This window comes from Mesocricetus auratus, unplaced genomic scaffold (genome assembly GCF_017639785.1).
Source record: "Mesocricetus auratus isolate SY011 unplaced genomic scaffold, BCM_Maur_2.0 Super-Scaffold_100003, whole genome shotgun sequence".
Lineage (NCBI taxonomy): Eukaryota > Metazoa > Chordata > Mammalia > Rodentia > Cricetidae > Mesocricetus > Mesocricetus auratus.
In genome coordinates, this window is record NW_024429188.1 from 25631302 (window position 1) to 25703390 (window position 72089).

At 39.3% G+C, this 72089-nt stretch overlaps 1 protein-coding gene across 2 annotated transcripts; it reads right to left on the reverse strand.

Moving 5' to 3' along the window:
- Window positions 1–5844: 5844 nt before the first annotated feature.
- On the reverse strand, window positions 5845–56998 carry LOC101822678 (claudin-34-like). 2 transcript variants are annotated; one of them, XM_040743817.1, is made up of 4 exons: window positions 56838–56998; window positions 54713–54771; window positions 7442–7521; window positions 5845–6531 (listed from the first exon to the last, which is right to left on the reverse strand). In XM_040743817.1, the coding sequence occupies exon 4, from the start codon at window positions 6501–6503 to the stop codon at window positions 5871–5873; it is 633 nt and encodes a 210-aa protein (XP_040599751.1). In that variant the 5' UTR covers window positions 6504–6531; window positions 7442–7521; window positions 54713–54771; window positions 56838–56998; the 3' UTR covers window positions 5845–5870. The 2 variants fall into 2 exon arrangements, with proteins under 2 accessions (XP_040599751.1, XP_005078081.1); XM_005078024.2 differs by lacking the exons at window positions 54713–54771; window positions 56838–56998 and adding an exon at window positions 19236–19358.
- Window positions 56999–72089: the final 15091 nt, after the last annotated feature.

Below are 72089 nucleotides of genomic sequence, written 5' to 3' on the forward strand. Positions count from 1 at the left end.
TTTATGCTGGAGAGGATGTGGAGAAAGGGGTACACTCCTCCATTGCTGGTGGGAATGCCAACTTGTGCAGCCATTTGGAGATCAGTATGGAGATTCCTCAGAAAAATGGAAATTAGTCTACCACAAGATCCAGCAATTCCACACTTAGGCATATACCCAAAAGATGTACCCCAATACAATAAGGACATTTGTTCTACTATGGTCATAGCAGCATTATTTGTAATAGCCAGAACCTGCAAAGAACCTAAATGCCCCTCAACTGAAGAGTGGATAGGCAAAATTTGGTACATTTACACAATGGAGTACTACTCAGCAGAAAAAAAATGGAATCTTGAAATTTACAAGCAAGCAGATGGCACTGGAAGAAAACATCCTGAGTGAGGGAACCCAGTCACAAAAAGACAAGCATTGTATGTACTCACTCTTATATGGACTTTAGACATGGAGCATGGCATTACCAGCCCACAATCCCACCACCAGAGAGTTTGGGGTGCAGCGAAGACCCTAAGAGATATATGCATGGTAACCAGGAGAAGGGTTAGGGGATGTGATCTCCTAATTGGATTGGGGGGAGAAGGGGCAGTAGAAGGAGATAGGACAAAGAGAGGGAGAAATGAGGAGGAGGGAGGAGGACATGGAATTTCAGGAAGGTTGAGCCAGGGTAAGAATAGAGGAAAAAAGAATGGGAGATACCATAAAAGAGGGAGCCAGTATGTTGGAGGAGAGATCTGGCACTAGTGAGATCTTCACAGATCTACAAGAATGACACCAACTGGCATTAAGGTTACCTTAAATGCCCTCTCATGATAATGAGAATGATGACTACCTTACATGCCATCCTGGAACTCTCATCCAATGGCTGATGGAGGCAGAGGCAGATACCCACAGCTGTGAACCAAATTGAACTCCTGGAACCCAGTTGCAAAAAACAGTGACAACCAAAGGAATCAAGATCAGTCTGGCGAAACCCACAGAGGCAGCTGACCTAAACAAGGGGCAACACGTGGACCCCAGACTGATGACTGAAGGGCCAGCATGGGACTGATTCAGACACCCTCCCACCGAGCCTGGGTGACAGAGAGGAGGCCTTGGCAATCTGTGGAGAGTGGAGCAGTATTTATTCCTGGCATACAGAAGGACTCTGGGAACGCATACCACATGAAGGGATGCTCTCTCAGCCCGGACACATGGGGAAGAACTTGGGCCCTTCCTGGAAAGATGTGACAGACTCTGAAAATTCCTCATGGAGGCCCTTGCCCTCTCTGGGGAATGGAGGGGCAATGGAGTGGGGGTGAGGAGTTGGGAGGATATGGAGGTGGGGGAGGAGGGGAGGGAGAGGGAACTGAAATTGACATGCGTAAACAGTTAAATAATATATATAATATATATACATACATATATATATATATAATTACATTTACAATGTCCAGTCTGTTGCTGGAGTTTCTTGTCCAACCTGGTCCCTCAGCTGTTAGCCCCAAATAAACGCATATATGCTGTATTAATTATAAAACTGTTGACTGATGGCTAGTGCTTCTTACTGGCTAGCTCTGCCTTAATTATTAACCCATAACTACAAATCTATGTATTTCTAGATGGCCTTGTCTTACCAGAGAACACCTGGCACTGTTGTCCCAGTCTCTACTTGTCATCTCACCACACCTATCTTCCTGTCTGCTATTGGCCAAGCAGGGTTTTATTCATCAACCAATAAGAGAAACATATATAAAGAAGAACATCCCCCATCACCAGCCCATTTCAATTTGTCATATTTGGAGAAAATACTCCATTATTTATTCTGTCTTGATGAGTGCAAAGCTCTGTACTTAATTTACCTTGTATCGTAACTAAGGAAAACTATAAGTATGACGATTTAGTCTTCAGCACCATTAAAGTCCCCAGAAGCTTATATTACCACCTTAGTAAACAGGAAGTACAGAGCAAACTACTTCTAATACTAACAGAAATGACAGAAATAACTGGTTATCTAGAGAGTCATCCAAGTTTCCTCTGAAACATTGGGACATCCATCTTCAATCTACAGGCCTAGAATATATGACAGACTTCTCTGTGAATCAGGAAGACTTTCTTGCCCTGTTTGGCAAAATTTGGCAGTCGCTTTTATTCATGTCTTGCTTGACCAGTTTGGACAGCATACTGTCAGCAGTCAGGTATGGTCGGTTTCTTACCCAAATGGACATATGGAGGTTCTTTAATGTCCACCATTCTTTTTTTGGAGGAAATTGATGCTTCCAGGAACAGATGTGTCTCAATGTCAAGAAAAGCCTATGTTATAAAAAACATTTAAGTGCCATATTCTTTAGGTCTTTGAAGTGTTTGAAGATCACCTATCTAAAATATATCTCTGTATGACCTTGAAAACATACCTAACATGACTATAACTTTGAATGTTATAGATGACTTCCTACTAGCCTATATTTTTAAAGATCCTAAACAGCTTTTAAAGACTAAAATTTTACATAACTTCTTAAAATTAACTGTATAGGTACAACAACTTAAATAAGAGTAGAAACATACTGTATAAGATGAAGACCCCTACATTTGTATCAATATACAAAAGTCCATACCACTGTAAAAAATACTAGACTAGGTCTGGGCTTGCTTGGACACTGAGAGAGGTAAGTACCAGGCCTTCTCCTGACTGGAACACATCACCCTGTCCTGCTCACTGAATCCCCAGAGACCTGGGGGCAGCCCCAAACCAACCAGGGTTTCACCTGCTGCCATCAGAGACTCTGTTGTCCCCTATTGTGAGAGGTTAGTGTTGGGTCTTCTCCTGACCCCCGTTGGAGGCCTTTAACTAGGGCACATCACTCTGTCCCTCTTTCCAAATCCCCAGAGACCTAATGGCAGCCCCCAAAAACTTCAGGGCTGCATCTGCCTCCTTTGGAGCCTTGGCCCTGCCCACACTGGAAGATTTGAAGACATCCCCAAGGCATTTAGCACTGCATCATCCACCATTGGAGCCTTGGCCTCATCCTCACTGGGAGAGAAAGATCAAACACCTAAGCCACAGGCCCCACCTACAGAAACTGGAGGAAAAGAGATCCCCTGAATCAAAGGCAACACCTATATGCACTGGAGGAAGAGATGGGTAGATGACAGTATAAGAACATATTCAACAACATTAAGAATAATATGACACCACCAGAGGCTAGGGATTTTACACCAGCAAGACCTGAACATTACAACACAAATAAAGCATAAGTTTGTGAAGATGATAGAAGCACTTAAAGATGAAATGAAAAACCCCCTTAAAGAAATGAAGAAAAGACAAACGAAATAATGGAGAAAAAGACAACCCCAAAATGCAAGGAATCAACAAATCTCTTAAAGAAATCAAGGAAAGCCAAGAAAAAAGAATCTAACAGGTGAATGAAACAATTCAAACAGTTTAAGACTTGAAAACTGAAATAGAGGCAATAAAGAAAACACAAACTTAGAGAATTCTGGAAATAAAAAGATCGGAGTAAACAATCAGGAACTACAGGTGGAAGCATAACCAACAGAATACAAGAGACAAAAGACAGAATATCAGGTGTTGAAGATACAGTAGAGGACATGAATTCAATGACAAAAGAAAATATTAACTCCAACAAATCCTTAATACAAAATATCCAGGAAATGTGGGACACCGTGATAAGGCCAAACATAAGAATAATAGGTATAGAGGAAAGTGAGGAGGTCCCACTCAAAGGGGCAGAAAACAAATGAGACAAAATCATAGAAGAAAACTTACCCAACCTGCAGAAGGACATGCCTATGAAAGTACAAAAAGCTTACTGAACACCAAATAGAGTGAGCCAAAACAAAAAGTCCCCCCAACACATAATAATCAAACCTCCAAACATACAGAATAAAGAAAGAATATTAAGAGCTGAGAAGAAAAACGGACAAGTAACATAAAAAGGCAGATCTATCAGAATTACACCTGACTCTCAATGGAAACTCTGAAAAACAGAAAGTTCTGATAGATGTTTTACAGACACAAGAGAACAAGGATGCCAGTCCAGACTACTATACCCAGCAAAGCTTACAATCACTGTAAATGTAGAAAACAAGATATCCCAGTATAAAACCAGATTTAAAAATGCATATTCACAAATACAGCACTACAGAAGATACTGGAAGGGAAATTCACATGGACAATTCATTAATTCCCTCCAAAATGGTAAACATGCACACAATACTACCACCACCATCACCAAATCCAAAAATAATATGAATCAACAATCAATGATCATTAATATCTCTTTTATATCAATGGTGTTAATTTGCCTATAAAAAAGACACAGACTAACAGAATGGATACAAAGACATAATTCAACTTTCTGCTGCATACAAGAAATACAACTCAGCTTCAAAGACAAATGCTACCTCAGAGTAAAGCATAGGGAAAAATTTTCCAATCAAATGGTCCTAAGAAACACCTGGTGTGACTATCTTAATATCTAACAAATTAGACTTCAAACTAAAATTAAACAAAAGAGATGAAGAAAGTCATTTCATGTTGGTCACAGGAAAAATACATCAAGATGAAGTCTCAATTCTGAACATCTATGCATCCACAATTGTAAAAGAATCATTACTAAAACTTATCACTCATAAAACCCCACGCACTTATAGTGTGAGACTTCAATAACCTGCTCTCACAACTGAAGAGGACTACTAGTCAAAAACTTAACAGGAAAATAAAGGAACTAACAGAAATTATTATCCAATTGGGTTTAACATACATCTGTAAAACATTTCATCCAAACACAAAAGAATAAACCTTCTTCTTAGCACCCCATGGAACCTTCTATAAAATTGATCACATATTCTGCAACAAAGCAAATCTCACCAGACACAAAAAATTGGAATAACCTCCTGTATCTTATCGGACCACCATGCTTTAAAGTTAGAATTCAACAACAACACGAATTTTAGAAAGCCTACAAAGTTATGGAAAATTAAAGACTTTGTATAATTCCATCAAAATGATGGCACAACATTCCTAAACTTATGGGACACACTGAAAGCAGTGCTAAGAGAAAAGTTCATAGCACTAAGTACCCATATGTAGAACCTGGAGAATCCAAGAACACATCAGAAAAATCATCCACCATGATCAAGTAGGCTTCATCTCAGAGATGCAGGAATGGTTCAATATGTGAAAATCCATCAATGCAATCCACCATGTAAACAAACTGAAAGATTAAAAACCACATGATCTTCTCACTACATGCTGAAAAAATCTCTGACAAAATCCACCACCCCTTCATGATAAAGGTCTTGGATATCTCAAAGATAACAGGAACATACATAACATACCTAAACATAATAAAGGCAATATACAGTAAGCTTCACTCAATGGAGTGAAACTCAATGCAATTCCTCTAAAATCAGGAAGAAGACTAGGCTATCCACTCTCTCCATATCTCTTCAACATTGTACTTGAAGTTCTAACTAGATTCCTTCCAGCAGTTTCTCAACATTAACACATATTCGGAAATGTCATAGAGCATACAAAAAAATCATGATATGGTAAATGGTTCACATCTTATTTTTAGCCTTCAATACATAGAGCAATGTGAGAGGTTATTGTACTTTGAAGGACACTCATTTCAATAAGTACTAGATTTGTTCGTTATTAACTTTTTGACAGTAAATAAAACTCAGATAAGACCAAATGGACCAGATTTTTTTTAATCGAAAGGCCATATCCAGCAATGAAGTAATGAAACAAAAAGAAAAGACAGAGAAAAGGCCAACATAGTTTGAGTTCTTTAAAAATTTATTTTTAAAGATATTGATAGCATTTCATTTAACTTTGTATTTTGAATGCTATGTTAGGTAGAAAATTAATTTTAATTTTTAGAACGTGCTGGTTTGCCTGTGGGGATATTTGAAGAAAGCAAAATTGTGCCACTTAATAGAAACAAAATCGCAGCTATAACTGCCAAGGCCATAGCACTTCCAATTTCCTGAGTGTCAGGGTGGGAAGGCATATTGAAAGCTGGTGGGAATGCTATTTCCTCCTGGATTATGATGGATACATAATTGAACAATACAGCAACGCAAACAAAGCTGCTAGCAATGATGTTCAGAATCCCAGAGAGACCGAATGGATTATAGGAGGCATTTTTCTGTACTCTCCCCACGCATACATTCCAAAGGGAAATAATGGTGGTAATTTTCCCAACTAGCCCAAGAAAGCTAGAAACAAGTAGCAGTTGTTGCGCCACTCGGATATCCAAAGGAATGAAGGTATCCTGGTAGTTGTATCGGTGACATATTCTGATGTCGCTGTAGTTTTCATCATGGTGGAACGCACAGACTCTCCACATGCCCACAAATGCTGTGGTAGGCTTAGAGACAACGGGGTCTTGGAAGTGCCACACTCGCCACTGAGGCAGCCCCATGGAGATGCAGCAAACTATCCAAGCCACTGTGGTCAAAGCAAAACCCCCCATTTGGCGTTTGCAGCGTTTCTTGATCATAATGATTTTGACAGCGGATAGTCAGCAACTGAAAAGAAATACAGAACAGGATGAGGATAGTTTCTCAGAACTGGGACAGTATATTCAGGGGGACTGTACGCAAAAAGAGTTATTTGAGAAAGGGCCCTTTGGCCTAGAGATCTGCTACTAGGAATATGGTTTGAGCAAACAGAGAAGGCCTCTGTGGCATATGTCCAGGCAGGTTGATAATCCACCAATCCTCTGAACACTTGCACTTCTAACATTTGGTCTAGTCACAATGACCTTTGGTCACAATTATCTATTCATTAAGATGGTCATCATGGGATAAGTCATTCTGTAAATGGAAAATGGCTTGAAATTTAAGAAGTAAATAAAATGATTCATGCTGTATCTACTCTTTGCAAACATAAGTCAGCATTAAAGATACAAAGTAGCATTATAAAGACAATGTCAGATGTTTGGGGTTCACCGTTTCCACCTAGTATGTTTTGAGATATATATTCTGTAATGCTGACTGGCCTGGAAACGTGCCCTCAGTCTGACCCTGAGCTTCTGGCAATCCTGCTGAATTTCTTTCCAAAGGACTGCTATTAAAGGCATGAGTCTTGACATCTGGTCACTGACAAGAAGTTTTCAAGGGCACCGATAGTTAGCATGTGAGAAAGTTTGTCCTCTTTCATACCGACTAGTATCCCAGCATAGTTAAGTGTCAGACTTTACCTGCTCATTCATTCACTGGTCTTGGACATTTGGATTAGCCCAAAGCTTGCCTGTTAGGCACAATAAAATACGAATGAGACTGCATATATGTGACTTTGTGTTCATACATTGTGTTGTTATTTCTCTTGAGTAAATACTAAGGCATTCAACTTGAGGGAGACAGGTGTCATGTTCATACAGTTTGTGTTATTGAATTTACAGAACGGTTTCACACAATTTGCTTGACTTTTACATACCCAGTAGAAAATAGGGGATTTTTCAGCTTCTTTATAACTTCCTTCTCATTGACTGTGTGCAATACACCAACACATCAATACTGAAAGACAGTAAATGAGTGAAAACTCAGAAAATAATAGGAAATTAACTTATCCTGGTATATACAATGTAATGTATATTATACATTAACATAAAGCAACCTATTTCACTGCAATACTTGAAATATGTAAAATCCTAAGAAAATTTATGAACATGGATCAAACTCACCCTTAGGAAATTGTACAAAGGAATACAAAGAAACTATAAGTACATTCATAGTTTTATGACTAGTTTTGATTGTCTACTTGAGACAGTATAAGAATGATTAGAGAAGGGAGTCTCATTGAGGAATTATCTAGATTTGGTTGGTCTGTAGGCCTGCCTGTGAGGGATTGTGTTAATAATGTTAAGTGAAGTAGGAAGACCTAACCAGTGTGGTAAGCAGCATTCCCCAGGAAAGGGGTTATGAGCTGTCTGTGAGTGTAGAAATGCATCTGAGTGCTGAAAGGAATGCATTAGTTCATTGCTCCCTCTTCTGGATTGTGGCTGTTATGTACCTATCTGCTTCAGGTTCTTGCCGTCTTGACTTGTCTAGATTGACGTGTCTTGACCTGGAAATGTAAGCCAAATAAACCCTTTCTCTGGTAAGTAGTTTTTTTAAAAAACAGTGTTTCATGTCAGAAATAGAAAGAAAAATTAAGACACACAGCTAAGTTTTATCTATTCATTCATATTTGTATTTACTTTGGTCTATCTTTAAATATGTTTGGTAGATATTAAATATGATAAATTTGAGCCCTTGGAATCAAGTTGGTCTATGTTTGTTTTAAGACAGAAGTGTATCACATTGTTTCTTTCATTGATCATTTTTTTTTCATTTGGGTTTTTTGGTTTATATTGGCCAGGGTTTTACAATACAAGCCAAACTTTTCTCCAATTTCATATGTAGTTGGCATTGATCTCAGACATGAAACAATCCTTCCTCAGACTCCAAGAGCTGAGGTTATAAGCATGACTACCATACATAACTTACATAAGGATTTTTTATGGTGGTGATACTTGGAGTGTGTGGTGTGTGTGATCAAGGTAGAGCTCATATAATTTTGATTGTTAAGGAAGTACACTTTCACTTATCTACATCCCTATGTATAATTTTTAGTGTGTTTTTTCACAATTTTCTTTTAGGTAGTCTCTACATATATGTCCATTCTTATTCTCTGAAGAAGAAAATTTAAGGATGTATTTCAAGGCATGCCAAAGTCTACTCAGGTCCTTGAAGCCCAGTGCACTGAATCAGTAGAATGTAAGCACTAGAAAGAAGTATGTTGAAGCATCTCCACTTTCATTGATCAAGAAGTGACATTTTCAAGGAAATATGAGTTTATCTTTTAATTATCTTTTATTAATTCCATATGTTGCCTTGTTGCATGATTCCTGGTTTGTACTCATTAAAGATGGTCTCTTCACTAGTCAATCTAGGCATATATAGACAGATATGTCACTAGTTAGCAAAAGATAAAAAGATGGATTCACATATGAGCAAGAATTCTTTAAGGACATTTCTGAAAAGCATCTGTACCCTAATAAGCCTCTCCACAAATGCAGCAATCCAAATGAGACCAAATCAAACAGAATTAGAAAAAGTCTACATTTAATGGGTAAAATGCTCCAAGATGATTTCCTCTCTCCCCCTTGTAAAGAGGAGATGGGGAGGAAACACAAAAAGCCACTTGTCTCTTTTCTGAGTTCCAAGCATCTCTGGGGCAGGGGTCAACTCTTGGTGGGCTTTATGAGGGGAGGGACCTTGGTTTACCGGCTCTCTCATGGGACAGATTTTGGGTATATGGATACCATGGGCTCAGTTGGAGTTTTCACCAGAACATTTTCCCCTAACTAAATAAAAAGGAGGATTCCAAGTGTTAGAAACTGGGATAGTGGATGTTATCTGGTACTTGAGACCTGGTCTGAAATGAAAGCCCAGTATGAACAGATTAGGTTAGGTCCAGGTAAATGGTACATATAGGTTGAGGTAAATGGAGAGTTAAATAAGAGATGTCACCCAAATCAGTCCTTGCAAAACTTTTGAGAGGGCTTATAGGGTCTTCCTTAGTAATACTATGGACAGTGTTTGCCATAGTCATGGTATTTCTTCATAGCAATAGAATGATAACTAAGACAGAAGTTGGAATCAGGAGGAGGACATTGCAGTGACAAGCTTATCTAATTTGCTTATTAGCAGAATATAAAAGACTTTGGGACTTTGCACAAGAAAATCAGCTGAAATTTTTTGTAGGGTTTAAAGGGCAATCCTGACAGGAGCTTGAAAGAGAGCAGATCTGAGAGCAAAGTAAGCCCAGCAGAAGAGGTTTCAGGGGGAAGAATATTATCCTTTGGCCTAGAGACCATTTCTGAGATAGTTTGACAAACAATGTAGCTATTTTTTTGCCCCTGTCCAAAAGGTATGGCTGGGGTAAATGGAAGAATTTTGGATTAATGTTGTTAGCAAAAGAGATTTCAAGGCAACCTAGTATTGACTACTGTGCATTTATTAGTGATCATTGTTATGCATATCTCCAATGAAAAGGTGACAACTGAAATATAAAATATATAGCTTCAGGAGAAAAAGAGCGCAAAGAAATGTAATGTTGGAGCTCCCAATCCCGGCAGGAGCCAGGCACCCCAGACTCCAGATCTTCTCTCCCACCAATGAGACCAGGAGATCAGAGGAGGCAGGGAGACCAGGGGAGTAGCTGTTCTGGATCAAGTACAACAGGACCCAGCATAGGGTCCAGGGGACCAGGTAAGAGGATAAGCGCCCCAGATTCCTGTTCTTCTTCTCCACCCACGGGACCAGCATTCGGACAAGGAATAGAAGAACCACCAGATTATTGGACTTGCTAGCACCCACCAAAATGGAACTCTGGTCCCCAGACCAGTAAGGGGCTCTTTCTGCACCCACTAGAAGAAGAGATGGGAAAGAGACAATACAAAAACACAGTCAGCAACAGAAAAACAAATATGACACCGCCAGATTCTAGAGACTCCACACCAGCAAGACCCCAACATTCTAATGCGAACGAAGCAGAAGAGAATGACCTTAAAAGCACTTTCATGAAAATGATAGAGGCCCTAAAAGAGGATATTGGAAAATCCCTCAAAGAAATGGAAGAAAAAACAAACCAAAAAATGCAAGAAATGGAAGAAAAAACAAACCAAAAAAGGCAGGAAATGGAAGAAGAAATGAAGCAAAAAAATGCAAGAAATGGTAGAAAAAACAAAGCAAAAAATGAAAAAAATGGAAGAAGAAACAAACCAAAAAAGGCAGGAAATGGAAGAAGAAACAAAGCACAAAATGGAAGAAATGGAACAAAAAGCAAACCAAAAAATGCAAGAAATGGAAGAAAGAACAAACCAAAAAATTCATAAAAGGCAACAAACGGAGGAACAGATAAACAGAAACTTGCAAGAAGCAATGCAAACACTGCAAGGGTTGAGAACTGAAATAGAGTCATTAAAAAAACACAATCTGAAGAAAGGCAGAAAATAGAAAAGCTGGACAAACAGTCAGGCACTACCAATACAAGCATTACCAACAGAATAGAAGAGATGGAAGAGAGAATCTCAAGTGTTGAAGATACACTAGGAGAAATGGATTTACCAACCAAAGAAAACCTTAAATCCCACAAATCCTTAACACAAAACATCCAGGAAATATGGGACACCATGAAAAGACCAAACCTAAGAATAATAGGTATAGAAGAAGGAGAAGAAATCCACCTCAAAGGGGCAGAAGGCATATTCAACAAAATCATAGAAGAAAACTTTCCCAACCTTAAGAAAGACATGCCAATGAAGGTACAAGAAGCCTACAGAACACCAAATAGAGTGGACCACAAAAAAAAAATCCCCACGCCACATAATAATCAAGACCCCAAACATACAGAATAAAGAAAGAATATTAAGAGCAGCTAAGGAAAAAGGTCAAGTAACATATAAAGGCAGACCTATCAGAATTACACCTGATTTCTCCATGGAAACGCTGAAAGCCAGAAGGTCCTGGATAGATATTCTACCTACACTAAGAGACCATGGATGCCAGCCCAGACTACTATACCCGGCAAAGCTCTCAATCACTATAGACGGAGAAACCAAGATATTCCATGACAAAACTAGATTCAAGCAATATGTGTCCAATAACCCATCCCTACAGAAAATTTTGGAAGGAAAACTACAACCCAAGGAAGCTAACTACAACCAGAAAAACATAAGCATTAGAGAATCCCTCTCTACCAACAGCCAAAAGAACAAAGGGGTGAAATTCCACACATAATTCCACCACCAACAACCATCGCAAATCGAAGAAGGATGAGCAATCAATGGTCATTAATATCCCTCAATATTAATGGCCTTAACTCACCCATAAAAAGACACAGACTAGCAGAATGGATTCAAAGACAGAACCCTTCCTTCTGCTGCATACAAGAAACACACCTCACCCTTAAAGACAGACATTACCTGAGAGTTAAAGGTTGGGAAAAACTTTATCAATCAAATGGACCCAAGAAACAAGCAGGGGTAGCAATCCTAATATCTAACAAACTAGACTTTAAAATAAAATCAATCAAAAGAGATGAAGGAGGTCATTACATACTCATCACAGGTGAAACCCACCAAGATGAAGTGTCTATCCTGAACATCTATGCCCCAAATACAAAGGCATCCACATTCGTTAAAGAAACATTATTAGAACTTTAATCTCATCTAAAGCCCCACACAGTTATAGTGGGAGATTTCAACACACCACTCTCACCACTAGACAGGAATACCAGACAGAAACTCAACAAAGAAGCAAAAGGTCTAATAGAAGTAATGACCCAACTGGGATTAACAGATATCTATAGAACATTTCATCCACATAAAAAAGAATATACCTTCTTCTCACCACCACATGGAACCTTCTCAAAAATCGACCGCATACTTGGCAACATATCCAACCTCAGCAGCTACAAAAAAATTGGAATAACTCCATGCATCTTATCAGACCACCGTGCTTTAAAATTAGAATTCAACAACAACACAAATTGCAGAAAACCTACAAACTCATGGAAATTGAATGATGCTCAACTGCACCATCCCTAGGTCAAAGAGGAAATAAAAAAAGAAATTAAAGACTTCCTCGAATTCAATGAGAATGAAGACACAACATACCCAAACCTATGGGACACTTTGAAAGCAGTGCTACGGGGGAAGTTCATAGCACTAAGTGCTCACATGAAGAAACAGGAGAACAGTTATACCAGAGAATTAACATCACAGCTGAAAGCTCTAGATCACAAAGAAGCACACTCCCCCAGGAGGAGTAAACGCCAGGAAATAATCAAATTGAGTGCTGAAATCAATAAAGTAGAAATCAGGAAAACAATACAAAGAATCAATGCAACGAAGAGTTGGTTCTTTGAGAAAATCAACAAGATAGACAAACCTTTGTCCAAACTTACCAAACAGCAGAGAGTGTACACGCAAATTAACACAATTAGAAATGAAAAGGGGGACATAACAACAGACTCTGAGGAAATCCAGAGAATCATTAGGTCATCCTTTGAAAACCTGTACTCCACAAAATTCGAAAATTTAAAGGAAATGGATGACTTCCTGGACAGCTATCAATTGCCAAAACTAAATCAAGAACAGATAAGTATTTTAAATAGACCTATAACCCCTATGGAAATAGAAGCTGTCATCAAAAGTCTCCCAACCAAAAAAAGCCCAGGTCCAGACGGCCTCAGTGCAGAATTCTATCAGAAATGCAACGAACAGCTTATACCAATTCTTCTCAAAGTGTTCCACACAATAGAAGCAGAAGGGTCTTTGCCAAACTCTTTCTATGAGGCTTCAATAACCTTGATCCCCAAGCCACACAAAGATACAACTAAGAAAGAGAACTTCAGACCAATATCCCTCATGAACATTGATGCAAAAATACTCAATAAAATACTGGCAAATTGGATCCAAGAACACAACAAAACAATCATTCACCACGATCAAGTAGGTTTCATCCCAGGGATGCAGGGATGGTTCAACATACGAAAATCCATCAACGTAATCCACCATATAAACAAGCTGAAAAACAAAAATCACAAGATCATCTCACTAGATGCTGAAAAATCCTTTGACAAAATCCAACACCCCTTCATGATAAAGGTCTTGGAGAGATCTGGGATAACAGGGACACACTTAAACATAATAAAAGCTATATACAGTAAACCAACAGCCAACATCAAACTAAATGGACAGAAACTCAACGCAATTCCTCTAAAATCAGGAACAAACCAAGGCTGTCCACTCTCTCCATACCTTTTCAACATGGTACTTGAAGTTCTAGCCATTGCCATACGACAACAAAGGGGGATCAAGGGGATACAAATTGGGAAGGAAGAGGTCAAACTTTCACTGTTTGTAGACGATATGATAGTTTACATCAATGAACCAAAGAACTCTACCAGGGAACTCTTACAGCTGATTAACACCTTCAACAAAGTGGCAGGCTACAAGATCAACTCAAGAAAATCAGTAGCACTACTATATACAGATGATAAAAGGGCTGAAAGCGAAATCAGAGAAACATCACCCTTTACAATTGCCACACACAACATAAAATACCTTGGGGTAATGCTAACCAAACAAGTGAAAGACCTGTATCATAAGAACTTTGAATTTTAAGGAAAGAAATTAAAGAATCCCTCAGAAAATGGAAAGATCTCCCATGCTCTTGGATAGGTAGGATCAATGTAGTAAAAATGGCAATCCTGCCAAAAGCAATCTACAGATTCAATGCAATCCCCATTAAAATCCAGGCACAATTCTTCACAGACCTTGAAAGAACAATAATCAATTTTGTATGGAAAAACAAAAGACCCAGGATAGCCAAAACAACCCTGTTCAACAAGGCAACGTCCGGAGGCATCACCATCCCTGACCTCTATTATAGAGCTATAGTCCTGAAAACAGCTTGGTATTGGCACAAAAACAGACAGGTAGACCAATGGAATCGAATTGAAAATCCGGGTATTAATGCACACACGTACGGACATCTGATCTTTGACAAAGAAGCTAAAAATATACAATGGAATAAAGAAAGCATCTTCAACAAATGGTGCTGGCATAATTGGAAACTGGCATGTAGAAGAATGCGGATCGATCCATGTTTATCGCCATGCACAAAACTTAAGTCCAAATGGATCAAAGACCTCAACATAAATCCAGCCACACTGAACCTCTTAGAAGAGAAAGTGGGTGGTACCCTTGAACGAATTGGTACAGGAGACAGCTTCCTGAACATAACACCAGTAGCACAGACTGTGAGATCAACAATTAATAAATGGGACCTACTGAAACTGAGAAACTTCTGTAAGGCAAAGGACACAGTCAGCAAGACAAAAAGGCAGCCCACACAATAGGAAAAAATATTCAATAATCCCACATCTGACAGAGGGTTGATCTCCAAAATTTACAAAGAACTCAAGAAGCAAGTCTCCAAAACACCAAAGGACCCTATTAAAAAGTGGGCTGCAGAACTAAATAGAGAGTTTTCAATAGAGGAGTCTAAAATGGCTGAGAGGCACTCGAGAAAGTGCTCAACATCCTTAGCCATCCGGGAAATGCAAATCAAAACAACTCTGAGATACCATCTCACTCCTGTCAGAATGGCTAAAATCAAAAACACCAATGACAATTTATGCTGGAGAGGATGTGGTGAAAGGGGCACACTCCTCCATTGTTGGTGGGAGTGCCAACTAGTTCAGCCACTTTGGAAATCAGTATGGAGATTCCTCAGAAAAATGGGAATAAACCTACCAAAAGACCCAGCACCTCCACTCTTAGGCATATATCCAAAAGATGCCCATTCATACAACAAAGATGTCTGTTACACTATGTTCATAGCAGCTTTATTTGTAATAGCCAGAACTTGGAAGCAACCTAGATGTCCCTCACCCGAAGAGTGGATAGAGAAAATGTGGTACATCTACACAATGGAGTACTATTCAGCAGAAAAAAATAATGGAATCATGACATTCACAGGCAAATGGATGACACTAGAAGAAACCATCCTGAGTGAGGTAACCCAGTCACAAAAAGAGAAACATGGCATGTACTCTCTCATATATGGAGTTTATACATAGATCTGGGGAGTGCCAGCCTACAATCCTATGGCCAGAGATTCTGGGAAACAGAAACTTTATTTAGTGGCTGATCGAAGAAGAGGCAGACTCCCTCGCTTAAGTACTGAGCTGAACTCAAGAAAGCCAGTAACAGAGAGGGAGCACTGATGATCAAAGGGACTAAGACTGGGCTGGTTTAACCCCCACAAACAGCTGACCTGACAAGGGTTAACTCTTGAATCCCAGGCTGATTCCTGGGAATCCAGCATGGGACTGATCAAACCCCCTGAATCTGGGTGTCAGTGAGGCGGCCTAGGTAATCTATTGAGCCTTGGGCAGCAGATCAGTACCCATCCCAAGTATACACACGGACTTTGGACTCCCATAGAACAATGTGAGGTGCACTCTCACCCTGGACTCTTGGGGAAGCGTCTAGGCCCTGCCCTATATGAAATGACAGACTATGCATACCCCCATGGAGGGCCTCACCCTCCCTGGGGAAATGAGGGGATAAAGGGGGGTGGGGGGAGGGCATGGGAGGAGGGGAGGGAATGGGAGAGGGACCTGGAACTGACTTGTGAAGCAACCTCGTTTCTTATCTAAATTTAAACTGGAAAATAAAATTAAAAAAATGGAAAAAAAAGAAATGTAATGTTGGAGCCAACTCTCATGCTTAGGGACATAAAAATCTTAAAGTAAGACCTATAGTTAAATTGAATAAAAGGAGTACTTATCTCTGGGCAATACCACACCCAACTAAACTTCTCACTTGTGAAAGGAATTAAAGGAAAGGCTAAATTTAACCATCAACAACTTAAAGTTTATACAAAAGCAAACCAAGGAGGGACCAAGATTCCTGACCCAGCAAGCAGAAGAAGTTGGCAACTGTGACCACATGGCTCTGAATTTAGAGTTTAGAAGAGTATAGGAAAGGGGTTGTAAAATCATTCTCCATAGTAAAAGAAAGCTGCCCAGGAGTTTTGCAGGGATGTCTCTGCACTGAGACCTGGAGTGGACATTCTGTGCAGCTGTGAAAGAGAGGCCTGGACTTTTTTGGAGATCCTGACATGATAGAGATGCCAGGGTTGAGGGATACCCACGAAAGAAACCTTCTAAGAGGATGTGAAACCAACCAAAGAGAGACAAGTGTGTTTGAGTTAACAAAGATGAAAGAAGTTGAAGATCTGAAGGGTACATAGATGCCAGACATGGAGATGCAGAATTGGGAGTTTTTCCTGTTGGGTTTCATTCTTCCTTTGGTTCAGTATTTTTCCTCACTATGCACCTTTGCTCCTTTTTAGAATGGTAATGTATATTCTGTTCCAATCTTTGTTGGAAGAATGTAACTTGGTTTTTTATTTTATGGGGGGTTATAATTAAGAAGTTGCTTTTTGTCTCAGAAAGTTTGGATTTTGGACTTTTAAACCGTGTTGTGAAGGAAAGAGTGTAGGTACTTTTGAATTTTATTCAAATATATTTGGTTTCTATGGTTATAAGCCTATAAGGGCAAAATAGTGGAATGTGGTGATTTTAATAATAATGACCCCTATAAGCTCATATAGTTATATGATTAATCCCCAATTTGTTAATGAACTAATTGAGAAGGATTACAAGGATTAGGAGGCATGTCCTTGTCAGAGGAAGTTTTTCAGTGTGGGTGGGGATTGGAATATAAAAGAGCCCACACCATTCTCAGTCTCTCTCTCTCTCTCTGTCTCTCTCTCTCTCCCTCCCTCTCTCTCTCTCTCTCTCTCTCTCTCTCTCTCTCTCTCTCTCTCTCTCTCTCTTTCTGCCCTCCCCCATTACTTGTTTCTTTCAGATAAGGTGGTAAAATTCTCAGACCCTTCTCCAATACCATGGCTTTCTGCCTGCTGCCACACTCTGCAGTATGATGAGGATATACTAACCCTCTGAAACTGTAAGCAAGTTTCCAATTAATACTTTCTTTTATACATAGTTAATGAAGGACATTTTTTGTGATTAAATTGTTTGATTTGAGAAAGACCATCATTATATAGGACTGAACACCCTCTAAAATCTTTCTGGAGCCCTGAATGCACTTGAAGCTGTCATTCTCTTGCTGCTGTCTGCATCTGGATAATGGAATACATTAATAAGAATAGAATTAAAAAAATACTAATGATTGAATTAGTGAATTTCATTAATTCATGAACTGCCTCATCTCTCCAAGGATTGGTGAGGTAATGGAATACAGACTCTTTCTGTATGGAAAAGGCTCTAATCAGATAGGTCACTGGTTTTTGGTAAATAAGTAAATATGTAATATAAGACTGTTTTAAATGTAAAAAATAAAAAGACAGCTCTAGAGAAAAAAGAATGTACTGCTTTTCTGTGGGCACTCCTATTGCTAACAACCCTAAATGAATTAAATGGTCCATGAATGTGCTGGAACATTCAGAAACAACAACAAAAAAGGTGTTATGGAACTTCACAAGGTAGAAGAAGAAGGGACAGTTTTTTTCTCTCTCTCACACACATACATACATACAGAGAGAGAGAGAGAGAGAGAGAGAGAGAGAGAGAGAGATTAGAAGAACCAGATGGACTGCTCAGAACATAGTAGCATGAAGAATAATGCCCTTTTATGACAAGAGATTTGGAGTTCACAAGCATGTCTTCCACAGCACACTGGTAGAACAGGCTGAGAGCTGTAGGGGGCAAGGGAAGACAAGTAAACATCAAAATGAAAACTTCAGGTATAGATTCTATTAAGCATATTAACACTTTCACCCAGTACTGTGCTTCTTTTAACAATGTGATGAACAATCATAACTTGAAGCATCTTTGCTGGTTGGCTTCTAGCTGTGAGCAACATATCAGAGAGAACCACTGAAGGGGAGCCTGAATTAGTTTGCTTGTGTCATAGTTTCAGATATTTCCATCTATAGACTTAGACTCTTTAATTACACAGGTATGCAAAGCCAGACTGTAGTAGGATCAGGTCATAGAAGCAATTCACCTCATAGTGGACATAAATCAAAGATGGAGAAGTGACCAGGGATGAAACATTCAAAGGCACACCTCCTACTATCTAATTCCTCCAGCTACATACAATCTCCTTAAGTGTACAGAACCTCCTTAAAAGTTCCACCCAGGTGGAGTTCAAGGATTTAACACATGAGTATTTTGTGTGGAAAATTCATATCCAAAATTTAAAACTATGATAAATGGCAGCCTAACTATACTGATTGTAGAATGTTACTCATAATAATACCCTTGGGGAATATAGAAATTGTCATATATGTGGCAACACAGATGATGTTAGGGACCATTATTCTACTTGTAATAAGCCAATAAAGTCATCTCAAATACTCTAGAATCTTACTAAGCAAGTACCTGGGGCTCCACTTCATCCAGCGCCAAAACAGAATGGTGGTTGCTATGGACCAGAGAAGTAAGAATAGCGGACAACATTAAACAGGACAGAATTTTAGTTGGAGAAGATGGGAAGTTGTGATGCTTTCACAACACAACAGTGAATAATTCTGTCATGGAACTATATACTGAATATGGCCAGCGGTGAAGTTTGGTATGAATGAGATTCTGACCTCATTATTCAGAGTATACAATAAAGATAGATGGAAGCTCTACTAACCAGAGATGCTGTTGTCAAGTGATCTGACGGTAGGTGATGTGACAGGGCAACCTGCTCTGTAGGACAGTAGAGCTGACAAGAAATCGGCTCCTCTCACTTGTCCTTTGAGGCTCCTTGCTACCTTCACAGTGAGCTCTGAGCTCTTGTCTATTATTGGCTACTTCTAGTTCTAAGAGTCCTATTATGTCATCAAATTCCAAGCCTCAGCAATCTCAACTTCATGTGTTCTGTCATTACTGTTTTAGTGTCTTGATACTATTTGATGGTGGGGAGACTGGAATTTGCTTTGTTTTCTCTTGCCATGTACAATCTTCTCAGGATTTTCAGTGTGGGATATGTTTATTAGTGGAACTCTCTGCCCATTGATTCAGACCTGTATGCCATCAATTTCCCTTTCCTCTCTCTTTGAGAAATAGTTTCTATCCTCTGTCACTGAAGATGATGATAGTCTAGAACAGTCATTGACGTGTATAGACAGGATAGATGCAGGTGTTAACAGAGGTGGCATTAATTCTCTAGGAGAGAACCTGATTAATTCCTCACATATGTATATACAAATCCAGGCAAATGGAACAGTTGATGAGAGTATAACTACAAAGAAAAGGAAAGCTTCCTAAAACATATTTACAATTCATAAATAATATATCAATATAGTTTATAGTACCTAACATTTTAGAGCAACTGTGAACTGCATTGAAATGTAATTGCAGAAAGATTTTCATATTGCTTAAAAAAGCAGATGTTATGTGTCACTATGAAGATGCTGAGATGGCTCCAAGTTTAAGAGCACTTGTCTATCTTCCAGAAACCCATGTCACATGGATTACAACTGCCTGCAACTCTTGATCTGGAACACTGTGCTTTCTTTTGATCTCTGCAGGCAAACACCCATGTATGGCATGAATACACACTGACACACATACATACAAATAAATGAAAAACTTCTTGTAGCTAGCTATCAAGATGTCTTAGAGGATACGAGTATGACTGCATTTCCTCAGTATTTGGGTTCAATTCAGAGCACTCACATTGTAACTCACAGTGATTGAACAGTCTGTTATTTTCTGGTATATAAGATACAAAAGTTCATTTCAGGAGAGATGGTGCAGGCCTACAATTGCCTGAAATTGCTTTCTGTCTACAATTAGGTTGAGGCAGAAGGAATACAAATTCTAGGCCCACCTGGAATACATAACTGAACTTTCACTTAAAATAACTAAACAAAAAGTTTATAGACATAAATTCTTATTAATTTCTATCTTGAGTGTTAGCAAAATAACAAAACTTTAATTGAATTATCCAGAAACAAAAAATGCTTTATCCAATGAGGAAAGGAGGATAATGCCCAAGTCTCTAACTGTGGAAAAGGTGAATACACAAGTACCTGTATATTCTGCCCCAGGGTACCTAGTTCTCTCCTCTCATACATATGTGGCATGCACTAACACCAGGACATATACATAAAAATATCTTTTGGCTAACACTTAAGTAAAAATATCTTCAGGCTAGAGGGTATCTTGGTGGTTAATAGGACTTGTTTCTCTCCCTCAGTACCTGCATTCAATTTTGAGCACTCATATGACATTTCACAACTATCTCTTTCTCCATTTAAAGGGAATCTAGTACCCTCTTCTGTTCTTGGTGGAAAGTAGAAAGCAATTGGTATGTAGACATACATGTGGGCAACACAAAAATATACATAAGGTATTTTAAATGATTCCTTAAAATATATTATTAGTCTAATCCTGTCTCTACTTTTAGGAAAAGGGTGAGATAAAAAGAATGTGATATCTGATGGGGTCTGATAAGTAGTAATATAATATTTTCTTTATCTTATTTATGAGTTCTGAAAGAGTCTTACCATATCTCCCAGTCATCATGAGATTGTGTTCCACCATGAGCCACTGAAGTGTTCTGGGATTTTAGGGATGTGCCATCATGCCCTTCCAAAACATTCATAAGTATCTAATATTTTATTTTGAGATTAGTAACGATTGTATTTGTTTTTAAATATTCTAAAATATATTAGTCTATATTTTGGTCATGGCTATTGGATACCAGTAAGAATAGAAAAATAATGCTGACACATCAATTTCCCCGTACATTTGCAATACTATGTGAGCTTCCAGTAGTCACTGTGGCCTAGACTGAATACTTGTAAATAAATATTAGACTCGTTGTCGTTATCAGCCTGTACTTCCAAGAACACCAACCCATTCACTCTTTTAACTACAGTTCATCTCCAATTACAAAGAGGAAATAGGTACTCAGAAGTGAGAAGTCACTGGAAAATGCATGCAGCTAGGAAATGAAAGGGGCATTGCATAAGGGTATTTGTTAGGGGGGGTTGGAGTGGTTTTTATTTGGCCAAGAAACATTCCTCAGGACATTAAAATCATTTAAATGTGACATTCCTAAAGCTATGACAAGCCACAATGATTTTATTCACTAATTCACTGTAGATTTCATTTATTTAGTGTGATGTTCATGAGCATTTGGCCTTCATATATGTATATACAACATGTGCATGCCTTGTTTCTGCTTAGTTTAGAAGATAGCATCAGATCTCCTAAGAACTGGAATTACAGATGGCTGTGATTCATCATGTGGGTGCTGGGAAGCAATCCTAGGTCTTCTTCAAGAGAAAACTGTACCTTTTATATATCAGTCTTCTTTCCAGCTCTGAGAGCTGTAATCTTGAAGCAGTTTTTCTATTTTCATTATATAAGCATTTCATGTTGTTGTCCTGCTCTTTTTAATATAAAACATGATAAGTGCCCCCTAAGTGTTGAAAAGGGAAATGAATGTAAAGGAAGTAAATAATACCTTTTTTCAAACAGAAAATGCTTGGAAACATTGTTTCTCCAGTCTTGCCTCTGAGAAAAATGTAGCTGAAGCTATTATTGAGTGTTTGATTCTCCTGCACCCATTTCTCAAATTTCTGGAATTACAGGCATACACCAGCATGGCCAGTTCAGGAGGTGATGGGGATTGAACCCAAGGCTTTGCATATACTAAGCAAGGAATCTGACAGCTCACCTATGTTCCCAGTGTAAGGGTTCAGGCATTATGCTGGCCTGTCCCTGTTAGCTGGCAGAATGTACTCAGATGGTACCATAGTCAGCCCAGGGTTCCATGATTGCATAGTCTGCACACAGGTGTAAATGACCCCTTTAAAAGAAAAACCTCAACCCACTTATGCCCTCTTTCACCCCTCTCCTTTACTGCTGTTCCCCTGGGGAAGACAGGACTTTTCGGGTCTCCCTGTTCTCTTTTGTCTTTTCTTTGTGACTCTTTCTCTTTACCTTATTTTCAATATGAAAAAAAACATTTCAAAGAAGTTATATAGATTAGGCAAGATAAGTTAATGAAAACTATATATACACACATATAAGCATGAAATAATTAATAGTGCAAAAAGAGATAATGAATTTTAAGAAGAGTAGAGAGGGATATAGAGGAGGATTTGGAGTGAGGAACAGGAAGGTAGGGATGTTGTAATTATATCATAATCCCAATAACAATATTTAAAATGTTACTATGCATGCTGTGATTACTAGGAAGTTATATCTTTCAAACACAATACAGAAAAGTAAAATATTTTCTATTCTCTCAGTGAATTGTTTTAATCTTTTGCAGTTTCTAAATATTTTACCTATTATAGCTACTTGTGTGGTCAGGTCTTTTAATGCATGCAGCTAGGAAATGAAAGGGGCCTTTTAAGTGAGCATTTCCAAAATCTTTCCTTGTCATTCTGTCACATATTGAGCAAATGCCAAGGCAGAGATTGACAATAATAACTCGTTTGACCTGAAGAGTTTCCATTACCAGTAATTACTGCACATAATTATTATAAAAGAGTGCTTGGTCATCAATTAAAGCAGCAAACAAACTTGCAATAAAATCAAAATTACTCTTATGTGCCACTTCAGAAGTAACATTGGCACCTGAGTATTTCTTAAATCATTCAAGTGGCGTTATTGTCAGGGAACACTGGGCATCCATCTTTAAAGCTGAAGATCAGTTCTTGCTTTGGAGAGTGTGATATCATTCTTTGTAGAGACTTCTCTTTACAGAGTGGCCAAGGTACAATTTCTTTAATCCCCTGATGGTATCCTTCTCTAATGCTCTGGATTCCCACAAATTTGAAAAGCATGTCCTGTTGGAAACTCCTGGTTTTTCTGAGGTAGTAGTTGCACATCTGTCTAGGCAAATATGTTTCATTTTTATTTTTAATCATTTCCCCCAGGCCTTTGTAACCTCTACTTTTTACCTGTTTGTAAGAACTGAAAAAGTCAAGTTTAAAAGTTAAGTTATAAATAACTTACTCTTTTGAAACTTACCCCTGATGTCTGGCTTAGAATGGCTGGTGAAATAAGCATCTACTAGCATTACTTTTTTAGGAAAAATATTAATAACAATAAAATTTTAATACTGTATGTACCATCAAGTAGTTTTATCCCTCATAAGGTCCTTGAGCTTATGAAGACCCTGTCTCAAACAAAATAATAAAATTAAAAATAAATGCTCAGTGAGGTGCTGTGCTGACTAATTTGTATCATCTTCACACAAGGTAGAATCACCTGAAAGATGCAACCTCAACTGAAAAGGTATCTCCATTACATTTGCCTGCTTGCAAAACACTATAGGTCATTTTCGTAATTAGTGAGTGTTGTGGGAGGGCCAAGCTCCTTGTGGGTGGTGCCATGCCTAAGTCATGGAGTTTTAAGAGAGTAGACTGAGGAAGCCATAGGAAATATGGCCTCTGCTTCATTTCCATCCATTAGGTTGCTACTTGAGTAACTGCCCTGACTTCCCATCACAGTGGACTGTGATAAGAATGTGTAAAAGAAACAAATCCTTTCCTCCTTAAAGTGATTTTAGTTATGACCTTTATTACAGCAATAGGAATCAAATTGGAAAAGGCAGGGATTATCATTTTACTACCCTCATTAATAAAGTATTCCAGGTACAGAAATATTTATGGCAGAGGTGAAGCACAGGTCTACAATCTCAGTATTCAGGCTGGGGCAAGAAGAGCACAAATTCTAGGGCATCCTAGGGTATATATCGAAACTTTCCTTTAAACTAATCAAACTAAAATTTTTCATACATAAATTTCTATTAATATATGTTCTGAGAATTACAAAAGTAACTGACTGACTAGTCCTGCACCCAAAATGTCTTATTCCTCATGAAGAGGGGGATAAATGTCTCAGTCTCCAAATATGAGAAAGTGATATGAGATTATATAACACTCATCTAGTGTCAAGTTTTTCAGTAACTCCAATCATACATTTATGACTGGTGATAATGAGACAATCAGGTCTGTACATTGGCAAACTCAGCCATATGTGTCAAAGGAACTACTCAGAGTAGGTCATAGTGCAATGACACAGGAAACATAGCCAGCAAGGAATGAAAACTGCATTTCTGCACCATCTATAGCACAGGCACTAAGATCGACAATTAATAAATGGGACCTCTTGAAACTGAAAGGATTCTACGAGGCAAATAACACAATCAATAGGACAAAATGGTAGCCTACATGATGGGAAAAGATTTTCACAAACTCTACATCTGATAGAGGACTAATATCCAAAATATATAAAGAAATCAAACTGTACCTCAACAAACAAAACAATTAAAAAATGGGCATATGTTTGTGATGGCTATTCTTGGTTGTCAACTTGACTATATCTGGAATAAACTATAATGCAGAAATGGAGGGCACAGTTGTGATCCAGATCTTAAGGCAAGAAGACAGCATGCCTTTGACTTGGATCTGAATCTTAAGGATGGATGTCACATGCCTTTAATCCAGACTTGGAGGCAAGAACACACTCCATTCATACCTCTTCTGGAAGCCTATATAATAAGAAAGGAAGAAGTAATGGATGTGTTCATTTTTCACCTGCTTGGTCTAGCCTTGACAGTTCAACCATTGCTTTACTGGCATTGTAGCCTACTTCTTTGGGATTCCAGTGACCAGCTGGGATACTAAGACTAATGGGACTGAGAAGCTACTAGATTCATGGACTTTCCATTCAAAACTAGCCATTGTTGGACTGTAGCCTCTCAGTCATTCCAATAAATTCTCATATATACATACACATATGGACACATATATAGACATATATGTATATACATACACAAACATATATATATATATGAAGAGAGACTTGTTCCATAAATTCTGTGACTCCAGAGAACTCTAATACATAAGGGAAGATAAACATAGTCTTAGCCAAAGGAATTCGATCAGAACTCCCACCCACAAAGGCAAAGAAGAGGAGAACATTCAGGAGGCACTGGACATATATCCATAGATTCAGGAGGTAAAGTACAGGGAATTTTACTTTCTCTAAGAACTATGAGATTTGGTGATCATAGTTGTGTGTGTGCATTCATTAGTGTGTGCATTGCATGTTCATGTGCTATACACATGTATACATGTATATGCATATGAGGAAGCCAGAAAATGACATTGTGTACCCTGCTCTACTTTGCCTTCTCAGATGGAGTCTTTCCCTGTAGCTCAATGTTTTTAAATTGAGGCTGCCTATCATCCGTCCCTAGGAATCCTGCGTCTCTTGAACCAGTGTTGAAGTTACAGGAACAGCCAGCATTTATAGGGGTGCTAAGGATCCAAACTCAGGCCATTCTTGTACAGCAAGCGCTCTTACCCATTAAACCATCTCCGCAGTCCTTTGCTATTGTTTTTTAAATGTAGAATTCTTCACAAATTTGTGTGACATCCTCCTCCAAGAGCCATATTAATTGTCCATAACTGCCAAAGTCAGTACTAGAATCTCTAAACTCACCTTACTTCCAGGCATTTCTGTGCCTTTATTGAGTATTTTTTACTGGTGTTCAAGCAGAATCTTTTGGAATCCAGGCGATTCTCAAACTCACTAGGTAGCAAGGTTGCCCTTGAACTTAAATCCTCTTGCTTCTACCTCCTGTGGGGTTATATACATGTACTACTGAGCTCCTTTTTGCAGTCCTAGGAGTTGATCCTGTGTAGCCTACATTGCAAGGGCATCTGTCTGGTCCAGCCAACCTGAGAGGCGGAATGTGTTCTGTGGGTTCCCACATGATCCTAGCACATTGTATATGCCTAACAAGCAGTCTGATAACGGAGCTGTGTCCAAGCATCGTTAAGATGTTTTCAATCATTCAGTGGCACACAAAAAGACTTTCTGAACAGAACTCTGTTAACAGAGTCAACTTCCTGTTGCCTGCAAGATTAGGATTCTTACCTACTTCTTAAGCACCATGTCTGCCTGCATGACACCATGATCTCTGTTGGAACTCCCAGCATTATGCTGACCCCACCCCTGATGACAGGCAGGGCACACACAGGGACAAGGCTACATCATCATTACATCACTCATTATGGGATTCAGTGCACATGCGTGACTTCCCCTTATAAAGCTCCTAGCCATCTTTCCCCCTCTTTCTCTCTGCTCCAGTTAGCTCCTTCTCACCCTGATCCTTCTTTTCCTATCTACCAATAAGTTTGATGGGGGACTGTTGACCTATTGTTCCTGTTTCATTACCAGTAACTTAAACAAAAAACAATATATGGTTCCCTTGTAGAAAAAAGGGACCAGTGAAAAAAACACACCCTGAGCAGAGCCAAAGGAACACACTTTGGCCCTGCAACCAGAACCAAAGAAATGTACCCTGACCCTGAAACCAGTGCCAAGGGAATACACTTTATCCATGGAATCAGAGTCAGTGGAAGAAATGCACCCTGGCCCTAAAATTGGAGCCAAAAGTCTAAAAAGGACCAGAGAAAGAAACACACTTTGGCCTGGAAACCAGAGCCAAATCTGACCCTAATCCTGTGCAGAAAACTAACCAATCCTTGGGTAGCAGCTAGAGCCAATCTGAGCTCAGCACTGAAATCAGACCAATCCCTACCCTGGAAAAACTTCCCCCTCCCCCAAGAATCCCTATATAAACCCTGTGTATGTTCAGCTTGGCTGGTCCAGCTGCTTCCTTCAAATAAACCCCTTTGATGAGCTTTGGGTGAAGATCTTTTGTGGTGGCGATGGAGCAGAGGCAGCCCTAGGCAGATCAGAGCGAGCAGTGTAACACTTTTTCTGGGGGAACCCTTCCCTTTGCAGAGTGGAGTTGTTACACACTGCTCACCTCCCTCCACTCTCCACTCTCCCCTCTCCCTTCTCCCCTCTCCCCTCTCCCCTCTCCCCTCTCTGGGAGCAGAGCTGAACTGTAGCAACTTTGCCAGAGAAACCTCCTGCAGAGCAAAACTGCTATACTGAGCAAACATCCCCAGCTGGAAGACCCTGTCCTGCTGGAGCAGAGCCGATACACTGGGGAAGCCTTTCCTTGAGGCAGGGCTGTAAGCTGCTAAGCTTACTACAACCTGTGGTAGTCCTTGGCTCCAGAGCTCCAGGATACCTTTCCACCTGAGATGTCTAACACTCAGTATTCTGTGGCTCCAGAGCTCAAGGAAACCTTTCCACCTGAGCTGTGTAACACTCAGTATTCTGTGGTTCCCGAGCTCCAGGATACCTTTATATCTGTGCTGTGTAACACTCAATATTCTGTGACTCTCGAGTGTCAGAATACCTATCCAGATCTACTCCCAAATGATTGCATCCCTGACCAGGAAAGGCTTTCTCTATGACCTCCTGCTACCTGCAGGCAGAAGCTCGGTAACCGCAGGGATCCTAAAACTCCAGTCTGGTGTCCCACATTCCATCCACCCAAACACTGGAGCCCTCCATCCAACAGAGGCTAAAAATCAGTAAAGAACCTCCCTCTCAGTTGCCATAAATGTTTCCCTGAACCCGAAGAACTGATCATTGAGCATCCACAACTTTTTGGTGTTCTCAGAATTGGGGGAACTTCCAGCCACAAACTTTAAATTTACCGTCAATCTTTTTTTGCCAACGATCACTTCTGGTTCATCTTTCATGGGAGAGGTCTATCGTTAATCATTTCTGCTCCTTCGGCAGCTTCTTCTTGCTGTGCTTCATTTCTGAGACTTTGGTAGCAGCATTTTGCTGCATTTGAACTCTGGATCCTATATTGGGTAGTTTTTCTTCTGCCCTGGCTAGACTATTGGGCTGACGAGCTCTGAAGAGTTGATTTTGCCAATATTTTCTTTTTTCCCTCACCGAATGAGAGCAAACCAGCAAAGGAAATTACTCCATCCACTCCATTGGGATGCCTCCTAGAAAACTTAAAGCTCTTTCACTTAATGCTGCTCATTAAGGCATCCAGGCTCACTTATCTCAATACTAAGAAATGGCCCAGATATCCCTTCGACAACAAGTCTCATTGGCCACCAAATGACTCTCTGGATCCTGATATTTTATGGAACCTCTCTAACTTCTGTCAACATTTGGGTAGATGGAAGGAGTTATCTTACGTCCAAGTTTTCCTCCTCCTATCTACTAAACAATCTCTTTCTCCTTCCCCCTCATCTCACATTCTTTTAGCTATAGAAACTAAACCTAAGGAAAATCCCACCAATCTAGACCCCGCTGATTAGCCTCCACCGATTTGTTCCCAATCTTCATCTTAACCTTCTGATTCTTCTCCTCCTACCCCTCCTTCTTCCTCTTCAGTTTCTTCTCCTCCAGCTCCCTTGTCTCTGGCACCATGACACTCCAAGGATCTATCCTTAATGCCTACCTTTACTCTGCCCATCATCGCTCTCAGGCTGCTTCATGCACTAGACCTGCCAAAGCTGACTGGGCCACAGCCCTCCCCTTGTAAGATGTGGCCAGGGTCAAGGTCCATGTTCCTTTCTCTTTCAGAGCTTTCTCAGATACAACAGACATTGGATCCCTATACTTCTAACTCCACTGCTTTCATAAAGGAGTTCCGGTACATTGCTCAATCTTATTTCCTTGCTTTTCATGGTATATTCATGATTTTAACTAATAACTCACTACCTGAGGAATGAAGGCGAGTTTGGGAGCAGGCCAGGGCATATGCAGACAAGGTGCACCATACCAACGTGCCTCACCCTACTGGGAGAGAGGCTCTTCCAGATCAGGAGCCCCATTGGGACTATAAAACCTCAGGGGGAATTCTGGCTAGAGATCAGTTTACTACCTGCCTCCTGGCTGGTCTATGTAATGCTGTCCTAAAAACAATTAACTATGAAAAGCTTCTAGATGTAGTTCAGGATAAAATGGAAAATCCCTCTCAGTTCCTAGAATGCCTTACACAGGTATTCTTATAGTACACTAACCTAGACCCAGAGGGGGCAGAGAAAAGACTACTCCTTATGACATTTTTTTTTCTCAGAGCTACCCTGACATTAGGGCTAAACTTAAGCATCTAGAGCTAGGATCCCAACACCACAGGCAGAGGCTTTAAGAGTGGCTTTCAAGGTATACCATGTGAGAGATAAAAAGGCCCTTAAGCACAAATACCGGATGCTGGCCAAGGCTGTCTGATTGGTCTCAAAATCTGCCCAGGATCCCTTCCCCCTAGGGCTCAAGGACCGCATCCATGCTTCAAATGTGGAAAGGAAGGGCATTGGGCCTGGCCTTGCCCTAATCCCCGTGCACCTCACAAACTGTGTTCAAAATGCCAGGAAGAGGGCCACTGCTTAGTGAACTATCCCCATGGCCCTTGTGGTAGGAAGATATCAGACAGAGACCACCCTATAGCTGATTTTCTAGCCCTGGTCATGGACAATGATGATGAGTGAAGGGGCCTGGGCTCTCTTGACCAAGCCACTGTCATCTCTGACAGGGAGCCCTGGGTAGACATTAAGATATCAGGGTGATCCGTCTCCTTCCTTTTGGACACCAGTGCCACAAACTCAATCCTGAGGGGGGTTTTGGGTACCCACCTCTCCTCCTCATCTCACTATTGTCGGGTTAGGGAGACAGACTCTACCACTTAGCTCCATATTCAAGGGAATTCCCCTCACTCATTTGTTTTTAGTTATACCAACTTATCCTGTGCCCTTACTGGGGAGGGATCTTTTAGCCAAGGTAGGTTCTCCTATTTCTTTTGCTCCCCACATTCACCTAACTACAGACTAACCAGTGGCTTCTCTCCTGCTACTTCTAGCCACTAACCTTTTGGGATCCATTAAGTCATTTACTCTATCAGACTTTCAGGTAGACCCCAAAATCTGGGACACTCAAAACCCTTCTGTGGATCCTGGTCCCAACTTCCTTCTTCTTGCCCTATCTGGGATCTCCTGGAATGGGGACTGAAGTAAACTAGACTCACTCTGGAGTACCAAGGGGCCAGGAGCCTCTCAGAGAGCCAACCTACTCCCACACCCACTTAGGGCAGAGGGCAGGAATGGGTTCCATGTCCCCATCCTGGTCCCTCCTTCTTTCCACTCAAACTCTCCAGGATCTACTAGTCTGGGAACTCTGACTTGACCCAGGATAATTGAGCGACCAGCAGCCTGCTGAGAAAGCCAGTCTATTCCTGCCCACACTCAGGGCAGAGGGCAGAGTACAGAGGGCAGCGATCCCACCCACCAGGATGGTGAGTGCCTCAGACCCATCTGCACACACAGTGAGACCCTTCAGTGAATTGAACCTACTTGAGCCCATCAGAAGAAAACCTTGGACTTGTACCCATAAGGAAAGGAAGAGCCCCACCTGTACCCACTGAAAGAAGGGATGGGAAGACAAAAATACAAGAACACATTCAATGACAGAAAAACCAATATGATGCCACCAGAGTCTAGGGACTATACACCAGCAAGATGTGAACATCACAACACAGAAGAAAATGACCTTAAAAACAACGTCATGAAGATGATAGAGACCCTAAAAGAAGAAATGAGAAAATCTTTTAAGGAAATGGAAAAGACAAATCAAAAATAAAAGAAACAGTGCAAGGTTTGAAAGCTGAGATAGAGCCAATAAAAAAAACCACAATCTAAAGGAATGCTGGAATTAGAAAAGCTGAGTAAATGTTCAGAAACTACAGATGCAAGCATAACCAACAGAATACATGAGTTAGCAGAGAGAATATCAGGCATTCAAGATTCACTAAGAGAAATAGATTCATTGACCAAAGAAAACTCTTAATTCCCTGACAGAAAATATCCAGGATATATGGGACACCCTGAAATGGCAAAATATAAGATTAATAGGTATGGAAGGGGAAGAAACTCAGCACAAAGGTACAGAAAACATATTCAACAAAATCATAGATTTTCCCAACCTAAAGAAAGACATGCCAACAAAAGTACAAGAAGCCTAGAGAACACCAAATAGAGTGGACCACAAAAGGAAGTCCCCTCACCACATAATAATAAAACTCCCAAACATATAAAATAAAGGAAGAATATTAAGAGTATCTAAAGAAAAAGGCCAAGTAATATATAAGTGCAGACCTATCAGAACTACACCTGACTTCTCCATGGAAATTCTGAAAGCCAGAAGGTCCTGGATAGATATTCTACAAACATTAAGACACCAAGGACACCAGCCCAGACTACTATACCCTAGGAAAGATTTCAATCACTGTACATGGAGAAAACAAGATATTCCATGACAAAACCAGATTTAAGCAATACATATCCACTAATCGGGCACTACAGAAAGTACTAGGAAGGTAACTACACTCACAAAAACACAGGCAATAGATAATCCCACTTAACCAAAAGCCAAAAGGAAATGCTGGATAAATCCACAAACAATGACACCACCAACAGCAAATAAAAAAACACAAGAATTAACACTCAATGTTCCTTAATCTTTCTCAATATTAATGGTCTCAATATGCCTATAAAAGACATAGGCTAACAGAATGGATTAGAAGACAGAATCCATTATTCTGCTGCATACAAGAAACACATCTCAACTTCAAAGACAGACAGTATCTCAGAGTAAAGGGTTGGGATAAGATTTTCCAAACAAATGGATCTGAAAACCAAGCTAGTGTAGGTATCCTAGTAGTGAACAAATTAAACTTATAACTAAAATCAATCAAAAGTGATGAAGAAGGTCATTTCATATTCATCACAGGAAAAATCCATCAGGTTGAAGTCTCAAATCTGAACATGTATGTCCCAAATAAAAAGGCACACACATTCATAAAACAAACATTACCAAAAGTTAAATCACACACAAGACCTCACACAGTTACAGTGGGAGACTTCAACACCCTACTCTCACCACTAGACAGGACCCCAGACAGAAACTTAATGAAGATACAAAAGAACTAACAGAAGTTATGACCCAGTTTGGCTTAACAGATATCAATTTAACATTCCACCCAAACACAAAAGACTATAACATCTTCTCAGTGTAAGATTTGACACTCTCTAAACCCAGCCACATTCTTGGCAACATAGCAAACCTGAACAGGTACAAAAAAGGGGAATAACCCCCTGTATCTTATCAGACTACCACGCTTTAAAGTTACAATTCAATAACAACACAAATCTCAGTAAGGCTACAAACTCATGGAAATTGAACAACATGCAATTGCACCATTCCTGGGTCAAGGAAGAATTAAAGAAAAACATTAAAAACTTCCTCAAATTAAATGAAAATGAAGACACAACATACACAAACTTATGGCACACTTTGAATGCAGTACTAAGAGGAAAGTTCATAGCACTAGGTGCTCATATGAAGAAACTGCAGAATTGTCATGCTAGAGAATTAACAGCACAAATGAATTTTATAGAAAAAAAGAAGCAAACTCACCCAGGAGGAGTAGACCCCAGGAAATAATCATATTGTGGGCTGAAATCAATAAAGTCGAAACAAAGAAAACAATACAAAGAATCAATGTAACAAAGACTTGATTCCTTGAGAAAATCAACAAGATAGATAAACCTTTATCCAAGCTAACAAAAAGGCAGAGAGAACATGCAAATTAACAAAATCAGGAATGAAAAGGGGGACATAACAAGTGAAGCTGAAGAAATCCAGAGAATCTTCATGTCATATTTTGAAAACCTATGCTCCACAAAATTCAAAGTTTTAAAGGAAATGGACAATTTTCTGAATAAATATCACTTACCAAAATTAAATCAAGAGCAGATAAGCAATCTAAACAGATCTATAGCCCCTAAGGAAATAGAAGCAGTCATCAAAAGTCTCCCAAAAGAAAAGTCTAGGCCCAGATGTCTTCAGTGCAGAATTCTACCAGAAATTTAAACAAGAGCTAATTTCAATACTTCTCAAAGTGTTCCACACAATATAAGCGGGAGGTTCATTGCTAAACTTTTTTTTTAATGAGGCTACAGTTTCCTTGGTACCTAAGACACGCAAAGACGCAACTAAGAAAGCAAACTACAGACCAATAACCCTAATGATCACTGACACAGATATACTCAATAAAATATTAGCAAATCAAATCCAAGTACACATAAGAAAAATGATCCAAGCAGATCCAGGAAGATCAGGGGACCAGGTGGCCCGGCGGGACCAGGTACAACAGGCCCTGCATCTGGGCCTGAGTTCCAGTGCCTGGGGATTGCCTGGGAAATGCACAGATCTTCCAATCCCAGCAGGAGCCAAGCACCCCAGATTCCAGGTCTTCTCTTCCACCAAGGAGACCAGGAAACCAGCAGATCCAGGAGACAAGGGAACCAGCTGTTCTGGCAGGACCAGGTAAAACAGGCCCTGCATCCAAGCCTGTGTTCCAGTGCCTGGGGATTACCTGGAAACGGTAGCTTCCAATCCCAGTGGGAGCCAAGCACCCCATATTCCATGTCTTCTCTTCCACCAATGAGTCCAGGAAACAAGCAGATCCAACAAAGGGACCAGGGGACAAGGTGGGAGGCTAAGCACCCAAGATTCCTGGTCTTCTTCTCCACCCACAGGACAAGGACAAGGACAAGGAATAGAAGAACTACCAGATTATTGGACTTGCTAGCACCCACCGAAAGGGAACTCTGGTCCCCTGACCACCAGAACAGTAATGGGGGTCTTTCTGCACCCATTAGAAGAAGAGATGGGAAAGTGACAACACAAAAACACACTCAGCAACAGAAAAACAAATATGACACCACCAGATTCTAGAGACACCACACCAGCAAGACTCCAACATTCCAATGCAAATGAAGCAGAAGAGAATGACCTTAAAACCTCCTTCCTGAAAATGATAAAGGCCATAAAAGAGGGTATAGGAAAATCCCTCAAAGAAATGGATGAAAAAACGACCAAAAAATGTAATAAACGGAAGAAAAAACAAACCAAAAAATTCAAGAAATGGAAGACAAAATCAAAAAAGGCAGGAAATGCAAGAAAAAACAAACCAAAAAATGCAAGAAATGGAAGAAAAAACAAACCAAAAAATGCAAGAGATGGAACAAAAAACAAAAAATGCAGGAAATGGAAGAAAAAGTAAACCAAAAATCGCAAGAAATGGAAGACAAAAACAACCAAAAAATACAAGAACTGGAAGAAAAAGCAAACAAAAAATTCAAGAAATGGAAGAAAGAACAAACCAAAAAATTCATAAAATGCAACAAATGGACTAAAAGATAGACCGAAAATTGCAAGAAACAATGCAAACAGTGCAAGGGTTGAAAACTGAAATAGAGACAATAAAAAAACACAATCTGAAGAAAGGCTGGAAATAGAAAAGCTGGGCAAACTGTCAGGTACTACCGATACAAGCATTACCAACAGAATACAAGACATGGAAGAGAGAATCTTAGATGTTGAAGATACACTAGGAGAAATGGACTCATTAAACAGAGAAAATCTTAAGTCCAAAAAATCATTAAAACAAAACATTCAGGAAATATGGGACACCATGAAAAGACAAAACCTAAGAATAATCGGTATAGACGAAGGAGAAGAAAACCACCTCAAAGTGGCAGAAAATATATTCAACAAAACCATAGAAGAAAATTTTCCCAACCTTAAGAAATACATGCCAATGAAGTTACAAGAAGCTTACAGAACACCAAATAGAGTGGATCACAAAAAAGTCCCCTTGCCACATAATAATCAAGACCCCAAATATACAGAATAAAGAAAGAATATTAAGAGCAGCTAAGGTAAAAGGCCAAGTAACATATAAAGGCAAACCTATCAGAATTACACCTGACTTCTCCATGGAAACTTGGAAAGCCAGAAGGTCCTGGACATATATTCTAATAACACTAAAAGACCATGGATGCCAGCCCAGACTACTATACCCGGCAAAGCTCTCAATCACTATAGATGGAGAAAACAAGATATTCCATGACGAAACTAGATTCAAGCAATATGTGTCCACTAACCCAGCCCTACAGAAAATTTTGGAAGGAAAACTCCAACCCAAGGAAGCTAACTACAACCAGAAAAACATAGGCATTAGAGAATCCCTCTCTACCAACAGTCAAAAGAACAAAGGGGTGAAATTCCACACATAATTCCACCAACAACAACCATTCCAAATCAAAGAAGAATGAGCAATCAATGGTCATTAATATCCCTCAACATTAATGGCCTTAACTCACCCATAAAAAGACACAGACTAGCAGAATGGATTCGAGGACAGAACCCATCCTTCTGCTGCATACAAGAAACACACCCCACCCTCAAAGACAGACATTACCTGAGAGTTAAAGGTTGGGAAAATTTTTTCCAATCAATTGGACCCAAGAAATAAGTGGGAGTAGCAATCCTAATATCTAACAAATTATAATTTAAAATAAAACCAATAAAAAGAGACAAAGAGGGTCATTACATACCCATCACAGGCAAAATCCACCAAGATGAAGTGTCTATGCTGAACATCTATTCCCCAAATGCAAAGACATCCACATTCCTAAAAGAAACATTACTAAAACTTAAATCACATATAAAGCCCCACACACATATAGTGGGAGATTTCAACACACCACTCTCACCACTAGACAGGAGTACCAGATAGAAACTCAACAAAGAAGCAAAGGGTCTAATAGAAGTAATGACCCAACTGGATTAACATATAACTATAGAACATTTCATCCACATAAAAAAGAATATACCTTCTTGTCACCAACACATGGAACCTTCTCAAAAAATCTACTACATACTTGGAAACCTATCAAACCTCAGCAGCTACAAAAAATTGGAATAACTCCATGCATCTTATCAGACCACCATGCTTTAAAATTAGAATTCAACAACAACACAAATTGTAGAAAACCTACAACCTCATGGAAATTGAATAATGCACAACTGCACCATTCCTGGGTCAAAGAAGAAATAAAAAAGAATTAAAGACTTCCTAGAATTCAATGAGAACGAAGATACAATATACCCAAACATATGGGACACTTTGAAAGCAGTGCTACGGGGGAACTTCATAGCACTAAGTGCCCACATGAAGAAACTGGAGAATTGTTATACTAGAGAATTAACAGCACAGCTGAAAACTCTAGAAAACAAAGAAGAAAACGACCCCAGGAGTAGTAGACACCAGGATATAATCAAATTGAGGGCTGAAATCAATAAAGCAGAATCTAGGAAAACAATACAAAGAATCAATGCAACTAAGTGTTGGTTCTTTAAGAAAATCAACAAGATAGACAAACCTTTGTCCAAACTTACCAAACAGCAGAGTGTGAACATGCAAATTAACAAAATCAGAAAGGAAAAGGGGGACATAACAAAGGACTCTGAGGAGATTCAGAGAATCATCAGGTCATACTTTGAAAACCTGTGCTCCACAAAATTCGAAAATTTAAAGGAAATGGATGACTTCCTGAATAGCTATCACTTGCCAAAACTAAATCAAGAACAGATAAGCAATTTAAATAGACCTATAACCCCTATGGAAATAGAAGCAGTCATCAAAAGTTTCCCAACCAAAAAAAAGCCCAGGTCCAGATGGCCTCAGTGCAGAATTCTACAAAAAATTCAAAGAAGAGATTATACCAACTCTTCTCAAAGTATTCCATGCGATATAAGGAGAAGGGTCTTTGCTAAACTCTTTCTATGAGGCTTCAATAACCTTGATTCCCCAAGCCACACAAAGACACAACTAAGAAAGAGAACTTCAGACCAATATCCCTCATGAACATTAATGTAGAAATACTCAATAAAATACTGGCAAATCGGAACAAAGAACACACCAAAACAATCATTCTACAGGATCAAGTAGGTTTCATCCCAGAGATGCAGGGATGGTTCAACATACAAAAATCCATCAAGGGTATCCACCATACATGCAAGTTAAAAAACAAAAACCACATGATCATTTCAATAGATGCTAAAAAAGCCTTTGACAAAATCCAACACCCCTTCATGATAAAGGATTTGGAGAGATCTGGGATAACAGGAACATACCTAAACATAATAAGAGCTTTATACAGCAAACCAATAGCCAACATCAAACTACATGGACAGAAACTCAATGCAATTCCTCTAAAATCAGGAACAAGAAAAGGCTGTCCACTCTCTCCATACCTCTTCCACATTGTACTTCAAGTTCTAGCCAGAGCCATATGACAACAAAAGGAGATCAAGTGGATACAAATTTAAAAGGAAGAGGTTCAAACTTTCACTATTTGCAGATGATATGATAATATATATAAGTGACCCCAAGAACTCTACCAGGGAACTCTTACAGCTGATTAACACCTTCAGCAAAGTGGCAGGCTACAAGAACAACTCAAGAAAATCAGTAGCCCTACTATATACAGATGATAAAAGGGCTGAGAAAGAAATCAGAGAAACATCACGCTTTACAATTGCCACAAACAACATAAAATACCTTGGGGTAATGCTAACCAAACAAGTGAAAGACCCACATCATAAGAACTATGAATCTTTAAAGAAAGAAATTAAAGAAGCCCTCAGAAAATGGAAAGATCTCCCATGCTCTTGGATAGGTAGGATCAATGTAGTAAAAATGGCAATCCTGCCAAAAGCAATCTACAGATTCAATGCAATCCCCATTAAAATCCCAGCTCAATTCTTCACAGACCTTGAAAGAACAATAATCAATTTTGTATGGAAAAACAAAAGACCCAGGATAGCCAAAACAACCCTGTTCAACAAGGCAATGCCCAGAGGCATCACCATCCCTGACTTCAAGCTCTATTATAGAGTCATAGTCCTGAAAACAGCTTGGTATTGGCACAAAATTAGACAGGTAGTCCAATGGAATTGAATTGAAAACCCTGATATTAACCCACACATGTATGAACATCTGATTTTTGACAAAGAAACTAAAAATATACAATGGGAAAAAGAAAGCATCTTCAACAAATGGTGCTGGCATAACTGGAGGCTGGCATGTAGAAGAATGCGGATTGATCCATGTTTATCGCCATGCACAAAACTTAAGTCCAAATGGATCAAAGACCTCAACATAAATCCAGCCACACTGAACCTCTTAGAAGAGAAAGTGGGTGGTACCCTTGAACGAATTGGTACAGGAGACAGCTTCCTGAACATAACACCAGTAGCACAGACAGTGAGATCAACAATTAATAAATGGGACCTCCTGAAACTGAGAAGCTTCTGTAAGGCACAGGACACAGTCAGCAAGACAAAAAGGCAGCCCACAGAATGGGAAAATGTTCTTGTTAAAATGACACAGGTATTTTACCTTGACTGGATAAAGCTCTTGCCTCTGATTCTTTTCAGGCTTAGAGCTCTGCCCAAATGACCCCTTCTCATCTCACCCTTTGAACTCATGTATGTGCAGCCAGCTCTAATACCTGGCCTCTCACCTAAACTCTCACCTCTCCCTGACCACCTGCTTACACTCTTACTTCATCATCTCCATTCCCTCCTATGGAATTTTGATGACCATTCTCTACCTCAACCACATGTCAACCCCTGTACATCCCCAATTAATATCGGGGATCATGTCCTTCTCTGTACTGCAGGTCAATACCCCTCATCCCTGTCTCCTAAATCTCAGGTCCCCTTCAAGCTGATTCTTGTCACTCCAACAGCTGCTAAGCTTGAGTTCCTTCCCCACTACATTTACTTATCCCACCTCAAGCCCTTTACTTCTTCACCTGAGACTCACTTCTCATATACAGCCACTGTAACAGGATCTTGTTTTCTTAAGCTTCAGAGGATACCAGGATAAACTACTTTGCCTCCTATTTCAGAAGAATAAGGCTCCACTCCTACAACTACACTCAGTTGGACTTGGAATCCTATATGTTTTCCTTCCTGTCCTCAGGCTGATCTAAACTTTCCTGTTTCTAAGGACATCCTGTTCATCAATATCCAATAAACCCCTCAATAACTCATTTAAAACTTCAGGAATGCCAGTCAGAAGCCATGGATCTGGAGACACAAAGACTACCAAACACTTTGTGCCTCCTGAGTAAAGGTGACTAGAAAAGTTCCATACAGCCTAGATGACATAACAATCAGCTAATAAATTATTAATCCAATTCTAACAGAGTACTAAAAACCAAACAATGACACTATATGGTCAAAACTTTAAGTTCAAAATTAAGGTGATTTTGTTGTGCTAAACATATCTGTCAGTTTTAAATGTTAATGCTTTCAGCCAAGTCACTTCTAACATGAATATCCTGCTAATGTATCTAATACTTATGTTGTCACAAACTCAAAGGATTTTTGTAAGTTCCAGGGAGGTGAAATGGACCCACTCAAACAGATCAGATTCACTCCAAATATTATTCAACTTCTCCCTGGTCCTGGAGTTCCCTCTCTACATCTTGGAACCCCTCGGGAATCCCTCCCTCATCTTACAATCTTCCCTCAAATACCAGGACCTAAGAAAAAAGTTTTTAAACCTAATTTTGTCCTCTACTGTGCTAACATCTTGTCAGATATACAAAGATGCCAGAGTTCCAAACAGCCAGGACCGTGATGGAGCAACTAGGTACTCCAGGATGTGGCAACACCCCAGCTTTCTCAGGCCCCCCAAAGATGGTCAACACGCCCCAGTTCAGCAGGAAGCAGGCATGATAATTCTGACTCCCTTATTCCCTAATTTGCCACATCTAACACTCCACCTTTTTAATAATAATAATAAGAGGTGTGATTGTTGGAACTTCCAGAATTCTGCTGACCCTGCCGCCCTGATGACGGTGGGACACTCGCAGTGACAAGGCTGCATCATCACTACATCACTCATTATGGGACTCAGTGCACATGAGCGACTTCCCCTTATAAAGCTCCAAGCCATCTTCCCTCTGCCCCCTCTTCTCTGGTTGGCTCCTTCTCAACCCTCTTCTTTCCCTCTCTGCCAATAAACTCCATATGGGACTGTTGACTAGAGGTTTGTGTTTAATTACCAGTAACTTAAACAAAATAGCAACACTCTCCACCATGATGACAATGGACTGAACCTCTTAAACTGTAAGTGAACCATCCAGTTAAGTGTTTTCATTTATAAGAGTTGTCATGGTCATGGTGTCTCTTCACAGCAGTAGAAACCCTAAGACAAGGTCTAAACAGAGAATTATCAATAGAAGAATTTCCAATGGCCAAGAAACTCTTAAAATGTTCAATATCTTTATCAATCAGGGAAATACAAACCAAATTACTTTGAGATTCTATCTTATACATGAAAGAATGGATAAGATGAAAAAGACAAGTGACAGCTCATGCTGTTATGGATGTGGAACAAGTAGAACACTCCTCCACTGTTGGTGGGAATGCAAACTTATTTGGAAATCATATGTAAATCAATATGGCCATTCCTCAGGAAATTAGAAGCAGATTGTAAATCAATCTGCCTCAATACCAAGGTACACCACTTTTAAAAGTATATACCTAAGAGACACTCCAGGCTACCAAATGACACTTGCTCAACTATTTTTATAGCAGATTTATTCATAATAGCCATAAATTGGAAAGAGCCTAAATATCCCTCAATCAAATAATGAATAAATCAAATATGTTACTTTGCAAAATAGAGCACTACTCAGCTGTTAAAAATGGCATCAGAAAATCCACAGGCAAATAGATGGAACTAGAAAAACATCAACTTTCATGAGACAACCCAGGTCCAGAAGGACAAAAAGGTATGTGCTCACTCATAAGTGAATATTAGCTGATAAGTAAAGGATAATCATACTATAATCACAGACCCAAAGAGGCTAAATAACAGAGAAGCTAAATAACAAGGAAGACTTTAGGGAGGATACATGGATCTCTCTTGGAAGAGTAAGTAGGGTAGATTTTGTGAGTAGGAATGGGAACAGCAGGGATCAAGCAGAGTGATGGAGTAAGATAATATGAGGAGAAGTGACTGGAATTGGCGCCATTTGAGGGAACAATGTTAAAACCTAGTGCAGTTGAAACTTCCAGGAACCTATGAGGGTGACCCTATTCAGGACTCCTAGTGATGGAGGATATGGAGCCTGAACCAGATATCTCCTGTAAATAGGGAAGGCTTCCAGTGGTATGACTGATACCAGCCTAGCCACAAAATTTTTGACCTATGATCTGTCCTGCCTGAAAGATATGCTGAGGTAATGAAGGGTCAGAGCTTGTGGGAGTGGCAAACCAATAACTGGTCTAACTTGAGACCATTGTCATGAGAGGCAGTACATTCTTGACAGTGCCTAGAACCAGAAGCTGTAGAGTTCAGGGACTTAGGGTTGAACTAAACACAGCAGATCAAACATATTTATTAGTGATACTCTGCTATACTCATAGATCAGTGCTTAACCCAGTCATCATAAAAGCTTTGTCCAGCAGCTGATGAGAACAGATACAGAGATCCACACCCATACATTAGGTGAACCTCAGGGAACTCCAAAGAAAAGGGGGATGAAGAATTGTAGGACCCAGAGGAATGGAGGACACCAGGAGAACATGGCCCGTATAATCAACTAAGCAGGGCTCATAGGGTCTCACAGAGACTAAAGGATAATCACAGAGTCTGTATGGGTCTGAGCTAAGACCTTTGTACTTATGTTATGGTTGTATAACCCGGTGTTCTTGTGGGACTCCTAACAGTGGGACAGGAGAGTGTCTATGATACTTTTTCCTGTTCTTGGGACTTTTTCCTTCTACTAGGTTGCCTAGTCCAGCCTTGATATGAGGATTTGTTCCTAGACTTGTTGCATATTGCTATGCCATGTTTGGTTGATATCCCTGGACGGCCTGATCTTTTCTGAAGGGAAACAGAAGAACAATGGGTATTGGGAAGCAGGAGAAGGTGGGGCAAACTTGGAGGAGTGGAGGGAGGGGGAGGTGGTTGGGCAATATATAAGAGAAGAATAAATATAAAGGAAAAGGAATAACTGCAGTTCTGACATGGACAACACCATCAGGAAATGGTAAAGCTTGGGAAAAAATTGGGTCTGATTTGAGCAATCACACTATTATGGAACATTAGGAGACAAGTGAATAAATTTTGATGATATGAAAGCCCTCAGTTTTATTATTCTAAAGAGTGAGCAACATGATGATAAATGCTCCCTACTTAAACCTAACAACCAGAAGCACATTAGGTCTCTAATCTGTTTCTAATTAACCCAGCAAGGAAGAAGAAAGGGAAGAATGAGAAGCTGAGGGAGGAGCATCTGGGGAATCTGGATGCTTCTTTATGTGCATATATCACCTTCATGCATATTAGACAATTTCAGCAACACAGAGATGAAATGAAAAATCAAAGTTAGGTTTGAAAAATGTGTTAATGACTACCTTAGGATTTCTGTTGCTGTGAAAACACAACCTTGGCCATGGCCACTCTTACAAAGGTGCTAGTTTTAATTGGGACTGACTTAGAGTTTCAGAAGTTTAGTCTGTTATCATAAGAAGCATGTTGGAAATGCAGGCAGCCGTAGTGCTGGAGAAGGAGCTAACAGTTCTATATCTTTATCCACAGGAGCTGGAGACTGCCACACTGGGTGTAGCTTGAGTATATAAGGCCACAAAGCTCACCCCCACAGTGGCACACTTCCTCCAACAAGACATCACTTCCTAATAGTGCCAATTCCTATGAGCCAAACATTGGAACACATGAGTCAGTGGGAGCCATTCTTATTTAAACTACGACGATGACATGGTAGAAAATGAATGTTGTCAAATTTACGCTAGTACAAACCAGGTAATTAATCATCATTGTTATGGGAGCCACAGTGTCCTATCTTCCATTCTACTCATTCCTGGAAGGGTGAAGGGCACCAGAGCAGGAGTGAATGCTGATTAGTGCTCCCTCAAAACTTGATTTATGGACACTGATATTTAAATTCATGTAATAGTCACATGCCAGCAATATTCTTTGGGACAGCAGCAGAGCCAAGGAAGGTAACTACATTCACAAAGACACAGGCAATATATAATCACACTTTACAAAACACCAAAAGAAAAAGGGAGGAGAAAATACACAAAATAACTTCACTAACAATAAATCAAGCACAAACAAGGATCACCAATCAATGGTCATTAATATCCCTCAATGTCAACGGCCCCAACTTGCCTATAAAAAGACACAGACTAGCAGAATGGATACGAAGACAGAACCCTTCCTTCTGCTGCATACAAGAAACACATCTCAACATCAAAGACAGACGTTATCTCAGAGTAAAGGGTTGGGAAAAGATCTTCCAATCAAACGGTCCCAAGAAACAAGCAGGTGTAGCAATCCTAATATCTAACAAATTAGACTTCAAATTAAAATTAAAAGAGATGAAGAAGGACACTTCATATTCATCAAAGAAAAAATACATCAAGATGAAGTCTCAATTTTAAACATCTACGCCCCAAATACAAAGGCACCTACATTCGTGAAAGAAACATTACTAAAGCTCAAAATGCACATAAAATCTCACACACTAATAGTAGGAGACTTCAACACTCTGCTCTCACCGCTAGACAGGACCTCCAGACAGAAACTTAACAAAGAAACAAAAGAACTAATAGAAGTTATGACCCAACTGGGTTTAACAGACATCTATAGAACATTCCACCCAAATACAAAGGGATATACCTTCTTCTTGGCACCACATGGAACCTTCTCTAAAATTGACCACATAATAGGAAATATAGCAAATTTCCACAGATACAAAAAAATTGGAATAACCCCCTGCATCTTATCAGACCACCATGCATTAACATTAGAATTCAACAATAACACAAATCACAGAAACCCTACAAATTCATGGAGATTGAACAATGCACAATTGCACCATCCCTGGGTAAAGGAACAAATAAAAAAAGAAATAAAAGGCTTCCTCGATTTCAATGAGAATGAAGACACAACATACACAAACTTATGGGACACTTTGAAAGCAGTGCTGAAAGGAAAGTTTATAGCACTAAATGCCCATATGAAAAAACTGGAGAACAGTCATACTAGAGAATTAATAGCACAGCTGAATGTTCTAGAACAAAAAGAAGCAAACTCCCCCAGGAGGAGCAGATGCCAGGAAATAATCAAATTGAGGGCTGAAATCAATCAAGTAGAAACCAGGAAAACACTGAGAAGAATCAATGAAACAAAGAGTTGGCTCTTTGAGAAAATCAACAAAATAGATAAACCTCTGTCCAAACTAACCAAAAGACAGAGAGAGAGCATGCTAATTAACAAAATAAGGGATGAAAAAGGGGACATAGCAACGGACTCTGAGGAAATCCAGAGAATCATCAGAGCATACTTTGAAAATCTGTACTCCACAAAATTTGAAAATTTAAAGGAAATGGACAATTTCCTGGATAGATATCACTTGCCAAAACTTAATCAAGAACAGATAAACAATCTAAACAGACCTATAACCCCTAATGAAATAGAAGCAGTCATCAAAAGTCTCCCAAACAAAAAAGCCCAGGCCCAGATGGCTTCAGTGCAGAATTCTACCAGAAATTCAAAGAAGAGCTAATTCCAATACTCCTCAAAGTATTCCACACAATAGAAAATCTAATCTCAAAAAATCAATTAGCAAGTGGGAAAGGCTATTTTTTAATGAAAACCCATATCTCAGGCAATGAATTGATGTTCCAAATAAAACTAAAGTTACTCAGGTTGCTTTGGTCAGGTTTTAGTCCTTACAAATCTCATGTCCACATCCCAGTAACAGTGTACAGAGACCATAGGAATACTTGCTTTGTGGAGACATTCAAGATAAAAGCTAAATTTCAAATCTCAAGATGTACTTGGATATCCAAAGATTGTTAAACAAATGAAAATTGTGCTACTTAACAAAAATGCAACAGCAGCTGCAGTTGTGTAATCTCCAGTTTCCTGAGTATCTGGCAGAAAATGCAAATTAAAAAATGGTGAGCCAGGATATGTTTATGAGGAGAGGAGGGGCAGTTGGTTTTATGATGAACTACCTCTAGTAGGGTGGGGGCAGTATTATCTGGTGTTCAGGATGTGGGCCTGGCCTATGGGGAAATAGCTGTCTCCCACCAGAGGCTGCAGGCTAGGACATTTTAACAAGGAGAGGAGTGATGGTTGGGGTTATGCTGGAAGTCTCCTCTTTCCCCAGATGCCAGAACAGCATCCTGAAAAACAAATAATACTGCCACTTATCCTGCTTGCAGTCTCAGAATAACTCCAATTGCCCCTCCTCTTCTCATCACCATATCCATGTTCACACCTGAGAGACTAAGCCGAACCCTGATTCCCCAGAGGCCAGATAGCATCCAAACCCCAGAGAGGAGGCCAACTGCCTGAAAAGCAGGCAGAAGCATCCTACCCTACCAGAAGCTAGGCCAGCATCTGAACTCAAGGGCCCTCAGTCAAATGAGAAGGCCATGCACATACATAGACAGAGCAATGAGGGAGGAGCCTCTCTACTCAACCACAAGCAACAGGATCCAGAAGACCAGAGAGGAAACAGAAACTAAGGATGAAAATACCCATCCAATAAAGAAAAGTCCAGAAATTGGCACCAAGACCTCCAATAATCACTCCAAATTCAGATGCCTAAATGTAAGTATAAGAACACAAACATCAATATCCAGGGCAATATGTCACTACCAAAGCTAAGCCACCCACTACAGCAAGCCCTGAACATTCCAACATAGTAGAAGCACAAGAAAATTATTTTAAAATCAACTTTATGAATGATAGAGGTCCTTAAAGATGAAATCAATACTCCCTTAAAGAAATAGAAGAAAAGACAACCAAAATTTAGAGGAAATCAACAAATCCCTTAAAGAATGCCAAGAAACCCAAGGCAAAAAACAAGTGAAGGAAATTATTCAAGACATGAATATCAAAATAGAAGCAATAAAAATACAAATGGAGGGAACTTTGGAAATGGAAAATCTGGGTAAGTGAACAGGAACCACAAATGCAAGCACCACCAACCGAATTGAACATATGGACAAGAGAATCTCAGGCATTAAAGATACAATGGAAGAAATAAATTCATTGGTCAGAGAAAATATTAGGGCAAAAACCTCCTAAACACAAAACATTGACAAAATCTAGGACAGCATGAAAAGAGGAACAGAGGAGAGTGCAAGAAAAATAGATAGAGATAGTCTCTATAGGTTTAAAGATAAATCTAGCACTAGGGAATTGCACAGAGATTCACAAGGCTGACCCCAACTAGGAACCTAAGCAATAGTAGAGAGACTACCTTAAATGCCCTTCCCATATAATGAGAATGATGACTACCTTAAATGCCATCCTAGAGCCTTCATCCAGTAGCTGATGGAAGCAGAAGCAGAGATCCACAGCTAAGCACTGAGCCAAACTCCAGTAATCCAGTTTCAGAGAGGGAGGAGTGATAAACAAAGAGGTCAAGACCATACTGGGAAAACCCACAGAAACAGCTGGCCTGAGCAAGTGGGAACTCATGGACCCTAGTCTGACAGCTGGGGGACCAACATAGGACCAAACCATGCCCCCTGAACATGGGTGTCATCAAGGGCATTGTGCCTTCTGTGGGACCCCTGGTAGTATGTATCCCTAATGCACGAACAGAATTCAGGAGTCCATTTCCCATGGAGGGATACTCTTTTAGTCTAGATACACAGAGGAGGGCCTAGACACTGCCCCAAATGACTTAAGAGATTTTGGTGATCCCTCATAGAAGACTTCACCCTTCCTTTGGAGTGGATGGGTGATGGGATGGGCAGGTCTGTGGAGGGCATGGAAGGATGGGAAAGAGTGGCAACTGGGATTGATATCTAAAATAAGACTGTTTCTAACTTAAATAAAATATGTTAAAAAAGGATTATCCCAGCTCAACAAAACAGAAAGCATATTTAATAAAATCATAGAAGAAAATTTCTCTAACCCAAAGAAGGACATATCTATAAAGGTACAAGAAGCTTACAAAACACCAAACAGACTGGATCATAATATAAAATTCCCACATCACATAATAATCAAACACTAAATATATAGAACAAAGAAATAATATTAAAACCTTCAAAATAAAAAGGCCTAGTAGCACATAAAAGCAGACCTAAAAAAATTACATTTGAATTTTCAATGGAGACTCTAAAAGCCAGAAGGCTCTGGACAATATTAATATCTATTCACAAATTCAGCTCTACAGAAGGTACTGCAAGGAAAATTTTGACCCAAGTAAGTTAACTATACCAACAAAAACACAGACAATAAATAATTTCACACCAACAAAATCAAAAGGAGGGAAATACACACACACACACACACACACACACAAACACAGTGCCACTACCACTCCCACCACTACCTAATAAAAGGAACAATCACTGGTCACTAATATTGTTCAATATCAATAGACTAAATTCATCAATAACAAACATAGGATAACAGAATGTATACAAAGATAACATCCACCCTTTTGCGGAATATGCATGCAAGAAACACACTCAACATCAAAGATAGACATTACCTCAGAGTAAAGGGTTGGAAAATTTTTTCAGTCAAATCCACCAAACAAGTAAGTGGGTGTGGCTATCTAACAAAATATACTTCAAATCAATATCAATCAAAAGTGATGGAAATTACATTTCATACTCATCAAGGGAAAAAAACATCCATCAAGATAAATTCCCAATTCTTTTGGTACAGGAGACCACTTCCTGAACATAACATCTGTATCACAAACACTGAGATCGACAATTAATAAATGGGACCTCCTGAAACTGAGTAGCTTCTGTAAGACAAAGAACAAAGCAAGACAAAAAGGCAACCCACAGATTGGGAAAAGATATTCACTAACCCCACATCTGACAGAGGGCTGATCTTCAAAATTTACAAAGAACTCAATAAGCTATTCTCCAAAACACCAAAGGACCCAATTAAAAAGTGGGCTGCAGAACTAAATAGAGAGTTTTCAATAGAGGAGACTAAAGTGGCTGAGAGGCACTTGAGAAAGTGCTCAACATACTTAGCCATTAGGGAAATGCGAATCGAAACAACTCTGAGATACCATCTCACTCCTGTCAGAATGTCTAAAATAAAAAACACCAGTGGCAGCTTATGCTGGAGAGAATGTGGAGAAAGGGGAACACTCATCCATTGCTGGTGGGAGTGCAAACTTGTACAGCCACTTGGAGATCAGTATGGAGATGCCTCAGGAAAATGAGAATCAGTCTACCAAACTACCCAGCAATTCCACTCTTATGCATATACACAAAAGATGCCCATTCATACAACAAGGATGTCTGTTCCAGTATGTTCATAGTTACTTATAATAACTAGATCCTGGAAGCAACCTAGATGCCCCACAACTGAAGAGTGGATAGAGAAAATGTGGTACCTTTACACAATGGAGTACTACTCAGTGGTAAAAAAACAACGGGATCCTGAAATTTGCAGGTAAATAGATGGTGCTAGAAGAAACCCTCCTGAGTTAGGTAACCCAGTCACAAAAAGACAAATATGGTATGTACTCACTCATATATGGATTTCAGACATGGATCACAGGAATGTCAGCCTACAATCCCATGGCCAGTGAGTCTGGGAAACATGGAGGTTCCCAAGAGATATGCATTATACGCCAGAGAAGAGGAAAAAGGCAAGATCTCCTAGGCAGATTGGGAACATGGGTGGAGAAGAGAGGGAACCAAGAAAAAGAGAGGGGGATGAAAGTAGGGTAGAATAAGACATGGGGGAGCAGGAATGTTGAGTCAGGGTAAGAATAGAGGAGACCAGGATGAGAGATACCATAATAGTTAGAGTCATTATAGCTTTGAGGAGAGAGCTGACACTAGTGAGATTTCCAGAGATCTACAAGGATAACACCAACTGGAAAACTAAGTAATAGTGGAGAGACTACATTAATAGCTCCTACCTGATGATAAGGTTGTTGACTACCTTATGTGACATCCTAGAACCTTCATCCTGTGACTGACAGAAGCAGAGACAGATACTCACAGCTAAACACTGAACTGACCCCTGGAACCCAGTGACAGAGATAGAGGAGTGATGAGAAGGTGGTCAGGACCATGCTGGTAAAACCCACAAAGACAGCTGACTGAACAAAGGGGGAGCTCTTGAACACCAGACTGATGACTAAGAGGCCAACAGGGTACTGATCCAGATTCCATAAATGTAGTGTCAGTAATGAGGCCTCAGTAATCTCTGGGGCCTTGGGTAGTAGACTAGTGTTCACCATGGCACACAAATCAACTTTGGGAGCCTATTCCACATGCAGGAATGCTCTCTCAGCCTGGACACATGGGGAAGGGCCTAGATCATGCCCTGGATGAAATGACAAACTCTGGATATTCCCCCAAGGAGGGCCTCACCCTCCCTGGGAAATGATGTGGGGATTGGGCTTTGGGTGTGGCTGTGGGTGTGAGGCTGGTAGGAGAAAAGTGGGGAGCTGGGACTGACATTTGAAGCATGCATGCTTCTAATTTAAATAAGAAAACATACTTAAAAAAAGATAAATTCCCAATTATGAACATATGTGCCCCAAATACAAGGGCACCTACATTTGGAAAAGAAACATCACTAAAGCTTAAATCACATACTGAATCTCACACAAAACTAGTGGAAGACTTCAACATCTCACTGTCACTAATAGACATATTGTTCAGACAGAAACTCCATAGAAAAATAAAATAAAGGAACTAACATATATTATGACTCAGATGGACCTAACAGATAATTATAGAACATATCACACAAGCATAAAAGAATATATGTTTTTGTCTTAGCACCTCATGAAGTCTTCTCTAAAACTTATCAAATGCTTGGTCACAAAGAAAATCCCAACAGATATAAAGAAATTGAAATAACTCCCTGTTTCTTATCAGACTACCATGGATTAAGATTGAATTTCAACAACAACAGAAACAACAGGAAGTCTACAAACTCACGGAAATGGGACAGCTGTCTATTGAATTATCCCTGGATCAAGTAAGAAATATAAAGAGAAATTAAAGACTTCCTAGAATTCAATGAATGTGAATGCACAATATACCCAAACTTATGGAACACAGTGAAAGCTTTGATAAGAGGAAAGCTCACATCACAAAATGCCTGCACAAAGAAAATAGAGAATTCTCATACCAGTGATTAAGCAATGTACTTGAAAGGTCTAGAAAAAAAGAGGCAGACACACCCGAAAGTAACAGATGGCAAAAAATCATACTCAGGGCTGAAATCAATAAAATAGAGACGATGAGAACAATACAGAGAATCAATAAAACAGAGTTGGTTGTTTGAGAAAATCAAGAAGAAAGACAAACCCTTATCCAAATTAAAAGGTATAGAGAGAATATCCAAATTAACAAAATCAGAAATGAAAAGGGAGACATAACAGACACCAAGGGAATCCAAGCAATCATTAAATCATACTTCAAAAACCTATTCTCAACAAAATTGGAAAATCTAAAAAAAATGGACAATTTTCTCACTAGATACCTCTCACCAAAGTTAAATCAAGACTGGATAAACAATTTAAATAGACCTACAATCCACAAGAAATAGAAGCAGTCATTTAAAATCTCCCAACCAAAACCAAACAAACAAGCAGAAAACTCTAGGGCCAGATGGTTTCAGCACAGAATTGTAACAGAAATTTGAAAGAAGAGCTAATGCCAATACTCCTCAAATTATTTCACAAAATAGTAACAAAAGGAAGATTGCCAAATTCATTTTATGAGGGCACAGTCATCCTGATACCCAAGCCACACAAAGACTCAACAAAAAAAAGAGAATTAGAGACCAATCTCCCTCATGGATATAGACACAAAAATACTCAATGAAGTACTCTCAAATTGAATCCAAGAACACATCAAAAAGATCATCCACCATGATCAAGTGGGCTGATGCATGGATGGTTCAACATACAAAAAAATCTGTCAATGCAATCCACCATATAAACAATCTAAAAGAAAAAATCCACATTTTCATCTCATTAGATGCTGAAAAAGCCTTTGACAAAATGCAACACCCCTTCATGATAAGGATCTTGGAGAGATTAGGGATACAAGGAACATATATATATACATAATAAAAGCAATATACAGCAAACTGACACCCATTATGAAATTAAATGGAGAGAATCTCAAAGCAATTTCACTAACATCAGGAACAAGGCAACGCTGTCCACTCACTACATATGTATTCTATATAGAACTTGAAGTTCTATCTAGAGCAATAAGACAACTAAAGGAAATCAAGGGGACACAAATTGGAAGGGAAGAAGTCAGAGTATCATTCTTAAGAATCATTATACTTAAGTGACCCCAAAAATTCTATCAAGGAACCCATATAGCTGATAAATACCTTCAGTGAAGTGGCTGGATACAAAATTAATTCAATAAAATCAGTAGCCCTACTTACATTTAAATGGTAAAACCACTAAGAAAGAAATCAGCAAGAGAACACCCTTCACAATAGTTACAAATAGTATGAAATATCTTTGTATAACTAACCAAGCAAACTAAAGACCTTTGCGACAAAAATTTCAAATCTTTGAGGAAAGAAGTTGGAGAAGATAACAAGAAGGAAGGATCTCCCATTCCTATGAATCAGTAGGATTAACATAATAAAAATGGCATCATACCAAAAGCAATCTATAGTTTCAACTCAATTCCCATTAAAATCCTTACACAATTATTTATAGACCTTGAAAGAATAATACTTAATTTTATATGGAAACATAAAAAACTCAAGATTACTAAAACAATACTGTATAATAAAAGGACTTCTGTAGGCGGCAACATCCCAGATGGTGGGGAGGATGAACTGGGAGGAGATGAGGGAGGAAAAGTGTGATGGGGATGTTAAACTAATTACATTAATCAATTAATTTAAAAAGATGGTGAAGAGTCATCACCTTCATATATGGCTGTGTGGTAATTGACACAAGTCAGTATGACATAGTCAATAGCAACCAACTTTGAAAGAACTAATGGATTGTAGGTGACATTCTTTAGTTAGCCCTTGTACATTTTCCTAAATACTAAGATGCTTACAATGTCCCAACTAGCCCAAAAATGTTGGTAGACAGCACTAGGACAAAGTAAGGAATGCATCATAGTACATAGTACCAGTGACACAATATGTGGTTACTAGAGTTGTGCCATGGTGGTAAACACAGACTTTCCACATTCATACACAGACTATCCTAAAAGGAAAGCATGAACTCACAACTACAGTTACCACTGGAGGATGCTCATGGAGATGTGCAAAGGATCCATGCTACTGTGAACAAAGTCAAGTCTGGAACATGGTGACTGACAATTTTGTTGAGAAAGAGAATGGTGTCAGAAAACACTAGAGAAAAGTTAATGGTCTACATCAGGCTCTTTAGATCAATGACAGTGTTTCTTGTAGGAACAGTTCCAGAAGGATGGGTTGTTTGAGAAAGTTGGACTTTTTTCTGGTGGTCTTCTGCTGGGAAAGTTGTCTGAGCAAACTATGAGGGCCTTTATGCAACATTTACTGACATCCTCACAATGTGCACGCCCTGCTACTGCTGCAACTTCTGTATATTGTTTCAGACACACAATCAATATGGCCACAATATTTAGTCACAAAGATGGTCATCAAGGCACCATTTGTTCACATGACAAAATGGCAAGATACTTCATGTATGGCAATTAGATAAGCAATTTATGATAATTATATTCCATGGAGCTATATGCCAAAAATTATACAAGTGGGTCATATGTATAATGGAAGATACTCTGGACTCAACACTTGATTCTTACCTTGATCTTTTGTTGTTGTCACTTGTTTGTTTGATTGCTTTTTAGACAGGGTATGGTGATGTCTTGTACTAAGTTCTTGTTACTAGCCTTTATATTTTTACAATCCTCATGACTCTCCCTGAAAAGTGTCAGGATTAAAGGCATGAGCAGCTACATCCTATTACTAAAATGTTTTCAAGGTTCATTCATATTGTAGCATGTGTGAGAAGTTTTTCCTCTTTCATGCTAACTAGTGTTCCAGAGTATGGACCACTACAGTTTGCCTGCTAACCTCTCATTTTTGACATCTGGATTATCTCCAAGCATTACCTAAGATGAGTAATGTTTTATGAGTGAAAAAGCATACATTAAAGTTGTTGATTTATAATAAATTTTCTCTTGGGTATATCCAAAATAGTTGACTTGGGCTACAAAATGCTTTCAAAATTTACACTCTGAGACACAAGATATAACAGTGGGAAGTTCTTTATGACTTCTCTTACATAGCCTTCTTACCATTTTCAGAGACAGAGTCTCTCTCATCAACTTGTCCGGGAAAGTCTTTAAATCATTGTGGCACTCAGGCTGGCCTCATTTTTGACATCCTTATTATTTGGCTTCTTGAGTAGTTAGAGTTATATCATGTTCTACTATGTCAGGCCATTATTTTAAATACCAAATTTAACTAAATTTTCCCCCTAGACCATCATGGCCTAGTATTCAAAATCCTCCTGACTTAGTACCTCATGAGTTAGAATCCCAGGCATGAGAGACTGTGCCCAATTGTTAGTCATTCAATACATAATATTTACAATAATTACTACAATAATTACAATACTGACAGCCGTTGTTATCGTTATGATATATAACCCAATGAAAGACACTTACAATTTATTGAATATTAGAACAAAATATTTTGTATAATGCTATACTTCATTAGTTGATTTTTTGGCTTATAGTTGACTCACCTGAGTATTACCAAATATGTTAATGTAATTTTGACGGTTTTGCAAAATGAGAATAGTACAAGAGGCAGTTCTATGGGGATAGCTTCTTTCAATATGTATTATATAAGAAACTTGGATTGTCGGTACTTAATTTCATGTTGTTATACTTCATTTTTTTGTTATGTGTATGCAATTCAGGTCTTTGAGCATATTAGTTGAATGATTTATTCCAAACCTATGTAACAACTACAGCTTATGGTTTTTAAATACTGCCTGGGTTTTTACATTTTAGGTATTTCTGTCACAAGATTATTCTTTGCAATAAGAAAATAATGACTATGGAGTGTTTGTTAATATCTATAATCCCAATGGCCAGGACACAGAGTCAGCACGGAAACATCCAAAGGCAGCATAGTCTATGTAGCAAGTTCCAGTCTAAATAACATTGCTTAAACAATATATCAGCATCAATAAAATAAATTTTCAAACAATCAAGGATTACCTACTTCTGGTCCATATATACATTCTATACTCAGAATACACTAACCTGAAGGAGATGTACTTAGAATACACTAACCTGAAGGAGATCCTTTTACTGAAACACTTGGCACCTGTCAAAACAGATGACTGAAGAACCTGAAAAAAATCCAACAGAACGTTAGCTAAATACTGAGCCAAGAGTAAGTAGATACTCCATCCTGATACTTATTTTTTGTTTATTTAATTCAATAATAAAAAAATTGAAGAATACAAAGCAAGATGCAACTGAATGATAGCAAGAATAGTGATTTTTCCCCTTCCTTTATTGTTTTAGGGTAAAAATTCACCAGTGTTTTTGGTACTAATTTTTTCAGGGGTGGGATGGGAATATGTTCTCACTATATATGTGGAGGCTTCCGTTGCAATCACTGTGCAGTCTCTGCTGATCTCTCCATTGAGTCAATTCACCTGCTTCTGTCCTTCAAATGCCAGGATTATGGACATGAAGCACTAAGCATAACTTGTGTGAGGGTTTTTGTCATTGTTTATAGTGCTATGGATGGAACTCACATGCAGGTGTATGCTAAGAAATGCCCTACTATTTACCTAAACACCCAAAAACAGAAGTGGGTTAATGGTCTTACTGTCAAGTACCCTTCATGCATGTGTCCTTCTTGGATTCCTAGAAAGAAATTTTACAATATAGATGATAGGATGGGACCCAATGTTATTAACTTCCTTGAAGCAAACTCATCCACAAAATTAATAGCATATATCTCCTGAAAGAAATACAATACAAAGCACATACAAATGCTTTTCTCTTTATCCATTATTTCCTTTTAATATTTACTTAAGTGTATGGTGTGGTTTGTGTATTTAAGAGCAGGCACTGATGGAGATCAGAGCATAACTAGTATATTAGTTGTGAGACACCTTACATGGTTGTTGGGAAATGAACTTGAACCCTCTGCAACAACAGTGTGCTTTCTTAACCACTAAGACATCTGTCCAGTTCTTTCCTTTTCTATGCCCTTAAATATCTACATATAATCAAGGGGAGCAGCAATTAGATCCATCCATCAGGGGGAGCTGTTTACCTAAGGGCTTCTGGATGAGACAGAAGGGCATTGGGAAACATTTCTTTAATATTCACATGGTGATTTCCCCTGCTTGGGCAGAAAAAGTGAGATAGAGAAAGAGTTAGACCAATGACACATTAAGACAAAGAGATACACAGAAACTGAGAGTCATGCCAGCATCATGATAGAGATGTTGATCACATTGAATGTCACTATATTCTAAGAAAGAGTGAAGTTGAAAGTGAGTGTTTTTAATTTTCAGAATGTTACTTCCTTCATATCACAATATTCTTGAAAAGCCTTAATGTTTACCACTAGAAATGCAAGCATCTGTGTTGATTTTAATTCTTAATTTTTGAGTAAAATGACTGAAAACAATTTAAAGGGGTACTGTTTATTTATTATTATAATAAATACTGTAGATATTCACATATATTCATTTATGTGAACAGGCGTTGAGTCTATTAGTTCATGTGTTTGGTGAGGCAGAACATTTCTGTGGTGAGTTCAGGAGTTAGCGGTTACTCAACTCCTAATGAACAGTAAGTAGAGAAGGAATAGGGGATGACGAAATCTTCAAAACCACAGATGCTAATTTCAGTTTCCTCCAGTTACATATCATCTCTTTAACTCTCCAGAAACTCCCAAAATAGTACCCCCAGTTAAGGTTCCAAAGATGAAACATATGATACTTTTTCAGAGATAGGGTATTTCCAAATAACAACACCATGGTAAATTAACTGTTAATTCTACAGATGATAGAAGTCTACTTCTATGTATAGTCTTAAGACACACAGACATTACATGGATAAAACTTAAGGATATAATAGTATTTGAAATATTCCAGTCACATAAGATAAAACATCATGTTATCCCATTACTATGTCCCTGAGATAGGCAACTCCACAGAGGTAAAAAGCACACTGGTAGTTTCTAGGGCCACAACAGGGAGAAATAGGAGCTGAAATTCAATGAGGGAAACATTTTCAATTTGGAAGATGGTTAATGATGGTTTCACAACACTATGAATGTACATACTATCATGAAACTACACACTTTCAAAGGTCAACTGAATATTTTCATGTGTATCTTCAACCCCATTACATAGGCTATACAAGAAAGAAGGATAGAGCCTTTACTGACCTTGAATTATGCCTTCAAGTGAACTAGTGGCCACCAATGCTTCAGAATAGGCAGGTAGTTGGGCCAGCAGCCCCAACGATACACCACTACTCTCACTACTCTCCTTACATGTCGTTTGGGACTCCTGACTGGATTCACAGTCAGCCCCAAGCAACTGTGTAGTCCTGCTCCAGAGTTCTGAGAATCATGTGGTGTCATCAAATTCCAACCTGGTCATCAAATTCCAACCTGTGCGACCTCACAACAATTGAAGTTTCAGCCATTTTGGTAAAGTGAAATTTGCTGGACTAGCTATGACACTGTGTGTACATATACACAGACTCACACATTTACATACATATACACAATACACCTAATATTCATATATGTATTTTAAGGAGCAAGGTTTAGTCCCAGCACCAGAAAAATTGTTAATAGAAAGAGAGTAATTATAGAGAAATAAGCTATTACAATTATACCATAGACACTCTAGATACCACTTTTCTTTTCCCAGAGATCTGGCCGTAATCCTCTGGAGTTTTTCCTTTAGGATAATGAGCTAAAGGACATCAGCCATGACTGGCAGAACATTATGGCCCTGAAAGCAAGGACAGTCATTCCCAGAGTATACTTCCCAACACCTGGACACCATTGAAATGCAACTCCAGTGTCTTCCTGTCTTGTTACTCTTAAAGCAGAGACTGGGCCAGTCTACATCACACAGTATGGATCTTATTTACTGTAAGAACTTCAGGACACACAAGTCACCATTCCCCTCCCCTAGGACCTCCAAATGCCAGGTTCTACCCACAGGATACTCTAAATGCCCTAACTGATGGACCCAGCCCCCTACCCTACAGAGTAAAAAGCTCAGTCTTTGAACATGAAATTTCTCCAATCTCCACCCTGGAAAATCCACCCCATCCCCAAGAAACTCTATATGAGTCCTGTATCCTGTTCATTTCCCTGCTGTTCCTTGCCAAGCAGAGATTTTGTGCAAGTTCCAAGTTAGCATCTAGCAGCCAGTTTTCCTGTCAATTTTGATATAGAAGAGATTTCATGATTGATTATTGTGTTAAGTTTATTGTGCAGTGTGACTGTGAGGTATGCCCTGGCTCTCACTTGCCATGACGCCCTTTCATCCAAGTTGTAATGCTTATACTTACTGCAGTTTATTATGAAAACATCAGTCAGAAATGTCTCTTTACCCATTAATTAAAATTCCTCTATTCAGGGACCCATTATAATGTGTTATCTCTTCTAACACTCATTCATTTGATTGCCTCAACGTGGCTACCAATGTTCAATACTCTGTTTTCTGATGAAGCTCATCTAACAAGAGGAATTTTGTGATTTTTTTGTTAAGTATTTTTTGTTAAGACGTTCTTCATTTGGACAATCAGAAATATAGTTAGTGCCCTTAATTCCAAGATTAGGGACAAGGGATCAGTCTTGCTGAATAATGTGGCCAAGTCAGATGGTAATGAAAGGATCATGGTTGATCTTTTCTGAACTGGTGTCACCATAAATTTTTTCTCTCACTTTCATGCCTGTAACTAGTTACTGATTATCTGTATGTGAACTTCAAAAATTATCAATTAGTAAATTTTTTTCACGTTTTAATTTTATTTAAATTAGAAACAAGCTTACTTGTTATGTCAAATCCAGCTCTCTCACTGTCCCCTCCTCTTCCGTCCCAAGTAAAACTTTTATTAAGCCCCCAAACTCTGTACATTTTCTCTTACAATGAGTATTGCAGTAACCAGCTGTCATTTGTTACACTGGGGGCCTTTTCTGGATTTGAAAAAATGAGAATTGTAGATGAAAAATAGAAATTTAATAAAGTCGTATACAATATCATAGCTTTAAAATGTGTTGTTATCATTATGACTGTATATGTTGTAAAATGAGTTTTTTCAGGTTCCAAGTTTTCACCTAGCAGGCAGTTTCCCTGACGCTTCTGATACAGAAGAGATTTCATGATTGATTCATTTCCTTTTCTCTTTGTCTTTCTTTCTTCCGTCTCCCTCATCCTCCTTTTCTTCCTTCCTTCCTTCCTTCCTTCCTTCCTTCCTCCCTCCCTCCCTCCCTCACTTCCTCTGTCTTAGAAAGCTTTTAGAACTCCCAGACTCAGGGACCCATATAAGGTTCCAGCACAGGCACTAAGGCATTGCTTTATTTTTTTAATTTGACCAACATTTTTAAAAATTTAAATTAGAAACAAGCTTGCTTCACATGTCAATCCCAGCTCTGCCTCCCTACCCTGCTCTCCTGCCACACTTCAACACTCTTCCAATCGCTCCCTGAATCCCCACTCCAGTCTCCAAGGAGGGTGAGGCCCTTCATGGGGGGGTCCTGAAAGTCTGTCATATCATCCGAGGCAGGGACTAGGCCCTCCCCCATGTGTCCAGGTGGAGACAGCATCCCTCCACGTGGAATGGGCTCCCAAAGTCCATCAGGATGACAGGAATAAATGCTGATCTATTGCCTGAGGCCCCACAGAATGCCAAGGCCTCCTCACTGACACCCACATTCAGCGAGTCTGAATCACCCCCATGCTGGCATCTCAGCTATCAGTCTGGGGTCCATGAGCACCCCCTTGTTCAGGTCAGCTGTTCCTGTGGGTTTCACCTGCCAAGTGTTAACCCATTTGCTCATCACTGCTCCATCTCAGCAACTGGTTTCAAGGAATTCAGTTCAGTATTTAGCTGTGGGTGTCTGCCTCTGCTTCATGCAGCCACTGGAAGATGGCTCAAGGAGGGCATACAAGAAAATCAAAAATTACATTATCAGGGAAGGGCATTTAAGGCAGCCTCTCTACTATAGGTTAGATTGCCAGTTGGTGTTATCCTTGTATGTCTCTGAATATCTCACTAGTGCCAGAATTCTCTTCAAACCTATGATGAGTCCTTCTATTATGGTATCTCTCTTTCTGCTCTCATCTATTCTTCACCCAACTCAAACTTCCTGCTAGCCCATGTCTGCCTTACCCCTCCTCTTCAACCCCTGTCTTTCTACCAGCTTCATCATCCCTCCTTCCCTGCTCCCAATCCCCTCAGACGATTCTGTCCCTTTCACCTTCTCTGGGTTACCATGCAGAAACAGGGTATTCCCTGTTTCCCAGACTTTCTTGTGGGACTGTAAGCTGGAACTCCCCTAGTTCATGACTAAAATCCAAATAGGAATGAGTACATACCATGCTTGTCTTTTGTGACTGGCTTACCTCACTCAAGATAGTTTCTTCTAGTGCCATCCATTTGCCTGCAAATTTAAAGATTCCATTGTTTTCTCCTGCTGAATAGTACGCCATTGTGTAAATGTACCACATTTTCTCTATCCACTCTTCAGTTGATGGGCATCTAGGTTGCTTCTGGGTTCTGACTATTACAAATAATGCTGCTATGAACATAGTGGAACAGATGCACTTGTTATACAAATGTTCATATTTTGGGTATATGCCTAATAGTGAAATTGCAGAATCTTGTGGTAGACTGATTCCTATTTTCCTGAGGAATCTCCATACTGATTTCCAAAGTGGCTGTACAAGTTGGCACTCCCACCAGCAGTGGACAAGTGTTCCCGGCTCTCCACAACCTCTCCAGCACAAATTCACATTGGTGTTTTTGGTTCTAGCCATTCTGATGGTATCTCAGAGTTGTTTTGATTTGCATTTCCTTAATGGCTGAGAATTTTGCGTACTTTCTCAAGTGTATCTCAGCCATTTTAAACTCCTCCATTTAGAATTCTCTATTTAGTTCTGTACCCCACTTTTTAATTGGATCCTTTCGTGTTTGAAGACTTGCTTCTTGAGTTCTTTGTAAATTTTGGAGATAAGCCCTCTTTCAGATGTGGAGTTAGTGAATATATTTTCCCATTCTGGGGGATACCTTTTTTTTCTTGTTGACTGTGTCCTTTGCCTTACAGAAGTTTCTCAGTTTCATGAGGTCCTATTTATTAATTGTCTATCTCAGTGTCTGTGCTACTGGTGTTATGTTCAGGAAGGGGTCTCCTGTGCCAATTCATTGAAGGGTACCTCCCACTTTCTCTTCTAAGAGTTTCAGTGTCATTGCATTTATGTTGAGGTCTTTGATCCATGTGGACTCAAGTTTTGTGCAAGGTGATAAACATGGATCTATCTGCAGTCTTCTACATGCCGATATCCAGTTATGCCAGCACCATTTTTTGAACATGCTCTTTTCCAATGTATAATTTTAGCTTCTTCGTCAAAAATCAAGTGTTTGTAGTTGTGTGGGTTAGTATCAGGCTTTTCAATTTGATTCCATTGGTCTGCCTGTCTATTTTTGTGCCAATATCAAGCTGTTTTCATGACTATAGTTCTATAATAGAGCTTGAAGTCATGGATGGTGAGGCCTCTGGAAGTTCTTTTATTGTCCTAAGTCTTTTGTTTGTCCATATGAAGTTGAGTATTGCTCTTTCAAGGTCTGTGAAGAATTGTGTCAGTATTTTAATGGGGATTGCATTGAATCTGTAGATTGCTTTTGGCAAGATTGCCATTTTTCTATGTGGATCCTACCAATCCATTTTCTGGTATCTTCTTTAATTTCCTTCTTTAAGGACTCAAACGTATTGCTATATAGGTCTTACACTTGTTTGGTTAGCATTATTTCTAGATATTTTATGTTGTTTGTGGCAATTGTAAAGGGCGATGTTTCTCTGATTTCTTTTTTTTAATTATGCTTTATTACATGGTTTTTAAAAGAGCTCAAATCAAAAATCTCTTGAGCAATGCATTTCTTTTTTATTTTAAATAGCTTGTTTTACATGTCAATCCCAGTTCCCTCTCCCTCCCCTCCTCCAGCACTCCTCATCCCCCCCCCATCCTCCCACCCTATTGCCAATTCCTTCCGCATAGGGGATATCTAGAGTCTATAATTTCATTCGGGGTAGGGTCCAGGCACTTCCCTAAGAGTCCAAGCAGAGAGAGCAACCCTCTTTGTGTTATGGACACATGATGTCTGTTAGTATTCGAGGGATAAACACTGATCCACTGCTCAGGACCCCATAGGTAGCCCAGGCCTCCTCATTGACTCTCTCATTCAGGGGGTCTGGATTGATCCCATGCTGGCCTCCCAGCTGTCAGTCTGGGGTCCAAGAGCTCTCCCCTGTTTGCATCAGCTGTCTCTGCTGGTATTGCCAGCCCAGTCTTTGCCAATTTGCAATTGTAAAGGGCGATGTTTCTCTGATTTCTTTCTCAGCCATTTTATTGTCTGTATATAATAGGGCTACTGATATTTTTTGAATTAGGCTTGTATCTTGACTGTTTCCTGAAGGTGTTTATCAGCTATAGGAGTTCCCTTGTAGAATTTTTCACACCACTTATGTAAACTATCATATCATCTACAAATAGTGAAAGCTTGATTTCCTCCTTTCCAATTTGTATTCCCTGATCTCCTTTTCTTGTCTTAATGCTCTAGCTAGAATTTCAAGTACAATATTGAATAGATATGGAGATAGTGGACTGCCTTGTCTTGTTCCTGATTTTATAGGAATTGTGATGTATGTCTCTCCATTTATTTTTATGTCATTTGTTAGTTTATTATATATTGCTTTTATTATGTTCAGGTATGTTCCTGTTATTCCTGATCTTTCCAGGAGCTTTATCATGAAGTGGTGTTGGATTTCGTCAAAGGGTTTTTCCACATCAAGTGAGTTGATCATGTGGTTTTACTTTTGCAGTTTGTTTATATGGTGAATTACATTGAGATTGGTCTGCAGTTCTCTTTCTTAGTTGTGCCTTTTTATGACTTGGGTACCAAGGTAATTGTAGTCTCATAAAAAGAGTTTGACAATGAACCTCCTGTTTCTACTGTGTAGAACTCTTTGAGGACTATTGGAATTAGCTCTACTTTAAATTTATGGTAGAATTTGGCACTGACTTGGGCTTTTTCTGGTTGAGAGACTTTTGACGACTGTTTCTATTTCATTAGGTGTTATAGTCAGGTGTGATTCTGATAGGTTTGCCTTTGTATGTTACTTGAACTTTTTCCTTTGTTACTCTTAATATATATTCTTTATTCTATATGTTTGAGATTTTTATTATTATGTGTCAAGAGGACTTCCTTTTGTGGTCCACTCTATTTGATGTTCTGTAGGTTTCTTGTACTTTCATTGGCATGTCTTTCTTGGGTTGGGAAAGTTTTCTTCTGTGATTTTGTTGAATATGTTTTCTGCACCTTTATGGTGCATTTCTTTACCTTCTTCTATACCTATTATTCTTGTATTTGGCCTTTTCACAGTGTGCCATATTTCCTGGATATTTTGTGTTAGGGATTTGTTGGACTTAAGATTTTCTTTGGTCAATGAATCTATTTTTCCTAGTGAATCTGCAATCCCTGAGATTCTCTCTTCTAAATCCCGTATTCTGCTGGTTATGCTTGCATCTCTAGTTCCAGATTGTTTACTCACCTTTTCTTATTTCAGCATTCCTTTCAGTCTGTGTTTTTTAAATTGTGTGTATTTCAGCTTTCAAAGCTTACACTGAATTGTTTCTTGTAATTTTTGTTTGCCTTTTCTTCCATTTCTTTAAAAGATTTTCTCATTTATTCTTTTAGGGTCTCTATCATCTTCATGAAGTTGTTTTTAAGGCCATTCTCTTCTCTTTCATCCTTGTTATGATGTTCAGTTCTTGCTGGTGTAAAGTCCCTAGACTGTTGTGGTGTCATACTGGTTTTTCTGTCATTGACTTTGTTCTTGTATTGTTGTCTTCCCATCACTTCTTTCAGTGGGTACAGGTGGGATCTCTTATTTTCCTGGTGAGTATGGGTCCATGGTTCTCTTCTGGAGGATGCAAACAGGTCCAGTTCCCTGACAGGTCTCACGGTGGGTGCAGATGGGTCTCAGGCAGTCCCTCTCCTGGTAGGTAGGATCTCTGCCCCGTGCACTCTGCCCTCTGTCCTGAGTGGGGTTGGGGGTAGGCAGGTTTTCTCAGCAGGATCCTGGTTTCTTGGTCTTCTGGGGGTGAGTCAGCTTGCAGCAGTTCCCAGTCCAGGAGATCCCAGAAAGCAAGGCAATGCTTTTTTTTAAATTTTTCCTCACAATGATGATAAGTTTTCCAGAAATGTGCTACTGTCCTATGGGTTCAGTGGTCTAGGAGGAGGGAGAATTTGTAAGGTAAATGCCCTTTCTGTTCCCAGCCCTTCCATTGCCTGCCCACTTGGTATGTTGCCCCTTAAGGTAGTGGCATCTTGCTTTGTTAGTGAACTTGCAGTGGTGGCCACCTTCTAGGGACATGACTTCAGGTGTGCAGATGTGACCCATCATAAGGAAGAGGAGGTGCTGGCTTGCTCTCTTGGGTTGTGGTGAGAGGAGAGCATCGGAAGGGCAGAGACTGCATCTTTGAAGGTGGGGTTTAAATGAGTCCACAAGACCCAAGACAATTAATATACAGGTATTTATTAGGGAAGCACACAGATAATAGTAAATAACTGCTGTGGTCTTCCCCCTCCTGAAGATGCATGAGAAGATTTGGCTATGTTTCCAGTGCCAAAGTGTGTTTCTTTCACTGGCTCTTTTTAGCATTTTGGCTATAGTTTCAGGGCCAAAGTGTGTTTCTTTCACTTGCTCTGGTTCAAGGATCAGGGTGGGTTTCTTTAACTGGCTATGGTTTCAGGGCCAGGGTAGGTTTCTTTGGCCAGCTCTTTTACCCATTCTCACGACTTATACAAGCAATCTGTGTCCTGTCTGTTGTGTGACACTGAAAGCATTATAGATCAGACTTTATGGTCTTCATAGTCTTCTTTTTCTTCTTTTCCACCTTCCGCTCCTTTTTCTCCTCCTCCTTCTTTGCTTTCTTATTCTCTTGCTTCATTTCCTCTTCCTTTTCCTCATTATCCTGCTTCTTCATTTTCTTCTCATTCTCTTCCTTCCCCTTTTCTATCACATCATTCTCAAACTTTTCTATCTTTTATTCAATTTTTGTTTAATTTTAGAGGTCATTGAGAAAGACATTTTCCTTGCCTTTTTTTCCTTCAGAGATCAGTTTATTTTCTTTAATTTTAAGTAAATTTTCTTACATAATATACTCTAATCACTGTTTTCCTCCCTTATCTCCTCCAAGATCATTCCCATTTCCTTACCCTTACAACTTCAGTTCTTCTTTCTCTCTTTAGAAAACAAAGGGGAAAACAAAGAAACACAAAAAGGAACCAATAATGAAACAGAACAAATAAAAAACAAGAAATAGTGAAAACACATGTACAGACAGAGGCATGCAAATACACAATCCATAAAAGCACAATATCCAAGCAAAAATCCAGTAACATAAAAAATGTCCAAACAAGGAAATATGAGACAAAAATTTGTCTCCAAAACACCACTGAATTTAATTTGTGTTGGTGAGCTACTGCTGGGTAAGGGGCCTAGCCCACTGTGTGGTTTCTATACACAATGAGATTACCTTGAAAAAACTAACTTTTCCTTTGTTAGTGCTTGTCAATTGGAGATATACTCTTAATTAGGGATGGGAGCTCATGTTCAATTCTCACCATGCAGGTGAAGTAAATGAAGTAGAGGGGTCTTGTTTCCAACACCTTAATACTTAATCCTGATAGATGGAGAGAACACTCATACCCTGTTCTTTCAAATCCTAACAGGGAAAAGAGTAAAGAATTTAAACACAAACCAGCATTTCTATTCCTTTCGTGCTTCCACATGGATACTCTGGAGGAAGAAGACTCTTAACAATCTAGCGTTTTCTAAGGCTTGATGAATGCAAAGGTATGCTCTTATCCACTCCAGGGCCTCTAATGCTCGTCTCTCACTCTCTGTGGGATCATCATGAGAAATGTACTTTCAGTTTCTCTGGGAATGCCACTGCAATTTATGTTCAAGAGTCAGAATAAACTAGATCCATTGAATCTAAAGGAAAAATGTCTAATATTTTACAGTAATATAGTCTGGACTCAGTACAAGCTGATGGCAAATTTGACCAGAGACTAGAAGATTAACTATATTATCATTCTAGAGTTGGGTCTCCTTTATAGGAATAAAGGGAAGTGATATAAAGTGCTGTGTTCTTTAGGCATTCATGGAACTCAATTGGTATTGGGAGTTATGTAAGAAAAAACAAAGAGGACAAACTGTGATATCGTGATGTTACCTATCTGTATAAACCAGGACTTTCGAACCAGAAGCAGCAAGCAACAAAACTCAGATGAAATATCTTCTTCCATTGTGCAGAGCTACACTTGAACTCCACATTCTCTCATATGCGCCAAGTCAACAAAGTCTAGAGAACCCAGCCCTATAGTGCAGATAAGGCGTGGAGAATGCTAACAACCATCCTACCCTATGACTACAGAATACCCCTTACAGGAAGTATTTGGCCTCCAACAACACATGGAGACGCTAAGAATTTTGTACGAAATTCCATCCTTATTTGCCAGTAAATTCCAGGCCTTATCTTTAACTTATGAACTTATGTGGAAAGACCTAATCTTTGCCAAAACTACATGCCATACTTCTGGAGCAAAAGAAAGAATCAGGGAGGAAAGTTGGAAGCATGCAGACAAGTTATGTAGTCATATCTTTATGCTGATTAGCCCAGGACCCAGGTTATTCCAGATCAGTTGAGCACAGATTTGAATTATCGATTCCAATAATAAACCAGAGGCAATAGATAATACTAGAAAGCTTTATTGCAAGAATAAAAGCTTTCATTAAGAAACCTGTTATTTATTGCAAGATCAGACCAGCCACTTCAGAAAGGGAAGAAAACACTGCCTGACGTCTTTACAGGTTAATTGAGAATTTTAGGATACTTGAGTAATCCAAATCCCTTAATAATAAAATGAAAGCACTCTTAAGTTAAAAACATTTTAGATATATCATTAGCCTGCTAATTCCATCTATAAAAGACTTCAAGAATGAAAAATGTTACCTCTGACCCCTTACACTAAGTTGCTAGACACAGTTGTGTCAGTGCTCAGCAACCAAGATCTGTAGGAAAAAAGAATACGAAATGTGTGTAATGTTAGATAGGTCACAAGTGATTATGACTGATGATGACAAGACACACTGGCCAAGGAATCACCGTAAGTAGACACTGAGATAAAAACATGTCTTCCATAGACATGGTTTTGACTATGTTTACAATATCAGGCTCTAATTCCTCCTCAGATCAAACCAAAGGATTATTTATCAACACAAACAATTGTCTTACCATTATTGATAGGGGCATATCTTGCCTTGTGGGTTGGTTTTATAGCATGCATATCCAACTATAGGTAAATCCTTTGGTATCTTTTCTCCCCCAGTAATCTACATATCACCTTCAAGTAAAACAAAGCAAGCCAGTAAGATGAGAATTTGCCCAGCTTTTCTATTTCCAGCCTTTCTTCAGATTGTGTTTTTTTATTCTCTAATTCAGTTTTCAACCCTTGCACTGTTTGCATTGTTTCTTGCAATTTTCGGTTTATCTTTTCATCCATTTGTTGCATTTTATGAATTTTTTGTTTGTTCTTTATTCCATTTCTTCCATTTTTTGTTTGCTTTTTCTTCCATTTCTTGCATTTTTTGGTTTGCTTTTTCTTCCATTTCTTGCATTTTTGGTTTGCTTTTTCTGCCATTTCTTGAATTTTTTGGTTTGCTTTTTCTTCCAGTTCTTGTATTTTTTGGTTTGTTTTTTTCTTCCATTTCCTGCCTTATGTGGTTTGTTTCTTCTTCAATTTCTTGCATTTTTCGCTTTGTTTTTTCTTCCATTTCTTGCATTTTTTGCTTTGATTCTTCTTCAATTTCTTGCATTTTTTTGGTTTGGTTTTTCTTCCATTTCTTGCACTTTTTGGTTTGTTTTGTCTTCCATTTCTTTGAGGGATTTTCCTTTATCCTCTTTTAGGGCCTCTATCATTTTCATGAAGGTGGTTTTAAGGTCATTCTCTTCTGCTTCATTTGATTTGGGATGTTGGAGTCTTGCTAGTGTGGAGTCTCTACAATCTGGCGGTGTCATATTTGTTTTTACTGTTGCTGAGTGTGTTTTTGTATCATCTCTTTCCCATCTCTTCTTCTAGTGGGTGCAGAAAGATCCCCTTATTGGTCTGGTGATTAGGGGACCAGAGTTTCCTTTTGGTGGGTTATAGCAAGACCAGGAATCTGGGGTGCTTAGCCTCCCACCTGTTCCCCTGGCTCCTTTGCTAGATCTGCTGGTTTCCAGGTTTTGCTGGTGGGAGAGAAGACCTGGAATCTGCGGTACCTGGCTCCCTCCAGGTTTGGAAGCTCTGTGCAGTTCTCAGGCAATCCCCAGGCACAGGAACACAGGCCTGGATGCAAGCCCTGTTTTACCTGGTCCCGCCGGAACAGCTGGTCCCTGGTCTCCCTGGATCTGCTGGTTTCCTGGTCTCATTGGTGGGAGAGAAGACCTGGAGTCTGGGGTTTCATTGGTGTTTTTGATTTTAGTCATTCTGACAGGAGTAAGGTGGTATCTCAGAGTTGTTTGATTTGCATTTCCCTGATAGCTAGGGATGTTGAACACTTTCTCAAGTGTCTCTCAGCAATTTTAGACTCCTCTATTGAGAATTCTCTCCATACCCCACTTTTTAATTGGATCCTTTGCTCTTTTTGAGACTTGCTTCTTGGGTTCTTCGTAAATTTTTGATATAAGCCCTCTGTCAGATGTGGGGTTAGTGAATATCTTTTCGGAATCTGTGGTCTGCCTTTTTGTCTTGTTGACTTTGTCCTTTGCCTTACAGAAGCTTCTCAGTTTAAGGACGTCCCATGTATTAATTGTTGACCTCAGTGTCTGTGATACTGATGTTATGTTCTGGAAGTGTTCTCCTGTAAAACTTTGTTCAAGGGTGACTTCTATTTTCTCTTGTAACAGGTTCAGTGGGGCTGGATTTATGTTGAAGTGTTTGATCCATTTGTAATTAAGTTTTGTGTATGACAATAGACGTGGATCTATCTGCAGTCTTTTCTTTGCCAGAATCTAGTTCTACCAGCACCATTTGTTGAAGATGCTTCCTTTTTCCATTGTATAATTTTAGATTCTTTGTCAAACATCAAGTGTTCATATGTGTATGGGTTAATATTGGGGTATTCAACTTCATTCCATTGGTCTACCTGTCTATTTTTGTGCCAATACCAAGCTGTTTTCAGTACTATACCTCTATAATAGAGCTTGAAGACAAGAATTGTGATGCCTAAGGACATTGCTTTGTTGAATAGGGTTGTTTCGGCTACATGGATTTTTTGGTTTTCCACATAAAGTTGATGATTATTCTTTCAAGGTCTGTGAAGAATTGTGCTGGGATTGTAATGGGGTTGCATTAAACCTATGTATTGCCTTCAGTACCATTGCCATTTATACTATGTTTATCTTACCTAACCAGAGCATGGGAGATTTTTTCATCTTCTGGTGTCTTCTTTCATTACTTTCTTTAAAGATTCAAAGTTCTTGCAATACAGGTCTTTTGCTTGTTTGGTTAGTGTAACCCCAAGGTATTTTATGTAATTTGTGACAATTGTAAAGGGTGATGTTTCCCTGATTTCTTTCTCAGACTTTTTATCATCTGTATATAATAGGGCCACTGATTTTCTTGAGTTGATCTTGTACCCTTCCACTTTGCTAAAGGTGTTTATCGGCTGTAGGAGTTCCCTGGTAGAGGCTTTTGGGTCACTTACATAAACTATCGTATCATCTGCAAGTAGTGGAAGTTTGAACTCTTCCTTTCCAATTTGTATCCTTTGCTGTCCTTTTGTTGTCTTATTGCTAGAACTTCAAGTACAATATTAAAGAGGTATGGAGAGAGTGGACAGCCTTGTCTCATTCCTGATTTTAGAGAAATCACATTGAGTTTCTGTCCATCTAGTTTGATATTGGCAGTTGCTTTGCTGCATATAGCTTTTTATGTTGTGGTAGGTTCCTATTATCCCATATATCTCCAAGACCTTTATTATGAACACTTGAATTTTGTCAAATGCTTTTTCAGAATCTCATGAGATGATCATGAGATGTTTGTTTCTCAGCTTATTTATGTGGTGGATTACATTGATGGATTTTCATATGTTGAACCATCCCTGCATCCCTGGGATGAAACCTACTTGATCGTGTTGAATGATTGTTTTGATGTGTTCATGGATTCCATTTGCCAGTATATTTTTTTATTTATTTTTCAGTTTAAATTTAGATAAGAAACAAGGTTGCTTCACAAGTCAGTTCCAGGGCCCTCTCCCTTTCCCTACCCTCCTCCTGTGCCCTCCCCCCAACCCCCCCCATTATCCCCTCATTTCCCCAGGGAGGGTGAGGCCCTCCATGGGGGTGTCCATAGTCTGTCATTTCATATAGGGCAGGGGCTAGACCCTTCCCCAAGAGTTCAGGGTGAGAGTGCACCTCACATTGTTGGATGGGAGTCCAAAGTCCGTGTGTATACTCAGGATGGGTACTGATCTGCTGCCCAAGGCTCAATAGATTACCTAGGAATCCTCACTGACACTCACATTCAGGGGGGGTCTTGATCAGTGCCATGCTGGATTCCCAGGCTTATACCTGGGATTCAAGAGTTAACCTTTGTCAGGTCAGCTGTTTCTGGGGGTTAAACCAGCCCAGTCTTAATCCCTTTGGCCATCAGTCCTCCCTCTCTGTTACTGGCTTTCTTGAGTTCAGCTCAGTACTTAAGCGAGGGAGTCTGCCTCTTCTTCGATCAGACGCTGAATGAAGTTTCTGTTTCCCAGACTCTCTGGCCATGGGATTGTAGGTTGGCACTCCCCAGATCTATGTCTAAAATCCATATATAAGAGAGTACATGCCATGTTTCTCTTTTTGTGACTTTGTTACCTCACTCAGGATGGTTTCTTCTAGTGTCATCCATTTGCCTGCGAATCTCAGGATTCCATTGTTTTTTTTTTTTCTGCTGAATTGTACTCCATTGTGTAAATGTACCACATTTTCTGTATCCACTCTTCGGTTGAGGGACATCTAGGTTGCTTCCAAGTTCTGGCTATTACAAATAATGCTGCTATGAACATAGTGGAACAGACATCTTTGTTGTATGAATGGGCATCTTTTGGATATATGCCTAAGTGTGGAGTTGCTGGGTGTTGTGGTAGGTTTATTCCCATTTTTCTGAGGAATCTCCATACTGATTTCCAAAGTGGCTGAACCAGTTGGCACTCCCACCAGCAATGGAGGAGTGTCCCCCTTTTTACCACATCCTCTCCAGCATAAATTGTCATTGGTGCTTTTGATTTTAGCCATTCTGACAGGAGTGAGATGGTATCTCAGAGTTGTTTTGATTTGCATTTCCTGGATGGCTAAGGATGTTGAGCACTTTCTCAAGTGCCTCTCAGCCATTTTAGACTCCTCTATTGAAAACTCTCTAGTTAGTTCTGCAGCCCACTTTTTAATTGGGTCCTTTGATGTTTTGGAGACTTGCTTCTTGAATTCTTTATAAATTTTGGAGATCAACCCTCTGTCATATGTTGGATTAGTGAATATTTTTTCCCATTCTGTGGGCTGCCTTTTTGTCTTGCTTACTGTGTCCTTTGCCCATTTGCCAGTATTTTATTGAGTATTTTTGCATCAATGTTCATGAGGGATATTGGTCTGAAGTTCTCTTTCTTAGTTGTGTCTTTGTTTGGCTTGGGGATCAGGGTTATAGAAGCCTAATAGAAATACTTTGGCAAAGACCCTTCTGCTTCTTTTTTAAAAATCCTATGGGCCACTATAACAAACACATTGATCTGTGGAGCTTATTAACAGCAGAAACACATTTTTCACAGTTCTAGTTGTTCTCAAGTTCAAGGCAGACAAAACTGACATGTGTCTGCTTTCTGGTCCATTGATGGCTATCTTTAGATAAAAGTTCAAATGTTTTTCTAAATTGAAAAGTCTGTAAAATAACCTTGCAATGGACCAAAAAATACTGAAGGAAGATCTGCTTTTGATAAATGAAATGTCATCTATGTGCATTGCTCGAGTAGTCTGAACTAATGGCCTGGACCTGCATTTTTACCATGCTCACTCAATTAGCAGAGGATCTTTCAGGATCTCACTTGATAGTGTCATGTAATTTTACATGTATAATAATTTAATTTAATAACAATTTTAAATTTCTACATATTTTACAGGACTTAATATGTTTACACACACATATGAGCACTGTTATGTTACACTTGTTTTGTTACTGCTTGAGATTCCATCTTACACCTCTCAGAATGGCTAACATCGACTAGACGATGGACAGCTCATTCTGGGGAGGATGTGTAGTAGAGGAACATTCATCCATTGCTGTTGGGAGTGTAAACTCACTCAGGCACCATGGA

Coding starts and splice junctions, on each gene's coding strand:
- LOC101822678 (XM_040743817.1), bottom strand. CDS start 6,503: ATGATCAAGAAACGCTGCAAACGCCAAATGGGGGGTTTTGCTTTGACC.